Raw genomic sequence first — 72,089 nt, 5'->3', positions numbered from 1 at the left:
GTGCAAGGACAATATTCGGCTCTAGCACACGGTGCCTCAATAAAGCGAGTGCACAAGGCCGTTTTTGTATTGAAATTTAGTTTTTGGCACTCGAATTGATGAGACTTCTGCAATTTCCTCCAAGGGAGGAAAAGGTAGAAAAGGAAATGCAGTGAAAAAATTGCCGTAAGAAAGCGTTCCTAGTCGATGCTTGCCAGCCCCACGCTTCGGCTAGGGAGAGGTGCCGAAAGAGGTGGGAACTTGTTTCTCTTCGCGTCGCCCCTGGATGGCGCCACTCTCTATCGGCGCATGCGCACGGGAGCCAAGTCGGCAGGACGTCCGTACCGCCGTGTTTTGGGAGGCCCCCACATAGAACATAAAAAAGAAAGATTAATCCAAGGAGGAAGAGGCTGGCTGGAAAGTGCGAGCCTACGAGGAAGCGAAGAACGCGAAAGGACGCGAACCGGGCGCTCTCTTTACCGCTCCCCACGAGGGCTGCGCTACTCGAACTGCGCTCTCCCGCTCTCCACGAGTTAGGGAAAGGCAGCTCGATGTTCTCGCAGCATCTCGCGGCGGCGTGCTTCCGTTTGCGGAGGGGAAGGAAGCTCTCGTGGGCCTCTCGCCCCGGTGCACCGCCTGACGCACGGCTTTTCCCTCCTCGTCTTCGTCCGCGCTTCGCAGCTGCTGCACTGACGGTGCGAATATTTCTCTGCGAGTTTGCTTTTTATCGGCTACCATTTGCTGAGAGAGTGAACCCTTGCCAAGGGCAGAGCTTGTTCTGGGGCGTGTCAGCAAGGCGCCTCACGACGAGCTTGTGAAGTGGGCGTTGTTCGCCGGCTACTTTCCGTCAACGAGTTCAACGCAGTCTGGGGTTCTACAATTTTGTCTGCCTTGTCACCGGCACCGTTTTTGACCCTTGTTTTCGATGCCTTTGGTAGCCTGTGCGTGGTGAGTAGAAAGTTGTGACGATTCATCGGCTCATTTCCACAGCGCCGAAGCAGACGACGCGCGGACTTCGTCGAGTTCGTTCACCTCGGTGGTGGTTATTGCTGCTCTTGTCGGTTGTCTTCTACGCCCGGGATTCAAGGCGTGACTTAGCAGCAGAAGGGTCTGCTCAGTGCGTGCTCAGTTAGCGGACGACATCAGCTGCCTCGTGTTATCACCCACAAGTGGCACTGTGTTCAAGTGTGCGGCAAGCAAAGACCAAGTTTGTTTAGCAGACCAAGTTTGAGCAGACGGCAATTTTCCTGCGCGTCAGGCAGAAGGTGCTGCGCTGCAGATACAGAGGTGTCTAGAAGCTGTGTGAATTGTCTTCTGTGTTGCGACATTTATGATTTGAAAACAGCAACCCTGTGGGGCGTGATCTGTCGTCATTGCGGTGATTTGCATTCGTAGGTTTGAGGTTTGATTGTGGCAGAGAGTGAAAGAGTTCAAGTGGTGCAAGACTATATTGCTGCTAGAGGAGCATCGTTGATTTTACCGGCTTTCGCAGGAGGAAACATCTGATCTTCGCATTGTGAATTCTTTTTAAGTGTCATCAAGAACAACTACACTTTGGCGTGTTCCTTCCTGAATGGTGCTTAGAAAGGTCGGCGGAATTGTCTGCGCTTTTCTTTGGCGGTGCCGTGCTTGTTAAGGTGGACTACGAGTGCTTCGTGATTTCTTCAGCGTCCCAAGCCACCCACTGACAGCCAGGTACACACCCTTTTTATATTTTCGCTTGATTCATATAATAAAAAGGGAGCCCTAAACTGTAAGCGTTACCGTGTATACAATGGAGGTGCCCCAAGCTAAGTTCTAGAGGTCGTTCAATGCGCTCCATGTTCCTCTTCACGAGGCGTGTTTGTGATCACATACTTGAAGGCAATTTACATACGGCAGCCAATTCCAACCTTTTATCTCACGTAATGCCTACCTAGACATTCGCAGAAATATTGACGTTCGTTTTTGTCCGTTTATTCTTGTCACCACTAAGAGCCTTCAGTAGCACAGTCAACGCAGTGTGTTACAATCTAAATGTTCACACGTAAATGTGATTTTCACGTCCAGCATATCTAGTTAAAAAGAAAAAATGAACAAAAGAGAGCTCTGTGCATGAGACAGCTCCTGTGTTTTCTGGATTATGCGTATGGTTCAGATGAACTTGCACGTGTTTATTTGGAGCATCGTATGGAGATAGTGTGCCCAAGTTTTAGCGACAGCGTTGTTTTGATAAAGCAAAATGAGTTTGTATGGGAGGTGCGCCCTTAGAAATGCTTGTCCTTTACATCAGTGTGCGCTAAGGAAAATTTCACACTCGGGAGCCGCACATAATGCGCCAACATTGAATAATTTCTCAACCGGCCGTAAAGGCGACATTTTTCAGATGTATGACAGAATGCGTTCTGGAAGAACAAGACCTGCATTCAGCGCTTACCATTCGAAATAAGAGCGTCCACGCATACCTGCATTCAGTGTGACACGATTGCGGTTAATGAATGTGAAGGAAGGAAACCGAGCTCCCGATTTTTATTCGTCATATCCTAAGAAGCCAACAAATAAGAATACCAAGGGCAACATAGAGGAAATTACATGCACTTAATTACTAACTGAAAATAAATAAATTTTAAATTAATGGAAATAAAAGTAGATGAAAAAACAACTAGCCGCCGGTGCGGATCGAACCCAGATTTTCGCAGTACGCGTGCGATGCTGTTACCAATTGTCGCTACCGCGGCGGCGTTTTCCCATCCGCTTTCTGGGTCACTTGTGGTTATCTACTAGAACTAAATCTGGGAGGGTTGGCCAACGCCTCACTTCATGGCCTTGACAGCGAATGTGCAACATCTTTCTTTTCTTTCTTTTTTTTGTCTTGGATGTCACGTGCACGTGACCTTTTTGGGTGAAGGCTACTGGTTAATAAACCCACACATGCTACCTGACGGTATCAATGCTGGGAGCTTCGACGCATTTGAGTAATGAAAAATGGGGGTCTGGGTTTCCTTTCCTCTCGTTCATTAAATAGCGAGGCCTCGAATCCGGCATTATTGATGCTTGCAGGTAACACGTGTGGCTTTATTAGTCAGCTGCGTTCACCCAAGAAGGTCACGTATACGTGACGCCTGCGAGAAAAAAAGGATGTCCCCACATCCGCCGTTAATGCCGTGAGGTGTGGCGCTGGCTAACGCTCCCGCGTTTAGTTCTGCTAGATAAACATAAGTACCCCAGAAAGTGGATGGCAAAATGGCGCCGGGGTAGCTCAATCGGTAATAAGATCGCACGCCTGATGCGAAGACGTGGATTCGCCCCCCCCCCCTCCCCCCTTGTCAGTTGTTCGTTCATTCACGTTCAGTTCGATTAATTCATAGTTTCTTTATTTCAATTAGGTACATATAATTTCCTCTTTGCTGTCCTTGGCACCATTGTTCATTGCCTACTTATGATTGTGGATAGTGTTTTCAAATGTAAATAAGCAACCTGATCCGCACCTGCTATCTAAATATGCCAGAAAGGGAATGCTTTCACGGCGGGGAGGCAAATCGTTTGCACCCAGTTGAAGAAGGGACAGAAGTGATAAAGGAAGAGTTATGTGTGAACGAGGCTCAGCCGCTTTGGCTCAATGCCACCTATAGATATTGACACTTGTACTTGTTTATCTTTCTCGGTTGACCAGTTGTCAGCGGCGAACAAACGTTAGGCGTTATCGCCCAGAGCAGGACGCGCCTGCATGTATCGGAAGTTTCTCCAGTGCTATCACTGGTTCTATACGTTGTCTGTTTTCATCGCAGCTTGTGTGGCCTGGTTGCATGCCCCACGCGAATAGTGTACTACTTTCTGGAAGACGCGTGGGCACCAGCAATGACTCTGAAACCTTCGGTGACTCGCGTACAACAGCCGACACGCTCGATTTTCGAAGATTGCCGACTATGCTCGCCGTTATCGTAATTTGAGTGTAACCTGTTCCTTTGTGAGCGCAGGTTCACCCAATATACTGCCATTAGCAGTTTTGTTACTGCGTCCTTGACTGTCACTGCTACGTGAAAATATCACAGGTACTGTGCACACCCCTTTATTATGTCGTGCTGCTGGGACCAAATTTTCATTGGTATGCCCGGTGTGACGAAAGTGATGTTGCTAAATCACCGAGGATTACTCGCCAGCATTCTCATTACATTCTATGGCAGTTTGCCTAAGCAGCATGAAGTCATAAAGCAGAGTGTAGAGGCCTTATGCTACCTATCAGGCTTTGATTGGCTACTTTGCCCTGGACACGAGGGTGCGAGGAGTGAAATGTAAGCAGTAGCAGAGAAATGTAATGATTACAGCACTCACACAAACACACTGAACCGTTCTTCATTTACTTCGCCACAAACTGTCACGTAGGCTGGCGGATCCCAATAATCGCAACATCGTACTTTTGGCTGCGGAACTGAAGACCCACGAGACAATGTCCCACTGTCCCCTTGTGTAGAAACGCTCTAGTCTGTTTCCCGAAAATGGTCCCACAAGCAAGGCTTTGATGACCATCCGTCAAAAAATATGTACTCTGAAGTTCCTTTTTGTGCACATGGGCAACAATTGGCATTGCCTGCCACTCGAATTGCACAATAGACTATTTGACCTGTGAGTTCACCTAATAACGTGCAGTAATTTTTGTGTTTGTGTGCTTGAATACCACTGATAGAAGACAGATTTTTGCAGCAGGTACGGAGCTAAAATAAATAAGGGAATGAAAGAGAAAAGCAGAAGGCAGGGAGGTTAAGCAGAATGACGTCCGGTTGGCTACCCTACATTGGGGGAATGGGAAAAGGGAAAACAAAGATGACAGGGAGAGAGAGGAGGGAAGGAAAGAAGGAAATTAGCGATGAGTTCACTGACGCGTGTGGTGTAATAGTAATTGCACTAACAGTCACAGACGTTCCCACAAACCCGTCGTCCTCGAGAAGCACAAAAATGCGTTCGCCGCTTTATGGGCCGACGAGCGATGGGGGCGGTGTTCCACCAGCACCTGCACGAAAAGCGGCCGATTGTCCAGTTTGTGGAGGCTAAAAACAATAGTGTCGCATATGAAACCGTCTTTACCTGAGACGTACTGCTTGGCTAGTGGAGTTCTCATGAAAATATATGATGGCGTGCTTCAAAACAGGAGCGTAACATTAAGTGAATACAGCGCTCGGGTCGTTTTCACTCTGTGTTACATCCTTTTCTTCTTTAAGGTGCCCTACCATATGCGATCGTGATTTACCTTTACCATTCACGAAACGTTACTGGTGCATTTAAGCATTCACTGAGAAAAGTTGTGCATCTCACTAAGCCATGGCTTGGAACTTGCAGCTTTCAAAGGAGTCTCCGACGCGCTTTAGAAAAGTACACGTGAATAATGCTCAATCGATTGTAAATTTTGATTATGTTGATTTAATATTACAATGGTATGATATATACGCTAAATTGTTGTGCTCCCGAATAATTTTGGCCACAGTGGCACCGTTTCGGTGAGCTAATTTTGTTATGCGCACCATACATAATTATTTTTCCTCTGATCGTCATGCCAAAGCCAACGCCGCAGCTGGGAACCAAACCCTGAACGCCGTGGTCAGAAGCTGAATTTCTTATGAAGTCAGCCACTGTGGCAGGGAATATACGTCCTGATCTGGGGAAACCGACACGGTCAAAACAGTGCGAGATGGAGAGTAGGGCATAACGCAGAGTGCTAATCATAGCTGCAATTACCATTCCTGCCACACCTACGAATGACCTATGAAAGCGCGACCTTATGAATCATAAGAGCATTTGTTGACTTAAGAAGCGAGATTTTGACTGGTTATTTCAAAGAAATCAAGCTGGGTCCAGATTTCGCAGAGTGCCCGCCGCCTGATGCAAATGTGCCGATCGGTGCGCACAAAAATAGGGCGGTGTTTTCTCTACCATTTGCTCGTAAATAAAGCACAGCACGTATCGTGCAGGTATTTATGTCCACGCATGCATTTGTGACTCGTCTTTCGGACTTCGGAAATATTCATTGAACGTGGCGGGGTTATTTCTATTTAACCGTGTTTTTCTGTCATTCTCTCAAATTTATATACAGTCTTCAACGAACAGGTTCCTCTGACGACCCGAAGCAGCTTCTGGCAACCATTTTCATTTACGATGTCCGGGACAAAGCTGTACCGACAACATGTAGTTATGGGTGTGTAACCGCGATACAATGGCGCCCGTCTTGCAGATTCTAACCGCGATTCCTCGTGAGGCTTGTGCATGCGAATGCCCTAGATATGTCTTCATTCCCCCTGTGTGGCCTGCTCACCGCCAAAGTAACTTGGGGTACACTGCAGTAGCTGTACGCGCAGAGCTCATAACGTGTCACGTGTCCCTGTAACATATCACGTAACAAGTAAAAACTAAGCTCTCTAATCCCTCCAATATTCAGAAAGACACACTGAGAACTACATTTCGCTGCGCATGCACGTTACCTGCGTACGTCTCGTACCTTCGGCATGGCCGCCTACGTGAGGCGGAGTACGAATAACTTTACCATAACATTTACCCTCCGTACAGCTCAGACCGGCGCATACACGCACGAGTTCAGCCAAGAGGCTAGTGTGCTTATAGTCTGCCTGCGCGCAACGATAAATTCCAGCCGAGCTAGGCAGAAAGATGTCCTCGCTGCACCCACCAAGCCAAACAAGTGCAGCGCTGTCGACACGTCCATCTCGATTCGGCGTTTCGTTTTTTTTTTCAACCAAACGCACTACCTGTCCCCAGAGATCCCTCTTAGCCACCATGCGGGAGCAGCGCATGCGTCGTCGGTGTCCCAATGTCACGTCCACGGCGGTGCGAAACGGCGACAGCCTGAAAGCACGTCGAGTGCACGCATAATTTTTTTTTCGCAATACCTGCTCCCTGCGTGAACCGATATCTGTTTTAAAAAACACGTGCTTTCGGTGTGCTGACTCAGAAGTAAATTGTGTGGCACAGCCTACCTCGCAAAATTTAGTCGATCCCTGAGGATTATTCAGACCGCGGTTGCAACGTGACGAAAGGAGTAAGGTCCTGTTTGCACTGGCCTGGGCAATCAAAGCACGCGGTCGTTGTTTGAACGATGAGACTGTGCTAAATTAGGCAACCGACGGGGCGCTTATTCCTATCAATAAAATAAAACAGTCGTGCCTAAGAAATGTAGAAAAGAAAACACAGAGGAAAGTAAATAAGGGAAGGAAGGAAAAATGGCTTAGGAATAGAGCACCACTAAAACCTCTGGCATGGCGTGCTGAAATATGCAGATACTCTATGCAGCGAGCCTGTAATAAGTGCAAGCACTTCTACGCAAGCAAGCGCTACATGCATGCAATACGTGCTGCCTACGTGCAGTCACTTTCATTCTCGTTGCCAAACCACACGCGAACGTGGAGTCACAGCGTGAGTTGCCAGAACACAATGTGCGCCGTCAAGGCATGATGAACAAAACAAAAGAGAACAAAGAAGAGCCTTGCACAAAGCGAAGAATAAATGGCATTAAAGGAAGATTCTGGGTTGTTGCCGATGTCTTGGACAAGGTTGCTTGCTGTTTATGGGGCGCTCGTTTGAGTTAACGTTGCTGTGACGTTGGAAGTGGAGCGCTTAACGGTGAAAGGCAGCTTGAAGGCGACTCGAAGGCCCAGGATTCACGGTAAGAATGAGTCGGGTGGAAGCCATAATTTACGCAGGTGACGTAATTGAGGGAGCTAAAAATACAAGAAAGCAACACCACTGCAGTTTAGTAATATAGTTCTTTATTCACTCTCACTCACCGATTCATTTCTACAAATGATTTCACATGGTGGCTGTGTGGGAAGAAGTGGCCAAAAGGCAACTGAATGCCTGGAAATGTGCCTAAACCTTCGAGCACGAGGTTTTGAAACTCTTACGCAAACATTTTTAAAAAGTGCTGAAGTTAGACAGAAATACAAAAAAAAAAACCGATAGGGAACTATATTCACAACCTGGGAACGCGATCAGAGCTGAAGCGCACACGAGTAGCAAAAGGTGTGTTTCTTCAGTAAGCGCTTTCTGCTTCGCCCTAACTACATAAAAATGAAGGACGAACTTTGACAGCGCATGCTAAAAACAAACTACGCAAATTTGCACATATTTTGGTGTTGTTTTCGCAAGCATTACTTCTCCTTCATTTTGTCATCCGCCGCGTTCTTGTGACAATGCGCCGTAGCTTTCCCATGTTCACACTTAATACTATTAATTGCTGTCATAGCAATAAAACCCTACTGTTAGTCTTAATAATGTTTTACTCGGCCTCGAATGAACGAAAACAAATACACACAAATTAATAATTGTGTGAGCAAAAGGAAATCGGGAATATGTCATAGGAGTCTCTTGCGGCGCTTTGTGATGCCTTCTTTATTTCTGCCGGTGCTCGTTTTTAGTGGTGTTTAAACATCACAAGAATTTATGGAGAGCAAAGACGTCTTTAAAATCTCCGCTTTAAATAGAATTTTCACATTTATCCTCCACTCGATAGTGTTTGGTGACGTATAGGAATATATCGAGAAATAAAATAAACCAGCTCTTCGAGAAGTGCGCACAGCAAGAATGTCTTTTCTTTTTAAATCTCTAAATTACGAAGCACGACATTTTGATCATAAGGCAACATTAGATTGGAAATGTCAGACGAGTTCGTGGTGGCAAAGATAAAAGACATTGCTCCATCCTCGAAATTCTTCTGTGGGTGTCTACAGAGGATATAGTAGTATGCGTCTAAGAGGGACGGCACGAAGATACGCTAAATGTAAGACTAAATAAGCAAAATAATGAAGATGACCAGGCTATGAAAAGACTGTTTAAAACTGAAAACAAAAAAATAACCAGGTGACAACAAAGGGGTTTATTGTTAAAAAAGAGTGCGAACCAAAAACTAAAGAAAGGAACAATTAATAAAAAATAAAGCTACCTCAAGAAAGCCATGTGCACAATGTGACCCTTTCTTTTAATTTATCTTTGGCCGTACTCCTGACGTAATTGGATGAAGTTTTTGAGAGCAGTGTTGGAGCCGAAGCAAACTTTCCGTTTTTCCCTAAATGTTTTCTTTCGTTACTTCTTGGTCAGCGTTCTCTTTTGTTCATTATGCCTCTTTCCAAGCAAACGGGATTCCGTCCAAACTATGAATTTCAAGAATGCGGACTGCGACTGCGAAAATCTTCGATAGCTTCTTTCATTTTCGACATTTATTGGAAGCCGAGCGAAACCTTATCAGCTCGAACAACAACAAAGGTTCATATATTTATTTATATTTATTTATACAAGTACCTGCAGCACCACAAGGGCATTATTGCAGGGGGGGGGGCGGGACAAATTGAAGAAAAATGAACATGTCAAAAAACTTGATACAGCTAAGCACAGGTGGTAAAAGTAACAAGGAGGAGGAGGCAAAGGAGAGGCAAGGCAGGGAGGTTAGCCAGTGTAAGTACCGGCTGGCTACCCTGTGCTGGGGAAAGGGGTAAAGGGAATAAAAGGAGAAAGAAGAAGAAAAGGGAAAAAAATAAAAAATACGCAACATCGATGAGTCATCTCGACGGCAAAACGGTCTTCAGTGAAATGCCGTGCAAAATTGCAATTTGAAAGCATGCATGGAAAACGAGGCATATTTTTAAAAATTACTATTAATCTCAAGAATTCAGAAAAAGAAAGGACGGAAAGAGAACGGCGACGCTAAACTGACAGCTATGACGGAGAACTCTGGGAAGCGCGGTAAATTTCAACCCGCTCATATGAAGCGGAGAGAGGAAGAAGAATGTCACGGGAGAACAAGGATGCGCGCACTGGATGGCCGTGCGCTCGACAGAAAGGGTGAAATGAGCGCGGAGGAGCTGACAAAGAAGCACGGCGCTGGACGCTGACAGCGGCCTCTTCACAAGGACAGCAACGGCGGTGACCCTTTGTCTTCGACGCCACAACGGCAGTCCCAAATGGACTGCCCTTTGACAAGGCTGCCGCGACCGCGGAGGAAATAAAAAAAAAACATAACCTTAACTACTTTCCCACTTAGGTCATGTAGGATGCCTTTCACTCGTTGCTTTGAGGTCCCGTCTGCGACGTTCATTCTTGGCTCGTTCCTTTAGACTGGGCGCTTTTCTTTTTTCCCTGCTCGAGTATTTCTGTATTTTGTGTTTTTGTTCTCTGCATTTGGACTTTTTTTATGCTTGTGCGGCCTGGTTCACTTATTTGTGGATTATTATTTCGTCAGCGCATGACCACTTCCCTGCGTAGGTTTATTTATTCTGTGTTTGTTTTACTATAGCGTTTACACATCCCAATCTCTTTTTTTTCCTATATTAAAACGCATACTATTATTTTCTAGCGTCATCTGGTCTCTTCGTCATAATCTTTTGATTCTCAGGCAGGTGAGGACAGATGAAATCAGCGAAAAAGAAATCAAGTTGCCGCTGATATATTGTTTTTATTTAAAATCGCAGTTAAACACACAACTTTCCTTGGGTCCATGCCTTTTCGACCAAGCAAAATGAATGCATTCCATTCAGTAGAACTAGAAAATTTATAAATCATTAGTTTTGAAAAGTAAAACATAAATGCCAATGCCAAAGTGTGTGTGTCGGGGGGTGGGCAAATGAGCTAGCCTCTGAAAATAATTGCCTCAACTCTTCTAAGCCAAACACTTGTCGTAAATTTCTTGGGCCTACACGCAGAATTTATTGGCCCACTCACCGCACCTGGCGCACTGAATCCAGACAGAGCTTGGTAATGTATTACGCCACAGCTTATTGCAAAATAATAATAATAATAATAATAAACATGGCCATTCCCCTTTGGCGTGAGCGTCGTGCCTGGTAGAATGCTTCTTTTTTATGCGTTGCATATTGCAATCACTCAGCTCAGCCCTTGGGCGCGGCCGGGCAGCCACCATTGAGGGTATGAGCCATTGTTCATTGCTGCGCGTCTCATATGTGGGTCTATTCTCTTTTAAGTTTGCTATGTTTGTTATTTAGTAGCTTCTATTTTTATGCGCTGCATATTGCAACCACTCAGTTCAGCCCTTGGGCGCGGCCGGGCAGCCACCATTGACCTTTAGCGCAACCACGTGACGTGACGTAACGACAGCCGGAGGAAAAGCTGGGCCCCACTCGCGCAATATGCAACGCATTCTCGGCTTAACCAAGCTAAGCCTGGCCATATTTTTTTCACGGGTTTAGGCACTGACTGTACGCTTCGTCCTTCACTTTTTTTAGGCTTCCTCATCAGTTTCAGGTCTCTTGGGGGAAAAAACTCTGGGTCTTGTTGGAAGGCCAGCCATACTTCGCCGAAACGAACCTGGCGTTGTGGAGAAATTAGGCCAAACGAGGACCTTTCCATGCTGAAATCTCGCCCGTGAGCTCTCTTTCTGAAAGCTGTCTGTCCAAAAGCACGCGTTGTTTCAGATGCAGGCGTGTGCTTATAAAGCCTTTGAAATCTACACCCATTATTTCTTCTCCGCACGCCTCCTCAGAACATCTATCAAGCCGTTAAAAGCTTTCGCCGCAGTGCGAATGGGATGGGTCCCCTCTAGAACGGCTTCAAGTGCTCTCTTTATGTAGTTTGCGACGCAAGAAGCCCTGTACGACTTCTTTTTAGGTGCGAGCCAGCGTTGACAAGAGGATAAGTTTATAGCTCGTCAAGGTAAAATGAACTCCATAAAACTACTTATTTTAGGCCTCTTGGGATGCTTGTTGGTGTGTTTGGCGCCTTTTCTAGAATCATTCCCAGGTAATCTTATCAATGTGAAAATTCTACATACCATGCTTATTATTGTCTAAGGTTATTCAGTGAAGACACTAAATAAAACAAAAAATTGGGGTACTGTTGCAGAGTGCCAAGACTGCGTGGCCTTCTCGTAAAGAATGAGAACAATTAACTCAGCTGATTTTTGTTACTTTACTGCGGCTGTAATCTCAAGGGCAGTGAGCTCGCATTTCTTCATCCAGCATCCTTAGACCAATAATACCTGTTTTCCATGTTTTACGTTGCATTGACGTTATCCCAATGTCGTGAAAGGGCTGCTCAATGCTGCCATAATGTTCCAGCCCAGTGTTGTCTGCTGATAAAAAAAGCGGACATTAGCAGCATGTAGGCAACGTTATGTGCGCACATTTGAGCACATTCAAAGAACGTTACTTCAACGTTTTGCGTCGCCTGGCCATGTGGGCTGCGAAGATTCCATATACCATTTGATATCGTTCCACGCATTCCTGCTTGCGACTTCATTCTGCCAGTTGTGTCCAGTGGCGGCAACATCAAGACCATGGACATTAATGTGCGAGCACATTATTAATGTGCGAGCACAAACTGAACTTTATTCATACTCAAATGCTCAATATTGCTACACACGAGCGTTTTGATAAGGACGCTACCTTCTTTGACGACGCTAGCTGTGCATGCAAAGCATGTATACTGGTCTTCACGGACCTCTCCGAAGCAACGCACTCCTGGAAATCGGGACGCCTGGCCGGGAGTTGCTTGTACCCATCTTTACAAACCAGTAGGTGACTGGTGGTGGGGTTCGAACCACGTGCCGGGCGCAGCCCAGTCAGTTGTCCTACCCATTGGGCAATGGCCGCAAAATCTTGATACACTGCCCACGCTTTTCGGTAGAGAAGGCTGAAAACACGAAAACTACTTGCCGGCACCCTACTGTAACCGATGGTTTGGCCACGGTAGCGTGCCAGCCGGTTTCACTTGTCTTGCGACACGATGGTACGCTTTGCCACGCGTTGAAGTGTCATATTGATATGGAAATGGGTGAAGGTCAAGCGGCCCAAATTCATGTGGACAATGTTTTTTCACTTGTTGGTATCTCGAAACTTTAAATTGAATAGTCCTAAGTACTCTTTTTATTGTTTTAATGATTGCCTTTCTCACTTGTTGAAATAGAAGCGCATAAAAATGGGTAGTTCTAAAGTGTTATCAGGGTCGCCTAATTCATATATAAATAAACCGAGGCAGTAGCATTATTGTGCCTCATATGGATATTATTGTTCGACTGGCATCGTGGTGTCTCATAGCTGCTCAGAGAGATTTTGTCTCTTCGTTCCGAATAGCTTTTGCAGCCACTACTTTTCCTAAAGTCCACATGAAACAATGAGCTATGTAGAGTTTAATGGCTATGGTGATCGCGAAATCATAGGCCTTTTTAAATGTCCATTTGTACAAAAACATGCCGTAGGCAGTAAAAATGGTACGGGAATCAACCACTGATTCCCGCCTTCAATTAGTTCAACTGAAACGTTGACAAAAATGCAATGAGGAATAAAACAAAAACAAAGCAAGGCGCCTTTCTAATGGCATCTTACATTGTCATTGAGTCGTCCTTATACAATACCTATTTTGCATCCCTTTTGATGCCGACGCTGCCATACCGGCGTCATCAAGCAATGTTTATTATACAAGCTTCGTGGAGCCGTAATCGTCATACCATGGTGGATAAAGACTCGTCTTAACCCTATTGTTTCCATACCATTCCCAAGCATCTTCTTCATACAGTCGTCTTCATGCACTCGTTGTTTTACCTTCCTTGTGATGTCATGGTCGTGGCATTCTCATCATCCTTGCTTCTACATTTGACTGTCGCCATACCGTCATTGTGTCCCCATTATCGTCGCAAATTCGTCGTCACACCACTATTGTCTTCTCGTGGTCGTTACGCTGTTGTTACATCATATTCATCTTGTCATTAACGTCATCTCGATGCTGTCGTCTTCATCATACCACCTTCGCCGCTTTATTGACGTAATTCCTTCTTTGTCATTGTATGATCATTGCGCTATCGCCATGCAATCACGATAATAACACCGTTGTCATGCCATTGTCGACACTGTGACGTCTTCAGGCAGCCACCACCACTCATTCGTTGTCATACCGTCCATGTAATGCCGTTGGGGTGGTGACATCGTCTTCATACCAGCTTCCTAGTCTAGCAGCCGTCATAGCATCGTCTACATCTCATTTTCCTCACGTAGTCTTCGTCACACTCTCGCCACTATGTAAGCTTCATCACTTAGGATTCTTCATCTCATTATCATCGTGCCATCGTCGTCATACAGCCTTTATCGTTCCAATGACGTCATTCCTTCTTCATCGTTTCAACTTCGTAAATGCGTCGGCGTCACGCCGTGTGGAAATACCACATCATGTCGCATATAGTCGAAGCAACGTAGGCAGAGAGAGGGATAAAAGGAAGAAAGGGATGTTACACAGTCAAGAGCCCGATTGTGAATTATGTTATGTTGACTGTTCTGTTGTGACTGTATGTGATAATGCATTTACACGATGTATGTACCACCCGCTGACTAGACAATGTGTTATTAGGCGGCAATATCTTTTGCACTTTTGAGACTTTCATCTACATAAGTGTGGAGACATTTACATTGTATATTGTATGTACCATGTGTTCCTTACGTCATAGTCTTCCTGTGGAAACGCTGCGTGATAAGTCCTGGCGCTTGTGTGAAAAGACTATTTGATATGTAACCTTCAACCCTGTACGATGTGTGACGGAACCACTCAAGAGATGAGGAGTAGCCGGCGCCTTAAATTGTGCGCCAACATCTCCTTATATCATATCAATAAAAAAAAAGTCCGATTGGCTACCCTGCGCGGGGTAAAGTGAGAATGGTAATAGAAACTAGGGAGAGACAGAGGAAGTAGAGGGACGTGCGAGTACAGCACTACAGAGACAAAGGCCGCTCGCATAAGGCAGAAGTTCTCAGAAAGCACAAAAAGTCACTTCACTGACTTCTGAGGGGATGATCGTCTGGGACGGCGTTCTTGTATTATCTGTTCCGACGACGAAAGTCTCGGAATGACCACCACAGATGATAAATAAATGTAAGAGCACAAATATTATGTGTCACTATATTGCACGAAAGCTAATCGCATTGCCACGGCCAGCCTTAGGGAGGTTTGTTCTGCGCTAATTTTGTATGTCTTTGAGGAAACTGTACATCACTCGCAACAGCGGCAAGTAAATGTTGCTATGTTCGTACCAGGTGCTACAAGCAATTACCGTTCCTTTCTCCAGTTGCGGTGCTCTGACGACGTTCGAAGCTGCAGCGTTGATTAGCGCCTCGGGCGCGTTCGTCTCTCGGGCTTAGCCCAACGTCTGTTCCGACGAACGCACCCCTGCGAGTCACCTTCCCTCTCTCCCTTGCTTCGTCTAAGGCACCTCCGCAGGCTAAGTAGTGAGGCATGCGGATATTATCACGCGTGTGGTAGAGCTTTCTGCCACTAGATAAGTGCACTGATGGGAATGTTTCCTGAACTCGTACCGTGATGGGGCATAATGCAAGAAATTTGGCGTTCTATAGAGGAGACAGGAAACTTAATGGTAAAGCGAGGTTCGTTGCTATTCAGTGCAACGGAGGTTCTTGTATAGGGAAAGTTGAAATAGAGCAAGCGAAGGCGTAATACTTTCTACTTCATAATAATGACTGTAGTAAAACCTACGCTCTTTCCTTTGTTTCCACTTGCAGCGAAATCTTACAAGCAGTGCTGACTTTGTATAAGTGGCACACGTGGGACGAGGACAAAAGGAGAGACTAATGTAGACGTAGCACTTAGTTTCCGCTGATTCCTTATTGGCTAGAAGCCTTTCGTATACATGTCGGAAGTCAACTCTACGTCAGACTCCCTCTATTCTTGAAATCCAGCGTTTTACCTGCCAAAACCAGGATTTGATTATGAGGGACGCCGTAATAAAGGACTCCGGAATGATTTTGACTATCAGTAGATCTTTGACGTTCTGTCAATGCAAAGGACACCACCGTTTCTTTATTTAGCCCCCATCGAAATGCGTCCGCTGCGGCCGGGATCCCGCAACCTCGTTCTTAGTGGCGCAGCACCATAGCCGCTCAGCCACCGCGGCATATTTGTCCAAATTTTTGTCCCTCGTGTATTGTGCGCTACTTATAATATGTAATGACAGCCCAACTCAACCAAACTGCCACATTCGCATACGTAGGTGTGTGCATTTTCCCCAATCTTACAAAGGATGTTCTGTGCGGTTTCTCATATAACTGTTATACCCTAAATTGATTGACCTTATCAGGCGATTCAGGATAGTGGACAAAGACAAACTGATGTGTGTCCCGCAAAAAAATCACGTGCTTCATATTTTGCGTGCTCTTTCCTCTGTTGAGTGTTGGGTATTTAAGCGTTGGGTTGACATGGCTCACATGCGCTTTCCTAGCATAGGTTGTTCTGCGACTTAGACGCTACCGGTGTTTGCTTAAACTAAGAAGCAGTGCTGTCAACCATGGCTGCAGTCATGGCTGCCGCTTCAGTGCGTATTGTCATAATGGCTGCCCTGTCCTTCTCTCCTATCACCAATCAATGTTAATCTAAACTTTCGCGTCCTCTCAACTAACCTGAATTCCGACTTCAAGTTATCAGCAGCTAGCCTGACAAATTTCTCACATCGCTCAGGAGTCCATAGGCTTGGCGGACCGCGTCAGCCTAGGAACGGTAACATGTACGCTGATTGATTCGCTATGTTATGGCAGGTTTGAATCCGTGCACCATAAGGAACGTTGTCTGCGTACGTCTTCTGCAAGTCTCAATTCTCATATTTTAAACAAAAATCTTCAAGTCAAGCGAAACCAATAGCGTACTACAAACTTCTTGATTCTAACGCAAATGAGGCCCCGCGCGCTATTATAAAACTGTCTACCACAGCTTTAAACCGCGCGCTCGATATTTCCCTACTTCGCCGTATTTTTGCACTGTTTCACAGAAACATTTACATCAGGCGTGTCTCCTAAGCCCTATAACGAGCGACTTTACTCAGGCGGGCTTCCTTGCCTGCGCTGCCTTGGGCAGTTTTTTGCACCTCAGAAAAATCTGAGGCACGAAGCTGCCCGCTGCCACACTCACCGCGGAAGAGAACGTTTCCTCTATTTCCTTTCTTTCTCTCTTCTTTCTTTTTTTTACTTACCATCAAACTCGATTTTCCGCTCGGGTGAGCCCAGCGCCGGTTCCCGTCCCTCCTCATTTTCCTTTTCCGCGCTGTCGAGTTCTGCACTCCGAGCGTCGTACGGACGCCTGTGCAGAAAAAAAAGTAAATCAATAAAAAAAGGACGTTTTCCCGCCTCCGCAGTCTTCTCCATCATTTCGAGAGCCATGCAGCATCAGCCGAATTAGGTGCCACTTCTGTCGTTTACCTTTCTTTTTCTTTTAGTTTCACTGCACCGCGTCATATTTCTTTTCGCTTGCTCTTTAATGCATGCGGGGCAGATATTCATCTTAGACACGTAACTTTGCCAGCTGGTTTATTAGTAGAGCGTCGTTTGTTTGAAAACTTGTTTATTACAGTTTAGGCATTCATACTTCCGTGCTGGATATTCTTCACTAACATACAATGTCCAGCGTACTGTCACTCGAAGCTTTCAGTCGGATGTCTCTTCTCGACATACTGGGGTATCTTGTCCTCGACATTTTCCCCTTTATCTACATTCATACCGAATGGAAATTCACTTGGCTGTTTTCTAGTATACACTACTGCGGAGCCTCAAGGTTGAGTATTAACGCAGACAGATGTAGGGCAGTGCATGATTGAAGCAGTTGTACTGGAAACAGCGTCTGAACGAGATCTCAGAAATTCTTTGGTTCAGGGCTCGAATGGTGCTCCATAGTATTATTTGTCGCCCGAGACGGCATTGGCTTACAAGCTTCTCCTTACGAAAGTCACAAATGTAAGCAGTTTTTCTTCTTTTCTCTGTATTGGAGAGTTTTGAAACAACAAAAGCTAGAGTAGCATAACACATGTTTTTAAGAAAGGTACAGCTGCACGCGAAGCGCTTCTGAAAAAAAGCAGTAGCGCAAAAAAACAAAAAGGACGAGGCGAATACGCAGCACTCGTCCTTGTTTTATCCGCGCTATGGTTTATCTTTTTCAGGTATTATCTAACTCACCCAAGAGAATGTTTTGCTATGCCATGATTTTGACCCTTAACTGTGTCGAAGGTCATGCCAGCTCACGAGACTATATTTACAGTTCTTAGATGACTTAGCGGTGGCCTGTGGTTTGAAACGCGCCAATATTATTTGTCGTGCAAATTTAGTTTTGCTGTCTAGAATCTAGTGCGTTTGTCAAAATTTATGAGCTGTCATTTTTTCTGCTCCTTTTGCTTCGGGATGGCCATTTATTTTTCACGTGGTACTGCCGACATTTTACGTTTGTAATGGCGCTACTTCGAGATGCTCCCCAGTAGAGTGAGTAAATTGTATCGTATCGCATTTGCGCCCTATTTCTTTGACAAAATGGGCCCTGTTGCAATTTATTATTGGGCAACCTGACATTGAGAAAACCTGCTCAATGTTCATGCACAGCTTTCCATTGCATCTCAGCCAATAGCCCAGTTAAGGCAAAAAAAAGATCGATGTATAAAAATTCAAGCGACTTTATAAGCGACTGTTGTCAGAGAACTCATCGGTCTTAACATCAAGCTAGCGAAAGTATTTTTTGAAGTCACTTGTGAGCTCGCATACTGATTACAAAAGCAAGAACCTTAGCACAAAGTTATAATATGGGAACTGCTGACAACCTCTTTGACTCGCTCGTTGAGATTCATTAGGTACGCGGAGCTTCATACCCGACAGGCGAAATATTTTCAAGGGCATTTATTCTGTGTGCATTGATTCATAAGGACCCTAACGTAATAATAAAAATTGGTCGTAAGCTTTTATTCTTCACGTCAACATCCACGCCTTTGACAGCACTTTTATTTCGTCCACGTCTGAAAGAGTCGTAGCAAGTTATTTATTCAATACTGTCAATCCCGTCAGGGATCGTAACAGAAAGGGCATTCAAAAAAGTACACTGACATACGAACATGACAACAATAACAGTTTGGAAATACACATTAATATACAGAATAAACTTATACATCAGTAGCAGTAAAAAAAATATACAATCAGGTTCACGCTGCAAGATTTGGGTTGGGCAGATAAATGTGTTAAAATGCAAAACAAAGGTAGTAACCAAGTGATACTGACAGTAAACAAAAATAATTACTGAGATGTAAGTAGATCGTTTTCAACAAGCGTGATAAAAGCAGTTAGTGATGAACAATTAACAGAGCCCACGTTCAAAGCCCCGAGTCTCGAGTCTCGAGTGCCGGCGTAAAGGTACTTGGATAAGAGAATTATTTGGCGTACCAATGAAATATTGCCGCGTAATGACTAGGCTCTGTCGGTGACAGTTTTGACATTCAGGGTAATCCGCCAAAGCGCAGTGATGGGCTGTTTGTGTCAAACGCAATCTAGGCATGAACATTCTACGCCTGTCCTTCCAGCAGACATTGCAAGTTTCGGTTCGATGGAGACTGAGAAGGCTGTGTTCCATGGTCTGTTGTATACGGCATAGTGGTCTCGTCGGTGTTCGGCATGAACATCTACAACAAAGGACAGACATCGATAGTGAAACATACTTTTCCACGTTCCTACAGTATCATGTTTATCAAGTACTTGTGAAACTCCCATTGAATTAATTAGAAACGCTTAAAGCTGTCGTAATTTTTCGGAAAGTGCACTGAAGACCTTGCCTTAAAAAAACTGTTGCTGTGAAAATGCCCCTGAACTGATTTAGAACCCTTATAACTATGGCAGTATGTCGGAAAACGCATGGAAGACCAAAGTAATTGTTGCAACATGTAACAAAATCTTTAGGCAGTTGTCTATGCTGTTCATTCTGAGGGTTGACAGTAACCTTCTGCAGCCGACATGCATATTTAAATCCGGAAGATATCATAATGACACACCGGTGGCAGAATGCTGCAAAGAACGTCGGTTGATAAACGTCGTTTAACGTATCAAAGCAACGCAGCTGGGGCTATAACAAGCGGCTGGCGCAGCAAAGCTTTAGGTCCCTTTTGTGCAATATGGGCCTGTTGCACGTGCATTCAAACCAAAGCACATGAGCTTTTTTACTTTCCATCATCATAGCCCATCCTCATAGTGAATTGGCCACCGTCACCGGGAGTCGAACCTGCAACGTCATGGTCAATTATGTCGTGTCAGAGATTCTAAGTCGCTGTCTTTGGTGAGGAATTGAGCTTTTGTAGAGGGCTAGCCTATGCGCTCATGGCGTCCTTCAATAACTCAACTAGCAGAACACTGCTTGTGGTTTTAGAAAAATCCGCAGTGTGTGTCTGTGTTTACTAATTGTTTCTTTCTTCATTTCTTTTGGTTGTTTGTTTGTTGTGGCTTACTCTTTAAACGTGACAAAGAACCTTTTGATATTCAACTTCAGAGTAGAAACACAATAAAAGTTGCAAACTTTTGCATGCAACCATTCATGTTATTTGTGAAACTTTATTTACAAGCCGAATCGGCATTACCTTATCGCGCAATAAGTATGGGTACTAGTCGCGCGCAGACCTGCCATGCTTGTTGTGCACGCCTCAAGAATTTGAAGAGCAATACAAAAAATAACGCGGATGCTTTCTGTTGTCGTCACCAGTACGTGGGAGTTCAAATCGTGGTCTGTGCTAATTAGCGCTGTTGGGTAATTACAGCTGACGTGCGCGACAGCGCCATAACCGATAACGGGAACCGGAAGCACGTCCAATCCACATAGCGCAGGAGTTGGGGAGCCGAGTCGAGAAAGAGACACGCGTTTGGTAATGTTGCCGTTGTTTTGATTAAGCGAGAAAAGTTCCTCGCCTACACTTCCTTTTTCGGTCTGTCCAGTAATTAGTTCGCCGAAAGAACTGATAAAAATTGAGCCAGTCATAGAGAAAGTGGTGTTCTTTAATAAGTGCAACTTTTCCTGAATTACTGCCGACTTTCGTTAGGTTTTGACGTAATCAAATTCAATTGAATTCAGACCTGCGGTTAACATGTCAAAACCCTGATCTGATTAGAATTCGTGCCGTAGAGTGCATCCTAATTAAATTTGACCCCCCCTCCAAGTTTTTAAATTTGCACCTAAATCTTAGAACACGAGTGTTTTTGCATTCGCTTCATCAAAATGCGACCACTGTAGCCGGGATCCGATCCGGGACCTTAATCTCAGCGTAGCAACGCAATGGCATGACTTGGCATGACTGCTTGGCACTCATTGAGAGGCTCACATGCTCAACAGGTGATGAAGCAAAATGTTGTCAGCGTGAACGGTCGAAAATAGGGGAAATGAAACCATGTACGTTTTGCAGAAGGGTAACGAAGTATTTCGAGTGCGGATTATTGAAATGAAGTGAACGGGAGCATATTTTTTTTCCTGCCTGCTTAACACAGTGGAAACAGAGGCCAGAGAATACATTGCCTGACAAAAGACTTCCACTCTTATTACGATACGGCACGCAGGCTGAAGAATGAAGGATATGGCAATACAATATCGCACCTAGAAATTTTGCAGAAAATGCGCTATCATTCGTAGCAAGTGACTATGACATAATTGGTGGTGCGTTATCAACATTCGCGCAACTACGCGAATGCACGTAAAACATGTAGTACACTGACGTGACATTATGAACTTGTAGTGCATAATGCCTAATACAGGAAACAAGAAAGCCGCTGTTTCCTCCGAAAGATGAAGCATCGACTGCGATAGCGAATTGGTGGACAGCTATACGAAGTTATGATAGTTGTTTTATTGCACGTCTAAAATTCTAAACACAGGCATAACACCTAAAGTAACAAGCTTGGTGCCACACGTGCGCAAGCAAACATGAACACATCTGACTCGATGACCACAGAAACTCGCTGTCAAAAGGCTGAAGTGAGGAAGCTCGGCAGTAGCAGCGAGCGAATTGGCCTTCGTGCGGCATCTCGCATCAATGCGAACTGAGCCGAGAAACACAGTGCTCGGCGGATTCTGACAACGAGACGTTCATTTGAGGGATCGCCAGCCGTTTGTGCGTAGGCGCGAGTAAGAGTGGGCGCGAGAGAGAAAATCTGGGGGCTTTTGCTCCTTGAATATATGACTCTGTCTAGGCACTACGGAGAATGTGTGCATTTGTCCGCTAGGCATGCGGGCATTGCGGAGGGCGGTCGAGTTTGTTTGCTCTCGGACGTGATCGGACGCTGGCTGCCGGCGCGGTACGATAGTGAAGCAGCGGGCACTGACGCCTGATTTCGCGACCTCTGCGTTGGACAGACTGTCCCGCACCTGCGGCCAGTCGCGGCGTATCGTAGCTTGCGACCGTAATAGTACCCGGGCTGCATATATTGAAAACATAGAAGGCAGAGCGCCTTGGCAACCGTGGTTGAACGCAAGTGTGTGAAAGGCCGCCGCTGACGAGGACTGACTCAGCACCAGCGCCGCAGGAGCGCGAAAGTTGGTCCGACGTAAGTTCAGAGGAAAAGTTCAGACTGGTGTTGCAGAAGTCGAGGGGCACGGTAGTGCTGAACTTATCGTCACAAGTTGGCGCCTGGACGTAATTGTATCTATTCAATCGTGTTGTTTGTGTGTCCGCTCTCCATCCACGGCACTTCAGGACTAAGTAAATATATTTTAGCAACCAGTGGCAGCGGTGTTCGAACCCGCACCGCTTGGCCCAAGGCTACAAAACAGTGTGAAGCCTAAGCACGAAACAGATGGTGGGTATAATGTATACATATGCTACACAAACGGTAGATAGATTGTGTTGAAGACATTGTAAAATGTATTTAAAAAGGCAGGCAACTGTAACCTTTGACTTAGGTGTCTCTTACTGGCACTCGCACTTCGGCATCAATGTTACTTGGGCTATGCGAGCGAACGTCTATCCTCTGGCTTGATATGCGGGCGAGGAATAAGTGCAGTGCGCCACTTGGTGGGGCATGGCTCCCTAGTGAGCAGCGCACAAAACGCACCATACGCGCCTTCTCTGGTGCTCACGTCAAAACATGTAATAAGCGCGCGTTCGCACCTGTTACGAGCAAGCGAGCGACCGAGTTAGCAGGTGAGCGCTGGGATAGAAGCCAGAGTGGAGGGGGTGACGTCACATCCACTCTGCTAGGTATATGTTCAGACTGTGCCATGCAACTGTTTCCATTAAGTGGGTGGTTGAATATCAGGCCACCTTCTTCCTGGAGTGAGACGTCATCGGTGACATCATTACTTATGATTTTTACTTCCGGGTTTCCAGGAATTTTGCCAAAGTCAAGCTAACATGGCGGGTCTCTAAGTGTACAATTCTGGGCTTTGGCGTGCGGTAATAAGTGATGTCTAAATATTTCCAATTATTCCAGACACTTCAGTAACTGTAATTGTAACTAATGATATCATATCTACAAGGAAACCTATGAACTTTGTACTATACTATATTTTTCTGTTTTTTTTTCTGATTTATTTTGAATTTAGTATCCATTCATCTCAGGAGGTAAACCGGAAGTCCTGCGCTAGAAACAACAGTGTCACTCGATGCTCGTGGCACTAGTAATAGTCTAATAATAAACTGTTTCACCGCAGAGCGAGATTATATATACTGATATCAATGCCAATCCTCGAATAACCACAAGGTGCTTTAACGCCGTAATGTGCTAATCCAGTTCAACATGACGACAAATATAATAAACTTGGTCACCTTTATTTGTAGCCGTGAGGGGCACAACATTACAAATGCACACACAGGCAATGCAATGTACATATAGTTAAAATCTTATTAGGGAAATAATTGTGTCATATGCCATTGCTTTCTCGAACTATTCAGTTTGCGGTGGAGGACTTGACTCTCGCACATCAAAAACGCCATGAATCATTTTTGTAAAGTTTTGCGCAAATAAATAAACATTTTCAGACGTCGAACTTAGCGGAGAATAAGCAGTAGATTGGGAAATAGTTAACCCCGGCCCATCTTCGCAGCAAGTATGTGCCTGCAGTCCGGTACTATTACCCTAGTCCAGAAATGGCATAAATTATTTTCTACTGTGGGAGCGCAAGCAACCATGAATTGATCATTCAAAAAAGTCTGTTTCTTTGAGCATAGAATAAACCACTTGAAGATAGCAAACGTGTCACGCAACAAGATAATACAACCCGATACCCTTTGTGTCGACCAGAAAAGCACGAATGTACAGTATCTGGCGGTGCTACATGACAGGTTGTTAGTGTCTTGCGCAAAATCTTTCCCAACCTGAGGGCAGGAGTACCGCCTCTGTTGGAAGAATCAGCCACTACAAAGAGTGAAGTGGGTATTGCCTGCAGGCGTTTACCGCGTTTACCTCCACGTTCGACAACACAGACAGCGCTCGCATTCAAGCGCGCTTGTCTTCGCTCAACAGCAGTGCTAACAAATGCGTCGCGGGAACGCGCCGTACACGCCACGGTGAAATATTCAAAGCCGGCCGGACATGACAGCGCCTCCGGCTTTTCTAAAGTTCTGGATGAAAAAAAAAAGAAAAACATGGAGACCCCCCAAAATTGAATGCGCTTCGTTTGAAAGTTTTGCATAAGGTTTTGGCAGGTGGGAAAAAATAACGGCAGCTACTTCCATGTCGACAACCCGTCGCAGCGGCTCTCGTTTGCATTTGATGCGCTCCGTCGAAGGCTTTTATAATGTACGCAGGACGGAGGGAAATTTCGTCTAGTGAGTGGTTTAGCGACGCCCCGTGGAGTTGAGGGCCAGTCGTTGCTGAACACCGGCGAGCGCTTCAACACCAGACATAACGCAAACGTGAAAGCAGGACATGCGCAGCCGTAAGTGGCTGTTTTTACATCTTTGTGTATGCGTTCCGGAACCCGTGGTGATTTCCCAGTGGCTAAGCCGCGGTGCTGCCGCCCCAACACCGCGGTGCCTGCATTTCGACGAGGCGGAAAGGCGAGAACGCTTGTGTACATTGAATTAGGTGCCCGCCAAAGAGCCTCAGGTGCTCAAAATTAGTCTCCAGTCACCCACTATGGCGTGCTTTATAATAATCGGGTCGTCGTGTCGGCACTTCTAAACCCCAGAATTTTCTTTTTGCGTTTCGGCTAACCCCAGCACCATGGAAAATGTGCATCATCATCATCAGCAGCAGCAGCAGCAGCAGCAGCAGCAGCATCATCATTATCATGCTATTTTATGCCCACTGCAAGATGAAGGCCTCTTCCCGCTATTACCAATCACCCCTGTCCTGCGCCTATCGATTCCAACTAACACCCGCAAATTTCCTGTTTCCCTAGTCATTCTGCCATCCTCTACTGCACTTCCCTTCTCTTGATACCCATTCTGTCACCCTAATGGTCCAACGGTTATCTAATCTGCGCATTGAATGACGTGCTCAGCGCCATTTTTTATCTTAATGTCAATAAGAATATCGTCTATACCCGTTTGCTCTCTGATCCAAACCGCTCTCTTTCTGTCTATTAAAGTTATACCTAGCATACTTCGTTCCATCGCTCTTTGCGCGGTCTTTAACTTGTTCTCAATCTTCTTTGTCCGTCTCCAAGTCTCTGCGCCATGTGTCAACACGGGTAAAATGCACTGATTGTATACCTTCCTTTTCAATGATAATTGTAAGGTTCTAGTCAGGAGCTGACAATGTCTGCCGTACGCAATCCAACCCACTTTTATTCGTCTAAGAATTTGCTTCTCATGATTAGCATTTCCTGGGAATAATTACTCTGGGTAAAGGTACTCCTTCAGAGACTCTACAGGCTCACTTGCGGTCATCAACTCTTGTTCCCTTGCTCACTTATTCATCATTATCTTTGTCTTCTGGAAATTAATCTTCAGCCCCACTCTTACACTCTCCCTGTTAAGGTCCGCCATCATTAGTTCCAACTTGTCTGCAGTGTTGCTGAATAGAACAATGCCATCGGCAAACCGAAGATTGCGTAGGTATTCGCCGTCGATTCTTACTCCTAAACCTTCCCAGTTTAAAAGCTTGAATACTTCTTCCAAGCACGCAGTGAATAGCACTGAAGAGATTGTGTCACCTTGTCTTACGCCTTTCTTTATTAATAACTTCCTAGTTTTCTTCTGTTTAATCAACGTGGCTGTGAAATCTCTGTAGATATTTTGCAGGTTATTTACGTAAGTGGTCTTTACTCCTTGATTGCGCAATGTCTCTATGGCTACTGGTATCTCTACTGAATCAAACGCTTTTTCGTAATCTATGAAAGCCATACAGAAAGGCTTATTGTACTCTTTGTACTCTAAATTTGATTACGTCTACTGGTACCCTCCCACTAATGCTGTCGAATTCGTCAATGTTGCCCGCTATGTCCTTATGGATTAAGAGTCCTTCCCCGTTTTGCTTCTTATCAGGGAGACCTCTATAGCAGAGGACATGGCCGTTATTTAGCAATGTAAAAGCCTCACCAGTTCTTCTAATCTCACTAAGGCCGATAATATCCCAAACAACGTCTGATAGTTCCTCAGAGTCCTGCTAAGCTAGCTTCACTCGACAGAGTAACATGATCTCGACTTGTAGCGCGAAGTGACATAGACAAAGACTAGAAGCACGCAGGACGAGTGCTAACTCTCAACTAAATTTTTATTGAAACTGTCAACTTATATTTAGGTGATTGCAAATAGCCCTGCAAATGAGCATTACAAGGTCTAAAGACATCAGATAAGCATATCTAGAGGTATGGTAGCCAAAAAGCAAACAACAAGAAGATACTACTTGAGATTAACACACGTGCTGTGAAGCTATTGAAGTTCGCACTCTAACAGAGGCAATGATGCGTGCCTTCTGTCCTGTCTGCCTCTAGTCTCCGTCTGCGTCACTTCGCACTACAATTCAAGATCATGTTAAACGTTGACAAGGTCAGTTTCCAGTGGCGGCCTGTCCGGACTCAGAGATTCTCAGCACGCTCTGCTGCATTACAGGTCTGACCACCGTCTTGGTCAGGTGTTCCGCAGCTGCTGGGGACTGAGGGCCATGGGTTAATTGCAGATATCATCAGGGAGGTTGTGGCCGAATATTGCACCAGGGCGGCCAATTCATGTTCTGGTAAGGGAGTGTCTTTGTTCAAGCTTAGTGGGCCTTCCTAATTGGGTTGTACCTGGATTTGTATAGCCCGACTCACTCTCGGCATCTTTCGCTCGTGTCAGGCGTCTCTCCAAGCCTGCAGATGTAGTGCACTGGAGAATGTCAATGTTTTAGAATGCTCTCTTTATCAACTCGGCGTCTCCAGCATAGGAATAAAATGAGACATCAGAAAAATGCCATGGGCCGCTGCTTCATCGTTCATCCCAGTATAACGGAACTTTGCCACTCTGAAGCTCCAGAATGTACGTGTTACTATGCATTCGACCGCGATCATGCCTAGTCGTGCGGAGTGTGCACCTTGCACATTTTCATATCTCAGAGAAGTATGCCTCCTGATTTCACTTATCGTGCGTTCACTTACAGCGAGGCGAGAATGCTTCCTGAGTAGTCATCGTACGTGTCACATTGAATGCGCGACAGATCCTCTCCCTTTTGCTTCCACAGCTTTCTAGGCTGTGCGTTCTGACGTTTCCGTCAACTGTGCAAAGCTTCTGCGCAAGGTATCCTATACCAATAGCTGCCGGGGAGGTGAGTGGGAACGGTATGAGCAATTTTAGGCGCTTTTCTGTCGCCCATGATAGCGTTTGCTATAGGCCAGCTGTCCCGCATGGTTGTTAAGGTTGACATGCTAAAAGAACAAAAAAATATCACACAGGCAGTTGATTCGTAGCCAGCTTACTGCCGTCCCCATCGCTAGGATGTCAGCTCCAGGCCCGGAAAGACGAGCGCTATATAGCGCAGGCCTATATATATATATATATATATATATATATATATATATATATATATATATATATATATATATATATATATATATATATATATATAATTTTCCATCGTACTTTCTTTACACATCGCTTTCTAATCTCTTATTTTTCTTTTCTTCGCGGGTTCTCTTGCCTACAGTTAGACTCTGCCACAGTTGATCGCGCTTTTTCTCGACCAAAGTTCAAGACATTGATCACCTTTAACGCCTGCTTTTCCTATTGCTTGCTTTTGCGCTGTACTCTTTGGCCTGGCATCTTATTTCTCAAGAACAGAGCAGGCGCTCTGAGATCTCGCTAAAGAGTGAGGATGGTGGGTGGTGGCTGAAGAATCTTCGCCGAACATCGCTGACGCTACTTGTCAAAAGAGGCCTAGCCCCCTTTATTTCGTCGCAGCATCACTCCTCCCCCCTTGACCTGCTCCTGTTTGCTGCGAGCACACGCCAAGACGTTTCCCCAGTGCGGTATCACAATACCACGTCACATCAAAAGGGTTTGCTCAGTTGACAGCTCCCGGCCCTCGCAAAAGTGCTCGCACCACCGTCCAACTGCTCCAATAGCGTATACTATACGTCAGTCTTGGAAGAGCCCCGAGCAGCACCCACCTCCATTACCGGAGGTGGCTGTTCGCACAAGATAAATATAAGCATGTGGACGCATAGTAAAGCGAGCAATCGCAGATAAAATTTCGTTGTTCTTTTCGAGTGATGCGAACCGTGCTTATCCAATCCTCGCAGGCCCGCTACGCCACCACTCGCAGTCTGAGCTCATGTTTGCTTGGAGAGCTGCTCCTAGCATTGCTGTCGTATTGACGGTGATTCTGACTAGCAGCTTGTACGCCTGCGACCCGCTGTACCGGAAACGAAGTCCTGAGATTACTTTTGAAGGACGCCGTGCAATGCGAGGATGTAGGAAGATGAAATATCGTGCGCTAGTGTCGAGGGCGCCGACGTAAAGTCGGGAAGAATTTCAGTTCCTCCATTGTGCAGAGCATGTTGAAGAGGTCAAGAATAAATAGCGGGCTTCGGATGAGTGCTTGTTAGCGCACCGTGCGCGGCTTGAGTCTTCTCTGATAGCCTCCTTCATTCTTCTATCCCAGTTAAGCGTTCCCCTGAATACATTAGTCGTGTAAAGAGTAGAATAAGCCAAACCTGCCGATCAATATGGAAAGGCTTAAGTTATTGACAAACCAGTATATTAATTCACTAAACATTTGTTTTTTCAGCGCAAGTTTTAGTGAGTGAGTTTTTAGGCAACTTAGGCCGAATCAGGCAATGATTTTGTTAATCATTTTATTACTTAAACAATGTGGTGGTCAATTGAAAATCAAGTTTGTCGGCGAATATTACACTTCCTCGAGCCGTAGTCATCTCTTGAGCATTCCTTTAGATGACAGAGTGGAATAGCTTTTCAAGGGCGCAGCGGGGGAAACGATATGGACGTGAAGCTCAAATGTTTCAAGCTTCTGGAATTTCTCAAAATTGGTAAAAAGGAACATGAAATGGAATGTTGAGCTACGTTAGTAAATTGCAATTTTACAACAGTAAATCGGTCACTCTTGCTGTAACAGAAGGCTTGCTAAGGAATAAAACGTGCGAAAGTGAATCACGGGTAGCGACGACACCCTGAAGTTTCCGTAACACCTTCTGCTGACGTCACAGGTTTTGAAGGCACGGGCCTAGATAGTTGTTTATCGGTAAACGAGTGCACTACATACTAACGCAATCAAGTTCACCTGTAACCGCGTTAATTTGGAGTTTTTTTTTTCCAAAGTCAAACGCCCCATGTATGAGAAGTTAACATTTGTGACGTCACCCTGGCGCGCCTGTGCTGAATTGTTCGCACAATATATAAAAATAGGAAGCTTGGTTTTCGTTTCTTCCGGTAATAATCGACTATTACCCCCAACACAAGGAAAACGTGATATTGAATAGAACAATTTACTAGTATAAACTACAAGAAACACTAATACAAGTAATCCATTAGCACCATATTTTCACGTTCTAGCGATGGTAACCAACGACACTACCAGATGTGCATCTTGAGCCGAGCGATAACTATTTAACAGTGGTGAGCCGGTGAGAAATGGTCATCGGTAAATGATCAATAAAGTTGGAATGTCAGTATTCCAGAGCACATGCCTTTGATTTGCTTTTTCATACGCCATGTTCCTTTACACTTTTGCGTGAACATAATCACAGGCATGGCTATCAGCGTACTAGTTGACCCTCCCGATGCATTCCCATACCCACCCAGATCAAAGCAATAAAGCACTTTCCGCAGAGGGCTGCCCGTGTTTGCAGGTCATATTTGTATTTGCCCGAGTTGGCCGACTGGCGCTGGGGTTGTCGGTCTTCAGCGGACTTTATTACAAGTTCTATGATGTGAACGTCCGAGGCCCGCCAATAAAGACCAAGTCTGCAGCTTGAAGCACCATGTCATAAAGAGGTCGGTGTCAATACACTGCCCTTTGGCATTGGCCTCGCAGTGCCGGGTTTACTTGGACGCGGACAATCACACTGCAAATGACAAGCGACGTGGCTCAATACGATGTCGAATCGTTATACATTTGAACTACTCTGACCTCCAGGTAGCTCTCACGAAAGGGCGTAAGACTTGTGCTGTTTTAGCGCGATGGCGTCAAGGGCCCCGTGTCGCAAAATATGCGTGTCGGCGTAGGTGACGGCGGAGTTGTCCGTGAGCGGAAATTTTATTATTTATTTAGATATATGTATGCGCCACGCCTTGCTTTATGATATAGGGTATATACGGGTTATATTGCCGCACCGTTCTATCCCTAAAGTTGCTGATAGTTTGTGTTTCATTCTTGACAAAGCCGTTTCTCGAAATTCTGAGAATAACAGCCCACAAACAAATTTCACGAAACAAAGTACCGACAGCGCATGGGCTTTATGTTAAACCTTCTCCGACTTAAGGAGGAGGAGGAAATGAAGAGAGGAGGCAGGGTTGTTAACCAGTAATGCGTCTGGTTGGCTACCCTACTATGGAGGACGGGGAAGAGGGAATAGAAGGATGAGCTAGAGAGAGGGAGGGGAGGCGGAGGAACCCTTGCAGTGAGCTCGAGCACGCGGACGGAGGGCGTGAGGGAGTCAAAGGCGTTCACATTGGCCAGTCATCCTCAAGAAAAACAAAGGTGCCTTCACAGCTTTCTGGGCCGACGATCGATGGAGACGGTTTTCAAGCAGCACCTGCACAGACAACGGCCGATCGTCCAGTCGTATCAATGCAATAGATAATGTTTTTTTTCTTTCCGACTAAAATTGATGACATTGGCGCAATAAATGTTCCATGTTCTCTACGATACCGCAGACGTCGCACGCAGCACTGTCGGTCCTTCCAATCAAAGTAGTGTACGCCTTCCTGAAAGCCACTCCCCACCACAGCCGCTACAGAAGCGAAGGCCTCACGTCGGTGAAGCCTAGGGGGAGGTCGGAGATGGTGCTCAGTTCGTGCAACCTAGTGCACCTTATATTAAAGGTGTTCCACTCTGCTAAAGAGAACTCGCGCACTAGGTGACGAAGCTGCCGTGCAGTGTCGGTCCTGGAAAGAGAAATGCGAACGCTGTGCTGCTCTTGATGTGACTCTCGGGTAAATTTGTCTGCTTGGTCGTTTCCACTTATTCCGCAATTCTGTTTGACATCGTGGGGAAGTTTGACAATTTCGTATGTTAGTTGTTGGTGAACTCCCCGTCGCAGGACTGACTGCATCTTTTGTAATACCGGTCTCGAGTCAGAAAAGTGCCAGTCAATAACAGTAACCTGAAAATGATGTAATTTTTTTGGCGGGACTGTGGCACAACCACCGGTATCGGCCAACGCAAGCGGCTGCACAGCCCCACCAGGCAGGCTAAATTTGTTTGCAACGCGAGTGCTAATTATCTCGTTATGTACCAAAAGAGAATTAATATATAAACAAAAGCGGTCGCTGAAACCCTGCGCGCTCTTGCGGTTTCGGATTTCCGGAAGCGACATGTTCTGCTACTAACAACTCCTAATATGTCTTATCACCGATTGCGCCATCTTTAAGAGCGGCTGAGTAGCTGAGTAAGTGTCCTTGTTTCTTTCTTGTTTCACGTTTGTAGCCAAGCTATCTTGGCTTTTCCCTTCGGCTTTTCCACTGCTGGTGCTGGTGCCTTTGGTGTCGGGCATGCAGCGTCAGGGGTGGTTGAGACCGTCTGCCGAGGAGTACCAGTCGCAGAAGCTGCAGCCCTTATATTTGTACTCCCCCTCAACAACTCAGAAGGAACGCATATAGAATGGTGGAGTGGAGGTAGTAAGGGGAGGCAGAGAAAAAGTAGAGGCGATACAGGCACGAAACGAGCGAATACCAGCCTTACCACTTTTCGCTCATGGCGGCTCGCGTACATTGGAGAAGCATGGAAGAGGGCAAATTCGTCGTGAAAAGGGACCTTTTGAATAAGCCTTCTTGAATAAGAATTGAATTATGGGGTTTTAAGTCCCAGAACGTGCGTTTGGCAGGCATTCTCAGATCATGAACAGCAGGTTGCCACTATCCCTCAAGAGAAAGGTATATAACAGCTGTGTCTTACCAGTACTCACGTACGGGGCAGAAACCTGGAGGCTTACGAAAAGGTTTCTACTTAAATTGAGGACGACACAATGAGCTATAGAAAGAATGATAGGTGTAACGTTAAGGGATAAAAAAAGAGCAGATTGGGTGAGGGAACAAACGCTAGTTATTGACATCTTAGTTGAAATCAAGAAAAAGAAATGGGGCATGGGCAGGACATGTAATGAGGAGGGAAGATAACCGATGGTGATTAAGGGTCATTAAGGGAAGGGAAGCGTAGCAGAGGGCGGCAAAAAGTTAGGTGGGAGGATAAGATTAAGAAGTTTGCAAGGACGACATGGCCACAATTAGTGCATGACTGGGGTAGTTTGAGAAGTATGGGAGAGGCCTTTGTCTTGCAGTGGGCGTAACCAGGCTGGTGATGATGATGATGAAGTGCCAGATCCACTATCTGATTATAAGGCACGCTTGGATAAGGAAAGTCTCTTAAATAAGTTGAACGCGGCTACTATAGTCCATCTCAAATGACGTTTGCCGCACTATACCTAAGGCACAAGAAATGCACAGGCAATATTCGTGAGCAGTGTAATATGGTTCGTGACGTAACTGCCTGTAAATTGGTAGGATTAGAGCTTTTTTTGCCTAGGACATGATACTTTATAGCGATATGTGACATGTTACGATATCTGCGCATGCACGTCTTATCCCGCGAATTACTGTGGCGATGAGAAGATGAAGGGGGGGGGGGGGGGGGGGGAGGGGACTAACGCATGTCGAGGACATTTGGTCTTCCTATTGGCTAAGAAGCCTTGCACTTTGCAATGTGGTGAAACGGTCCTTGTGACGCAGCGCGGACATGACATGGGTGCCGAAGGAACTCGATAAATGTAAGTTTAAGGTATGGTACGGTAAATGTCTCCTATTTCTTAAAAATAAGAACCATGCGAATTCGTTCAGTGGACAATTGACGCAGGGCGTACAGATGAAAAGCAGCATTAAAGCACCGCGGCCACGAGAGGACACTACGCAAGCGGCCACCCAGCAAATCAAACACTTCGGTACCCTACCCCTCCCCGGTATCTTTGTGGCTATGCCGTTGCTCAAGGTCGCGGACCCGATCCCAGCCACGGCGGCTGGATTGCCATTGCAGCGAAAGTCAAGAACGCTCGTGCATTCAAGATTAGGTGCCCGTTAAAGAACCACAGGTGGTCCATTAATCCCAAATTATACCATAGCCCCCCACTACGGCGTGCCTTGTAATCAGATTGTGGTTTTCGAACGTAAAGCCACGTCATTTAATTAAACTTTAGCGCTTCTGCCACGTGACAGTTGCTGACCTTCGCGCAAGCCATGAGCAATGGGCCCACTAGAACACCTCAAGTAAACACGCCTCGCTGTGTGTTCTGGGTACTACGTAGAGAAACGCAAAGGACGCACGCACGGTAACATTTGACATCACATTGGTATCGCACTGTAATGAACGATTAATAGCATGAATATTCGCCGTCAGCATCACTGCCAATTACCGCCATTTAACCCGAACAGCATAGAAAGCTTCCCTTACAACGATTCGTTCAGTGCGTTTGATCTGCATATTTTTTTTTCGTTTTCCAGAATTTTACAACCCTATGGCAGCCAGCCCGTATTTATCGACAACATTTGGAGGTAGTACACCGCTTACTTCCCTTTCGACGCCATTAAATTGATAATTTCGTCCTGCAGTCAGACACCCTTTCGTTCCGAGAAGTACAGATTGAAGATTTCCCGGTTCAAAACTCTCTCACGAACAGCGTTGCTCGTCACCTAAATCAATTCCGAATTCGCCGCAACGCCTCGAATTCGACCATATACATTCCCTGGGGATGGAAGCATTCTATATATATAAAGTGCTGGGATCCTTTCGGGCGTCCTTATCCCGTGTCACGTTTGCGGCCGATCGTAAATGGCACAGGCCGGATGTGAGGTGGCCGGAAACTTCCCGAAGTGCTTCCGGTGGTCCCCGTCAGGGCATCGTCTATCGCAACCGTGAAAAAAAGTGAGCCGGCGTCCTTCCGCGAGGTGCCCATTGATTCGACATCGATCGAACTCTTCTTAGACGCCACCACTCTTTCCCTCTTCCCCCCCTCTCCTCTCTCCTGGCATTGCGTGTGGCGGAACTTCCGGAAGCGAACGCCGTGCTTCGATGGCGAGAAGAAAGGCGTTGCTGTAAACTTGTGCATTAGTGTCAGAAAAAGTTTGACAGATTTCTGCCCGTGCTAAAGAGATGCTAAAGCGCCGCGTTACCGTTTGCACTGAAGATGTCACTAGCAGATGCATTTGCTAAATAAACTATAAATCTTAACACAGTATAACACTATGCTTGTTAGGGCGACTCGGTCTCCTCACTGAAGTGCGCCTGTTTCTCACTTGGCAGCCTCACAAATCAATTCCATGGATACCACGCGAATATTTTACCAACCTAATTCCTCCTACACTTCGGTGGTAAACTACGTACTACCAGAAGTTTGTGCTTGGAATATTATTTCCCCTCTCTTCTCTTGTTCGGAAGCGCTCTAACATCAACAAGAGCTAATAAAGGCCATTGTTGGATATCTGAGGATATCGCTTACCTCTAAACAAAGCACTTCAACTGCAGTGAGCCAGGAAGAGTTAGTCCCACTCATTACACAGCAGCAAAAGAAGTAGGATTGCTTCCTAGCATAGTAAGATAGTTTCTCGCACGTAATCTATGCACATCTTCCCTAGCTCACGCTCTATCGCCAGCCTATTAAAAATGGGTGAATTGGCGTACTCAATAACCAATCGGCTGAAAAGCAAATGGCGGACCAGACAGAGAGAGTACGCGAAGCTCAATGATTCGTGATGGTTCACAGAGCAAACGAGTAAGGGAGAGATAATACTTATTCGCTACCAGATACTACGAAGTAGAGAACACCCACATTCCAAGTTTGAGAGGCTACAACAGATGTGCGGCCAGCTAGCGCGCACGGAAGCGATCTGGCCGAAAATAAACAGACAGATAGTGACCGCACCGAGGAACGTTACTGAGTCAAAAAACATCAAAAGGCCCTCCTTTAAAGTGAGTGCAACATAGATAACGAACCATACTTGCGATTAGCATTCTTACCCCCGTATTCAGGAATGCTTCTTAGCTCGAATCCCATGCCAGACTTGATCCTAATGACTCCTGGCGTGAACGTGCCCTACATTCTCGAGGCGTTTTCCACGGCGCTTACACGACCGGTGTCATTAGGATCAAGTCAAGCATGGCCTTTAAGTTAAGATGGATTACGAAATACAGGGCGGTGGGGGGAAAGGGATAGTGTTTTACTTGCCAAGCACGTTCCGGCAGATATGGCGTGTAATATGGACGCCAGGATCTTTACAACCGGTTATAAAAGAAAGTGGGTTGTTACTAAGATTATACGCGAAAGGAAATGGGCGGCTGGAAGCGCGAGCGACTGCCACGCATTTACATTTCTTAACGTTAAGCTTCATTTGAGAGCTAGAGCAACATGAGTTAATAGCGGTAATGTCGGTCTGTAATGAAACGGAATCATAGGCGCTAGTAATTGGTTGATAACGAGACACGATCATCAGCGAATTTATACGTAGCGGAGAACATTACATCGTAATTTATGGAGAGAGGTTCAGCGCCTGCCGCGGTATGGTTCTTTGGTGACAAAAGAATGCGATTTCCATTGAGCGTTCTTCGCTTCAGCATGGCAGGTCCGTATTACTGTAGATCTGTAGTACCAATCGTAATGGGGGGGGGGGGGGGGGGGGGCGCTTAGGTCCACTGTGTATTGCAGCGAGTGAGGTAGCTTTCTGCCATGATGTAATGGAGCGTCCTCGTTTAACAAGCTACTTTGGCACATCTGTCTACTAATTTCGGATAACTCGCTGGCCGTACATTGATCGTTTCTCCATTTGCACGTACACCAGGAAGGCTACACACCGCGGATTTGTCAAATGAGAACGACTGCGGTAACGGAGCTCTGTGCCGTTTCCTTAAGAGTTGAAACAGGTGGTGCAAAGAACATGGCGTTCTTCACACGTTTCTTGGCTGTTGAATATTGCTTCCGGCGCATGCAGCCAGCAAGCATTAGTATCGGTTACAGACAGATTGTCGCCACTGCGATTTGGATCTGGACACCACCTATGGTAATATCGTATCCGCAGTATATTGTTCTTCTCTGAAAGCGGCCACCAGTAATTTGCGGGCGTGATTAGCTTGGTTGTTAAACATCTGTTGCCGATGCGTGCCTCGCCGCTCCCGGACAGGATACCGACTTGATACGAACAGAGTAGAGGAGCGTCATTTGGACCGCGACAAGATTATTAAAATACTAATGAAGGTAGACGTGCGCTGGACCCAATAAACGAGTAAGGCACTGTCTGCTGCCTTGTCTCCATATCGATTCAACCGGGTGGCTCGGCTTGTACCTATTCGAAATACGGAGCTTTTTTTAATGATTTGATTTCATGGCCAAATGAAGGAGTCGTTTAGTACGAGATTAAAATTTCTTTGTTGAGTCTTCAGACATGGCGCTAGTCAGCGGATGGGTAATTTTTCGGCGCTCAGGGTATTCAACTTTTCACGATGAGAAATACAATTGAAGGAGATTATCAGCACGTCATTTGAAGTGTACGCCGCATAATTTTATAAGTTCTGACGATAACCGAATGCAAAGTCTAACTTACATGACGCAACATTTCTTTTACTGTGCTTTGATGGTGGCGTGACGGCTTCTTCGTAAGCAGTAAGGTCTGTGCTGTCAGAAGCAATGGTCAGGAACTTATTTCAGAGAGCGCTAGCGGGGTAGCTCTTTTGGGGCTTAGATCGAGTGGTACAAATAAACGTCTGTGTACAGAAAGCGTTGCCAAGAGAAGCTTGGCGAAATCAGCACGGCACTCTGGTTAGCATGTGGTTGAACATGACGGAGCACGTCTGAATGAGAGCCGCTCACTTGTCTGTGAACCTAGGTCGCGGGATCGAATCCCAGCTGCGGCGGCCGCATTTCGATGGGGGCGGAATGCGAAAATACCCGTGTACTTAGATTTAGGTGCACGTTAAAGAACCCCAGGTGGTCAAAATTGCCGGAGCCCTCCACTATGGTGTGCCTCATAATCAGAAGTGGTTTCGGCACGTAAAACCCCATAATTTAATTTTTTTTTCTCTGTTCCAGACATTTCCTGTGGTAACATGTTTCTGGGAAAATGTTTATGGTACCTAAACCATCGAAGAAGCTAAGGCTTTAATACTAGAAATAGAGAAAGAGCTCTGACAGGGACTTTCCAGTTGTACTCGTGGCATGTAGAGCTGCACTCCATCGAACTTGCCTTCTCTCTTTCTTTCAGCCCAACAACTCCACTCTTCGCGTATAGGCTAGCAAATTGGACGAAGTCTAGTTAACGTCCCTGCCTTTCCTTGTCTTTCTACCGCTACTTCCCAAAGAGTATCAGGGCTAAACTAAATGAAACAAGACACAACCACCAACTCGTCCAAACAAGCACCTCGCTGAATTAGGCTCGCTCCCTCGGTAATGCGCATGTGGTTGTTAGCACGATGTTGTCGAGCAGATGGCCGGCTTAAAAGCTCATTACGACCATTTATAATGCATCGAAGGAATAACAGTGCGTGAATTACTTTCAGAATAATGCTCCAGCCATCTAGATCACCGATACTTACAGGGAGTACGTGACACCATTCCAGTTTTCTCGCACACCCCGCTCATTGCGGTTTGCCTTAGGGCGCACGAGTGACGTATTTCTTTCAAAGGGGAGCGCTCAATTGGCTCGTGTCTTTCCTGTTAAACTGCTGCAATTGCGTACTAATGCTCTGCCACTACAGCAGCAAATGTACTTTTTTACAGTGATAAACAATGAAAGATTCTTCAGACGGCTGACTGTGTACGAACCTTATTAACACCCCTCATTGAAAGCGGTTCTACATAGCAATTTCTTTGTCCCCGCACAAAAGCGGTGACCTCCAGGAATCGTCGACGTTAAGGGATGTAGTTGTCGTGCATCAGGAACACACTTCACGATATTTCTAAGCTTCGGCAGTGGCACGGCAATGGGCATCGATGAGAATAATGAAAGTTCCATGTCGACAGTATGTAGGCTGCTGAATTGACGTCTCCCATGCTCGATACGTAAAGGCTATTAACCCGTATTCAGGCAGATAAGTTTGGCAGCTGTTCTGAAAGAAGCCGACATTGTAAATTGAGGGCTTCTCGGAGGGATGGATTTTTTGAACATGAACATGCACGTGGTGTAGTGAATAATGCCACCATTCTGGTTATATTTATATTCCTTATGCGTTTCCTTTACCTAGGATCGAACCGCAGGTCATGTTAAAATTTCGTACAATCGGAATAAAATATGCAGCCCTAAAAAGTAGTGCATTGCCATTCCGTCTGTCCCTACCTTCAACGCCACTAATACATTTAGAATTGTCCACCACAGATTCAAACACCTTCAATTTATTTCAAGCCGCTGGCTTCGGACGGGCTTCATTTTCTCTTTCATTTATCTCTGTACACGATTGCTACGTGCTAACGAAAGATGCTCAATATGAGATGTGCGATATACTACAAATAAGATTTTCCTCGCTATTTATTTGGCCCCAGACAAGTAGGGCGACCTCCCGCTCCCGGTACCATCGAACCGATGCTAGGCTTGTGTAAATAGCAAGCACGTAGTAACTAAGCTATGCTGGCAATGATAGGCGGCGCAAGTTAAACCTTTATTTCTACTTTCATGGCGATGTCTACCACCCTATGCGGGTCGCAGTCGATGTAGGAGTAAGATAGGTCACAGAATTTAGCGCATATATTTACGCAGGCTGCTGATTATTAGCCGTCATCGGCAACTTTTGTCCTAAAGCAACGCCTTCTCAGATATCTTAATGTGGCCTCCAACACTTGTGCCGCATAGCCTTTCGAAGTGGCACTGAACTTTCCAAAACACTTGGCATACGGCAGTCTCTGCACCCAAGACTGCGTATCGCTGCTCACGTTACCTTTTCCAACGATGCACCGAACAAAGGCAAGTCAGCGTGAAGACGAGCTCGCCGTCAACGGGCGAGCTGCGCGCGTGTGTAATTAAGCGTAATTGCACTGATTAGGCACAATCAGAAAACGCCCGTGGGCTCTTTCTGCGAGCTCATTGCGAAGGCTCTGCGTGCCCCCAAGGCCGGCGCCCGTCGGTCGTCGCTGCCAAGGTTTGTTTCCGCTTATGCTGCGCGTATGTGACCCTCCACTGATGATCTTTTCATAGCTAGTTTCAAAAGAGGCTAATGAGGCGCATGTTTCGTCCAATCCTGCCGTGGGGTTCATTAAGAAAGAAGTAAGAGAGAAAGAGACACTCAGCGCCAAGAAGAATATGGCCGCGTTCTTTGTATAGTCGTACTCATTATGTTCAGAACAGACGACTTCTGAGAACATATCGGTGGCGCTGTACTTCCCTAGAAATTAAACCTGCATGCATGCGAGAAGACACTGACGTGCGAGTTTTTATATTGTCGGTAGTTTCCGGACCCCCGCCTTGGGGTCACGTGGCTTTTCGCTGCCGGCGTTGGAGTAGGATCTTACACAACTTTATTGCGTTGCGTGTGCTTGAGTTGTGCTCCGTTTAATTAATCGCAGAAGCACCTTTGATCATTCAGCGTGAATTGTGCTCCATTCACTCTGGCTGTAGGGTCGGCCATGTCCACGAGAGGCACAGTATTGTTTCATCGGCAACTAACTCAACAATTGCAGCAACTAAGGCAACAATTGTACTTGCTAAGTCCGTTGGCTTCTTGCCAACGGACTTAGCAAGTACAATTGTATGGGTCACCGGGTCGAGGACCCAAAGAGTATGAACGTATGCAGCAGGCGACGCCGGCAGCTTCTGTTTTATTTTTCAGGGTATATATTGGTTATAGGTTAATCTTTCTTGCTGCTCAGCGTTATCAGCTGAACAATGTTGCGACATTCTTAAGGCAAATATTAAGTATGTGGATTCGAGACGTCACAGCAGGTTTTTATTAGCCATGATGGCTGGTGCTTTGCAATGTTCGGTGAGCTGTGTGGGCTTCTAGGGAAGATTGTTTTCGACAGCGTTAAAATTGACTAAACAGGAATGTGTTAGGAGGGTTTCTAACTCTCAACTAAAAGAACGTACAAAATTTTGGAGGTGGCGTAGCCGACGGAGTCGATGCTGCTGTTGCCCTTTTCGAATAATACAGAGGATTATTGGCCCACCATCCGAATTGGGTATAAGTGTCATATGCACAAAACTAAAACACGGTGCCATATGTTTCTAGTTTCCTCAATTTATTGTGTTTATCTTAAAGTACTTATCTCAAGTCAATCCTTCGGAAACCGGAAGGGTGAATCAATTTTAATGAAATGAAGAAATTTTCATCAGCCCGAGAGTAGCAAAAAAGCTGCAAAGGAAACCAATACATTTTTTTTTTCAGATAGCCTCGTAGATTAGGAAAATTTTGTGCTGCTTCGATGATTGAACCCAAGACCAAAGTCTTTCCGGAGCAGTCGCTCTACAATATCAGCTAACGAGGAGGGTTGCACATGGCGGAGCAAAGCCGAATTATTTGACAGCTCGACAGCGCTTAACGGGGCTCACACGGTTTGGCAGAAAGCAGCAAGGCGTAGGACGGTTTCAAGAAAGGGGAACAAATTGTCATCTGCCTGAAAAAAGCGCGAAGTTATAAAGGCAACATGTAACTATATAGGAAACATGAATTTTTCTCCGATAGCTTCGCAGTTGAACAAAAATTGATTCTGGTCGAGGAACCAAAGCCGGGAAGAGCGGTTTTCTGGGGTGGTCGCAGTGTCATCTATGCTTTATCCTACGTACAAAAGCACTGCGCCGGGCAGTTGCTCGGCTACGCACACAGGTTGTCTTGTCTTCGCTCGATTTTTTTGCTATTTCCACTCGTCCTAACAAGTGGGCAGTGCACTTCAGGGCAGCGTGTAGAGGAGACTGCATCAATAGTTTTAATCAGGTTCTTTAATTATCTAATTAGACAGCACTAAAGCGGAGCTTCCTTACATTGCTCGGGGTTGCAAATTAATCGCCGACCCATGTTGTAGCCTGCCCCTCAAAATAGCGAGGAATATCTACGCTCTTGGAGGCTAGGTTTATGACGTCGCGGTAATTACTTCGATCGATAGGTGGCAGGGCCACCGCTCAATGTATACTAGAAGGGGCGTTGGGCCCTGGCGGGTATCAGTAAAGCAGTGGTCTCCGCAACTCGTGTTTTTTTCGCTTAGTTTTCGGCGTGGCGTGCGAAGAACCAGTTTACGTAAGTTGTAGCAAGTGATGTCTCTGGTCGGTCTCTCCACATTTCTTTAGGGGAGCTGTTTAAGAGATCGAAGGTTTCTTTTTCTGCGAGTGAATAGCGGAAGATGAGTTGTCACGCAAAGCTTGCACGTAATAGGTTATTGCTAAGTTTTATTCTCCCCAATACCTGCGATTGCTGTGATTGCGGAATATTATACAGTGTGAGTCTTAACGCGTTGGTTGATGAAAGGATAACTATATAAACACTCACAGGTGTGCATATTCATTCCGCTGCTCCTTCGTGTGAGGAGAAGGCGAAGGATGAATGAATGATAGCCCACACGGCTTTTCCTAAGAAACAAAATCTGCCCTATCGTATTTCAAATTTGAATTAAAGTTGTACATTTAATGAATATTTCTTCTCTTTCAATATTTCAGAACAGTTTAAGGGGAAATCCGTGGCAACCGAGAATACATGAATTATCTCCTGGAATGAAGCAATCGTTTGCAAAAGAGTACCTTAGTTATGGCACCCTGGTATTTTATGAGTTTTTTGAACTGTAATACTTCTGAGGTATACACAAAAGAAAAGCTTGCTCAGAAATGTTCGGTCAGAGAATGTTTTGACATTCATTCCACAACCAAACAAAATTTAAGTTATGAGTACATTGCCTTTGAAGTAAATTTCGGCTTCCTATCACGTTTTCAGGAAACAAAGTTTAACGGTAGTGATTGATTGTCCACCTGTGGGTCAATCACGGTTACCGCACTGTCCAGTGCGTCTCTATCGCGTAACGTAGGCTTTGGCTCCGCAATGGCGCCTGCACTCTGCGATCGTGTCGTAGCCGCCATCGAGGCATATCCGAACATGGCGGCAGCGTCCGACGTCGGCATGGAATCTGGCCGTCACCTTCTTCAGCTCATCGCGGCACTCGAACGTAGGCTGGGTCGCGTTGCATTGACTGGCGGGGTCGGTCCTGTGCTTGCCTGCGTCAGTAAGAGTGAATCGACCAACGTCAGGACAAGTTACGGTTATTACAATCACAGTTGTTAGAAATACAATAATAGTTAAAATATTACAATTTATTGCCACTGCGCATGCTGAACTTCTGGTCCTTTCTGGCTTTTCTTTTCGTTCTGTTCTTCGCGATAGTGGTATAGAGTATCTATCAGTGCTGTATTTATTTATTTATTTATTTATTTACACATACTGCAGCCCCTGCTGGGGCTATAGCAGGAGGGGATAATACAATACATGAAAGAAATACAATAGGCAACAAAGAAGGTTTAGGCGCTGTGTTGAGAGAGTACAGACAAGAATTCATTTAATGGGAGAGAATGGTTGGTTCCTGGTAGCGAATTCCAGGCTTGAATTGTTTTAGGGAAAAAGCTATACTTAAAAGTATTAGTGCGTGCAAAAAATGGTGTGATGTTAAGCGCGTTAAGACAAGATGAGTGAATAATACCATGAAAAAATTTTAAGGAATGAACGTGTCGCTGTTCGGCGAGGGGTGTCAGGTTGAGTGAAGACATGACTGACGAAGGTGAGAACTGGTGGTCATAACGTCGGTAGACAAATCTGATCGCTTTCCTTTGTATGGCCTCAACTCTGTCTATGTCGCACTGCTTGTAGGGATTCCAAACGATACTACCATACTCAAGTATAGGGCGAACAATAGTTTTATATAACAGTAATTTAGTGTCGCGCGGAGCATTAGACAGAGTACGACGTAAATAACCGAGTTTTTGTAGAGCTTTAGTCGTAATGGATTCAATGTGCTTTGACCAGGACAGGTTAGTGGTGAACGTGAGACCAAGATATTTATATTCAGAAACGCGTTGAATTAAATTATCGTTAAATCCATAGCTGAAAAGGAACGGGTTAGCTTTATTAGAGAACGACATAACGACAGTCTTACGGAAGTTAATATTCATTTGCCATGTTTCACACCATTTAGCAAATCTGAGGAATGATTCATTAAGGCGAACATGCTCAGAGGGAGATGAAATGATGTCATACAATACGCAGTCATCTGCATACATTCGAATTTTAGATGATATCTCGTGTGGCAAATCATTAATATATAGTAAGAAAAGTAGAGGTCCTAGGACCGAGCCTTGAGGGACGCCCGATGACACATCCACCACCGAAGAATTGATGGAGTTAAAGCTTACGAATTGAGTGCGGTGAGACAAAAAACTTTCTATCGAGTTCACTAATTGAGGGTTGTTAAGAATGGCATTTAGTTTGGACAGTAGTCTTGAGTGAAGTACGGTATCGAAAGCTTTGGAAAAATCTATGAATATAGCGTCAATTTGAAATCCCTTATCCAGGTTAGAAGCTTTGTCATGCGTGAACTCGACAAGTTGTGTTATGGTGCTAAAACCGCGTCTGAATCCATGTTGCACATTAGAGAGAATGTTATTTGATTCAAGAAATTCCATAATGTGTTTGTATATTATATGCTCTAGTATTTTGCATGAATATGGTGTTAAAGATATTGGCCGGTAGTTAGAAAGATGCTGCTTACTACCTGACTTATGTAACGGAAGCACCTTAGCCATCTTCCACGATGAAGGTACTATGCCGGAAGTTAGTGATTTATTGAAGATAAGAGTAAGGTATCGTGAAGTCCATAAGGCATACCGAACGAGAAACAAATTCGGGATTCCATCAGGCCCCTCACTTTTCTTTGTATCAAGATTTAGTATGAGGTTTAAGACACCTTCTGCGCTAACTAAGACATCATTATTGGGGCAAGACGGATGAATGTTTGGAAAAGGAGGAACAATATGATTATCGCAAGTAAAAACGGACTTAAAGTATGCGTTGAAAGCGTTCGAGATTAATAGTGAATCACTAGTCATTTCGTTCTTTCACACATAAGGCTGTACAAGAGCTGTCACGAGGAAGAATGGATCCCCAGAATTTACGCGGGTTACTTTTCAAGAGAAGCGGTAGCTGCACGCTATAAAAAAATCTTTGGCTGATTTGGTTTTTGTACAAAGATCCTCTTTCGCCTTAGCTAACCTAGCAGTGTGTACGGGGTTATGGGAAGGAATAAGAACAATTGGTTGTTAGACAGCGCTGTGGTCTGCGTTCTTTTCTTCGTGCTATCGTTTAGCGCTGTTTTCTTTTTGCAACCATGAACCAACAAGCCAAAATGCGCACCCTTCTGCGGTTCTCTTATTTCATCCTTCCGTAACAATACATTGTGATGTGCTCCTTTGAGAACATTTGGAGAATAGTGCATATCTTTCTGAATGACTTACTCATCTATTTCCCTTTGGGTATAGCTAAGCAGTGCACTCCATATTCCAGTTAGCACAAACCATCCTCCCTACCACAGCTAAACCACGATGTGGGTGTAGCGCGGAATATTGTACTTCACACATTCCTTCTCTTGATAATAGACATGCGAGTAAGTATGCAAGAAAGTTTCGTTTAGGGCGGAAACTAATCCATGGTGTAATGTGATGTGATAATTCACGGACGGCTTCCGCGGATAATCCGTGGATAGCTCGTCCGAGCATGAAGCGAGATTTCCACTAGCATCGCGCGTATCTTCGTACTTCAGCTAAGTTAAAACGTAAAAACCGCTAGTAACAGTCATATAACATATAACAGTCATATAACAAACATATAAACACATGAAGTATGAAGTATAAAGAAAAAAATAACTCTAAGCCACCAAACTAAGTGCTGTTGCCTATATTAGCATAATGTATACATTTTAAAGCTCCCTTTGAAACGTGTAGGCCTATTGGCTGCAATGTCTTGCATTTGTGGAAGAGGAATGATTCTCTGTATTTTCTTGTTCATTCAGAACGGAAGTTTGACTAAGATTTAGAGTTTACATCTACTCTAAACTCTAGATCTTATCTAAACTCTACATCTGAGAGTCAAAGTTCCGTTCTGAACGAGTATGAAATACAGAGAATCATACCTTATGCATAAGTTCAAGAGGTTGCAGCCAATAGGCATAAAGGTTTCAAAGGGAGCTTTAGAATGCATTCGCTATTCTGAATTTTAAGCTATAGGTAACAACACTTTGGTTACTTAGCGTTTTTTTCTTTCATCTTCCTTTTTTCTTTTATTTATTTATATATTTATTCCATTTCAATGGTTTTTTATTTTCTCTTTCATGAGCACCCGTTTCTGCCTCTCCTTCTATTATCTATTTCAGAGACACGATAGCCCACGACTACCAGCGAAATAGGTAATAGAGAGGTGTTGTGCACGCCATTCACACGCCGGCTGACACACGGCCGTTGAGACGCCGTGTCGATGGCCGTGTGTCAGCTACCTCTATGTACTGTGCCGAGCAAGTCATATGTCGCCTTGAAAAAGACAAGTCCACTTGTCCAAACGTTGGCTTCCGCTTTTACCTTGTTCTAGTTTTGCTCATCGTCTTGAATTTCCATCTCCCGCCTTCCCCGTGCTTTCCTTGGAAAACTAGTAGCGTGCAGTTTAGAGGCGACATAACCAAGTATCCGTATTCTGACTAAGGTTCTTACGGTACAAAAATATTCGTAAGACCAGATGCAAGCCTACCGTAATAGCGGACGTATCATCAGCATGAGCAGCTGGCCAATGGCAAACAGCAATTACAAGCGATAAGCTTTGTGAATTTGGCTCAGAAAATTGGTTTAATCATCGGCTGCGGTGCCGAAATAAATTGCAGATATCTGAAAGGTAGTTCGACGCTTCGCTCTCACAAAATTTTTTGCTTTCTGTCTATGCGAAAGCTTCTAGGAAATCCACTCTCTCTCACAATTTACCTAATTACTACTGGCAGTATCATGGAGAAACAGGTTTCGTATTTCTTGTTATTACATGGTGTTTGGAACGAAGTCATACACACGAAGGCATACATGCAGTTGCAGAGATCTGGACTGCTGCTAATATTTACGTCTTTATATTCAAGAAAGAAAAAAGAAATGCTGTCGCAAATCTAACACTCTGGGAGCTTAAGGAGTACTAATGATCTGCATCCTTATGCTAATTTCGCGCAGGAATTTCTGCGCATGATCGCGCATTTTTCTAATGAGCGTGGCGATAAAGTTTGACCGTTCAGCTATGTGAGTTCACCGTTTTGAAAACCCTAAGACCTAACTGCAGGCTTTAAAAGAGGTCGCAGCTCAGTCGAACGGATGTTTCAATCTTCCGATATGTAAAGAAGCCAATGGTGTTCTCGTCGTATCTATTCGCTGAAGTACCTCGTACTCAAAAATGCATTCAAATTACAGCAGCGAGAACAGCAAATTTTGATTGAAAAGTTCGAAGAATCTATGAAAATTGTTGAAAATGCTGAACTTTGACAGAAACGTGACAGGTTTGGCTATCGTGTTTGCTTACAGAAAAGACGCCACCTCTTTGCGTACTGCTTATTCGGAGAACCAAAAAAAGGCAGAAGAGCAGTTTGGGCTTGATGTTACAGGAAACTAAGCCGGCAATGTGCTTTTGTAATGATCACTGTTGTAGACATGACAAGGTTGACGTCTATAACGAAAGCATGAACGGTGACGACATCAGCAATACCATTACACCCCGCCTTTGGGTAGAAACATTGAATGCATATCTAGCTATCGCAATCGTGAGCACTACAGAGAAATTTGCAGAAAGTTTGCTGCCGTAAGTATACATGTTGATGGCGCTAGCAAAGGTTGCAGGTAAGTTAAGTCAACTTGCCCTTAGAAGGTGCCGCTCCTAAATCCTAGCCATGTGCTGCTACTTTTGGCACGGCAAGCGTATACCGATAACAGATTTATCGGTTTCGCCAAGCGACATAAAATGTCAACAGCCTCCATAACACGCCCAACTGTGAAGAGACAAAGGCAACTGTTACTGATGGCTACGAAGTTGATAATCGTTAATTAGTTCGATAGCCTCTCGTTTTTATTTCTAGACTTAGATATTTCTGCTCACGTGGTAATTTGGCAGATCATAATAAAGGTTGTGAGCATAATTTTTTACTCTTCGTCACTGCTAATGAGCACTTCGGCGCTCTTGAAGAAAATAAGTCAACATTTCCTTTCCTGCGCTTTCTCTATTTAATAAAATTATAAGCTTTCCGAATCCGAACCTATTGCGACCCTTAACTAACCATCGCTGTGTTGCCACGCGAACATCTCGTCGGTCTCTCATGAATTTTTTTTCGAGTTTCCTTCCATTTATAAATAACTAGGAGCTCCAGATTACACTAATAGCCACACCAGCGATTTCTGCAGCTTTCTTTTTTCTCCTCCACGATTAGCCTAATGAGCTCCCTTGCTGGCGTATTTTATAGCGTTTCAGTTAGGCCTCTGCCTTGGAATTATGCGCCGCTCTTTTTTGCTTAGTCATCCCGGTTGGACTCTTCGCTAGTGGGAGCCATCACGTTGCACATCTACTTCAAACACCCGGTACGACCGTTTCCAAGTTGCTAGTCATCAATGACAGGGCTTAGTAGCAGGCTTTAAAACTTATCATACAGGTATTCTGGGCTCATGCTCGTGTGATCGTCTTCCAATGAGTTATACGTACACTTGACGAAGGGGGCCGGGGAATGTGCGCCTGCTGGGTTGCATAATCCCAGGGCGTTGTGATATACGGATTGCGGAGCTAAGGTGTGGCCGATATTTTTGCAGCTATGATGTTGTGCTTCAGTGACAGAAGTCGATATGAAATGACCGCGTGGTTAAAGAAGCCCCCAGGTGCCGAAGTGGACCTTAAAACGGATCGTGGCACGTATATCGAAAAGAGTTCCAGTAAGAAGTGAAGGATTTACAGTTCTAGGAATTGCGAGTGCTAGACGTAGCTTATATTATGCAGTATTTCAAAGCAGAGAGAAAATTTATTTCGCAGAAAAGCAAACATTAAATGCATTTGGCGCGGAGAATTGACAACTGGTTTACGTCAAAACACATCCTTTCCTCTCCTGTTCAAATGCAAATATGCTCAGTAACATAGTTAGGTGATAGCAAAAATACGCACTCACACACACACGCACACGTGTGTGTGTGTGTGTGTGTGTGTGTGTGTGTGTGTGTGTGTGTGTGTGTGTGTGTGTGTGTGTGTGTGTGTGTGTGTGTGTGAAAAATTAAATTATGGGGTTTAACGTGCCAAAACCACTTTCTGATTACGAAGCACGCCGTAGTGGAGGACTCCGGAAATTTGGACTACCTGGGGTTCTTTAACGTGCACCTAAATCTAAGTACACGGGCGTTTTCGCATTTAGCCCCCATCGAAATGCGGCCGTCGCGGCCGGGATTCGATCCTGCGACCTTGTGCTCAGCAGCCCAACATCATAGCCACTGAGCAACCACGGCGGTTATGTGTGTGTGTGTGTGCGTGTGTGCGTGTGTGCGTGTGTGCGTGTGTACGTGCGTGGCTGTGTACGTGTGTGCGTGTGCGTGTGCGTGCGTGAGTGCGTATATCTTATAGCCCTTGTATTGCTTTCGTGTACGTTGAATGTCATCGCTAAGCTGCTGGCACTTTACTAAACGACCCCTTCCCTCGCGCCCAAACGTGTTTCTCTTTTGCCATTTAAAACTACGAAGTGGTTGTGGCGACACACTCTGGCACAAACCCTAGATTTGCTCTTGAACTGAATATTGCTAGGATCATAACAATTTTCACTATACGTCTCAAAATGAAACTCGACTTGATTGAGCTTAGCCATTCTGCGGGCCCATTACTTGAATTTGCAGCACGTTAAACCACCTAATGCGAAAAGGAAAAAGACCCTGCACACACCTAACAAGTCTGTCAGGCAAAATATAGACTTCTGCGCCAGTTTGTCCACGCCGCCTATATTTAACAAGTATTCCAACTTGTACGGCTCGACGACGTTTTCCTTGCAGTTAGTAACGAAAGTGCTGAAAAATGTCGGAGAAATCACTTCGATCATAACCTAGTCGTTCACTTGTAACGCCCATCCAGAGCTTAGCGTTCGTTTCTTATAGTGTTTCGATGTATTTGGGAATGACTCCGCACGAACCACCCCCATTCAATTATCCAGGGTGCGTTTCCAAACGGTCTCCGTGTCAGAAACAGTCGTGCCGTGCGCACGGTGGTTCGCTACGCTGCCGAGCAGAAGTTTTCCCATTTTCGCTTCTATGAATCCTGTGCGCCGAATCGCAACCACCTGCTTCACTCTGGAGTTGCTGCTGTTCTTTTCATCCTTTTCGTGTGTGTACTTCCCGGTCATACCCGATGAGCTTAAACATTGGACGCTTAAGTGAAACTTTCAATTGGAACACGGCTGTGATTTATTCTGCTGGAAGACCGGCCGCGAGGTGTTTTCCACGAGGGAACTATTTTATCGCTCCTTGGCCTTAGGACAGTATGGTTAACAGCAGAGAAAGAATCGTTTGCGTTGTCTAAGCTGGCACGCCTGCTCCACCGTTCGCATAATTGTACAAACCGTTGGCATCGCAAGTTTTGGTCGGGGCACTTTTGCTCCGGAAGCAAGTCTGATTCTTCCAGGTCGCTTTTTCTCCGTATTATTTTCTCTCATAAACGAGGTGACGTCTTCTGTTTCGGAACAGCTTGGTGACGGTCACATTCTGCTAAGAATCTATTGCAAGTGTAAGTGATGGCTACACGACTGCACTATACGCGTAGGCCGCGTGCTTTTTATTCACGTCGCTACGGAAAAGGAGCTGCAGAGTGCAGTTATTAAACATTCGTAGACATGAAAGTTTAGGTGCGTAAGCAAAAGGCTCGAACGGCCGTCACAGCGAAAGAAGTAGCGACTCTGTGAAGTCATCGACGTTTTCTCAACCTACGCTCTTACAAGGCCACATCAAGTTTTGCAACTTCTGCCTTTTATGCACTCGTGCGCGAGAGTGCCGCGAGCATGCATGCGATGAGTATGTGCCAAACCGCGTTTTTTCAAGTTACCGCGTACTTATAAAGACTAGCAGTATAGGTTACTCCAAGTTTTGCAGAATCACTGTGGCCCACAAAAGAGCGTCGTTTGCCGCCTCTGTACGTAGATGCGCTGTAATCTTGTCCTGGTTTCTCAATAGATGATCTCTGTCTTCAACTCAGCTTCTTTTTTTGTTTTTTCTTGTTTCTTTTGGGTTTTTTTCAGCTATCACACCCATGGATGTCTTTTCTAGCCTTAAATGTCTTTCTTTCTGGCTTATTGCTACGAAAGAAGCAAAGTAACGCGAGAAAGTTGGCGTTCTAAGGGTTGTATTTCGAAAGTGTTCTTTTAATCAACTCACTGGCAATGATGTCACAAACACGTGCGTAACTGCTGACACAAATGGCGTCAGACCGATATCGACGCGATGTTGACGCAAGGTGTAGCCACGCAGCCGCAAGTTCTTGATTTCTTTTTTCAGTTTCTTCATGTTTCTGTTATATTTCCATTTCCCCCCTTCTTTAACACAGTGCCGTACATAGGCTCCCTGCCTTCTTACCTTACGGAGCATGAGGCTTGTGTGCTACGACACAATGCGAATCAAATTTACAGAGTCAGTGAGAACGCGTGCGAGGAAAAAAAAGGAAATCAATATGCGATGCCGGGTGCGTCAGAGAAGGGATGGGAAAGAGCAAGTTAGTTGTAAGCTGATCTAGCCGTGGAAAAGGCATGTCGGCGGTTGTTACTCTTGAACATGTCCTTCCTAAGCTTTGTGGAGCTAGACACGCCACATCGTTATAGGTCACGTAAGAAAGTATCGCGCCACGAGCGCTATCAAAAAGGATCAACAAGGCAGCTGGAAACACGCTGTGGTAGCTTAGTAGCTATGCCACTGCGCTGTTAAGCTCGAGGTTGCGCGTCCAATCTCTGCCGCGACGGTCCCGATCCTATGGGAGGGAAATGCAAAGGCACCCGAGTACTTAAATTGAGGCGCACGTTAAAGAAACCCCAGGTGGTCAAAATGTAATACGCAGTTTCCGACTATACGACGTGTCTCATAATGAGTTTGTGGTTTTCGCACGTAAACCCTCCTCCTCCCCCTTTCTTTTAAGGTAACTGGTCGGAGTTGATGTAGGACACTTAAATACACCAATTCCACTTCGTACCCACTGAGCATGGCTTACTACACGAAGCGATTAGTGCCGTTAGGAAATATAGGTAAACGTCGTCGCTCCCCGAGTAAGTGACGCTAAGTTATGTAGACGAAACACTATTCATCTGAAACGGCACTGTCGCTACGGCAAGGCCAGGTACAGACTGTACGGCGTTTCCTTCGCGTCCACAGAACGAGTAAAGCGACAGGCGAGTGCCTTAAATGCGATGCTTAAGGGCGTTTCCAGGGACACGCGTTGTCCTTCACGGAGGATATATGTTTCACTCGGGTCGGCCGCCTGTTTCGTCAACGATTAACGTTCAGCATTCGCATGAACCGAGCATTCCGCGCGCTGAATAAAAATTAGGGGCAGCACAGAATGTTCGAGCGCAGTCATGAAATTCCTTTGGGGATGAGTGAATGTTAGTGGAGCGTACGTTTTACAGAAAGGACACTGCCCACCGAGAGTATGGGTATGCATGGTCATTGCATTGGCACTGTACTTAGCGGATATAAGTCCATGCCGCGCTTATTTCAGCTGGGTCTTATCGTTCATTCTCGAGTTGCTTTACTAGTGCCCCTTGCTTCTCTTGTTGTAAGTACTATCTAAAGTTCTCTGAGGCAGAAACGCTTACCCTAAACTCGCAAACGTTCCCTCGGCATTGGAAGGAAAATAGAGCGACGAAGCTTGTGCACCTGCGTTACTGCGCTTAGTAGTTCGGCCGAGATTTAGAACACTTTCGGTTACTTCGAACAGATACTGAATCGCCGCGAACGATGCATTCGCGTTTGTCGAAACGCGGTAGCAAAAAAACGGGAAAAAAATCATTCGAATTGGTCACTCCGTTATGTATTCTATCTCACTTTGTTGTTTCAAAAAAGTGGACTTTCTCTGGTCCAGTTTAATCTAACTGAATGAAAATACGAAACTCCTTTTTCAGGCGTGCTTTCACTTGCACGCGCATTGTCGTCGTACTTTTATTTTATTTCATTGCCACAGGAAGTTATGCGCAAGTACAGGTGGTGAGCACTCACCAAGACAGGCTTCCTTGCACTGCTCGGTGGTCTCGAAGCTAGCGTGCCGGCCGTGGTACCGGCACTGCCCTCTCTGGTGCTCCTCCTTGCAGCCAGTCCCATCAAAGTACGACGGGTAAAGCAGGTCGTCAGCCCTACACCGCCGCAATTCCGCCGCGTCCGTGTCGACGTCCGGACAGAGCACGGACAGTTCCGGAGATCCTGTCGCGCCAGCTGCAGCTGTGATTACGTCGGCCACAGGACGGCGACCCAGAAGAGCCTCTAAATCCGGTTTAAGCTTCTTGCATAATGTAGAGAGTGCTTCGCCGTAAGTCTAGTGCCAACCACTCGGACGGCTAAGCGATTAGCTGTCGCAAGCTACAGATCTGCTCTAGGCATGCCCATGGCAGTGATGTCAAGTGCTAGCTAGTACATTCGTCGCTGTAAACCAATACACCAATCAAAAATAGCATTGCCGTCTGCTCCGCACTAGATATTTGAAGTGCAGGAAGAAGAGCTCCATGCACCATGTGGACACATATGCAATTTTTCTACTCTCGTTCAGTTCCTGCTTTGCCGTTTATTTGCCATCAAATATGATTTGCCGTTTTTCCAGTGGGTAAAGGCTTATATAGCCACGTTCATTGAAGCATATTAGCAAAATGCATGTTCGTATTCCTTCCGACTGATACGCATTTTTTTAAAGTTGCAACTAGTCTACCATACCTCGATACTGCCGCCGAAATTCTGATGCTGTATAGCTGTTATAATAATAGTTTTCTTCCGTGCAAGTGTAAAGGACCACGCATTCCCACAAGCTTTCTCGCGGTGATGATTGCCCGTTTACTCACAGAGTGTATGTCGCACTTACATTTCAATACGGGACAATCAATCTCCGCGTAGCAACAAATAGAGAGTTGTTGATAATAGATTGAAACGTGGCTTTGTCGATACTGTATAACTTTATTTTCTCCAATACAGGCAAAGCGCAAATATACGTTAACTAGGAAAGGTGGAAATAATTAATTTTGTTTGCCTTCCTGAAGGTTGTGCAAAAATTTGGAGGTGCGCACTGATGGCTTTAGAGTTTATTATTTACCTCAAAAGCTTCTCTTAGTAAATGCGAAGGTTACTTTACCTAAACGGTACCTGACTGCCAAGCCTGCAATGCCAAAGCACTGAAACAAAGAAGGATCGCAGTTATCTAAATTATACCTTCTGCCGCAGTTCGGTGCTACGCAACCGGATTATCCTAACTTTCCGACATTTTCTGAAAAGAGGAAGAACCATTACGTAATATATAGGTTCTGATTTTTTTTCTTCTGTGTTTAGTTTTCAACATTATTGAAGCTCTTGGGGCCCTGTAGCCTAAAACTATTCCAATCTGTTTGTATTGCAAACTCGCGACATCAAATTTATGTAACTGGCGACGCAAGCACCGGGCGGTGACCCGCTTTGTTGTCTTAATAGCCCAATCAAACGATCTCCTTCTTTGTAGGTGGTCACTTTTGTTTGCTTTAAAAGCGAATGACATTGTCTGCATTGAGCGGGTTTTTTTATCTAATTAGCTGAGAAGAGGCGAGGAGCACGCTCAAGTGGAGAGGTTTTCGATAGGGCCGAGCCAGCGCTGCGAAAATAGATAACCGCATGAGGAGGGTGGTGCAGGAGTCTGCCATTGGTCCACTGCCCCTCGTTTAGCTTGTGGGGGCTGGTCGAAAATTGTGGCGGCGTGGAACGGCCTGTTGAAAATTCCGCCAAAACAGATCATCACCAAAGAAGAGTTGGCAGAGCGCTGTTGTATACGTGCCGAAAAACTCGATAACGTTATATTGCCAAAACCTGTTTATTATACGCAAATAATTCATTTCTCTCTGGCAGCTCCGAGTAGCCAGCGCATGAGCGATTGGCAGGCAGCCGTCTTCTATTCCTTTCGGAACGGGCCATGCTCTGGCTAGTCAGAAGAAAAATCATTATTGATCGGCGTATGAATGCCTCTTTAATGCGTACGCATCACTTTGACGTGGTGAGTTATCGCGGTTTTGCGTCGTCGCGTGAAAGACAGACGAAGTGGAAGCAGCCCCAGAACTTTTTACCAGTAGCAGATGGCTAATGGAAAAAAAAGCGTCGAATCAGAAATTATAATGCTTTTTTGTTCCACCTGGCCTAGAATAATGAGTGTGCAAATATCATATCGGATGGGGGCTTCACGCGGTTTTTATGACATCGCGTGACGGACAGGTAAAGTGGGCGTGACACGAAAATTTTTGACCAATTGTGAAGGGCTGATTGCAGAATCGGAATAGAAAGGTTTGGAATAGCTTTATTTATTGATTTTATTTATTTTATTTATTTGATACCTGCTTCGCCTATGCAGGCATCCCAGCAGGGGGATACATAAAGCTAAGCATCATATTTGAGAACAATAAGGAACTTGATTACCCAAAGCGCGGTAAAAATCATCATTAGAGACAATCGATACAATCTTAGGCGGAGGAGAATTCTACTCTCTTATGCATGTCACAAAAAAATTAATAGCGCAAGACGTCACCTTTAAAGGAAATTCATTTACTTTGAGACTGTGGTCCCTTCTTTGGGATATGTAGCACGGCGCTTGGATGTACTTCTCCTTATCGATTCGTTTGAAATGGTAGATATTATAAAAAAAAAATTTAAACCTGAGGTTTCGTCTACGATCTTTCAAGTCATCCTATTTAAGTTTACCTTTGCTTTCGCTCATACTAAGTTGACGATCCCAATTGCCTAAAACGAATCGCACTGTCCTATTCTGTATTTCTTCAAGCGTATCGGCCAGCCTTTTGGTATACGGATCCCAGCAAACGCATGCGTACTCTAACGATGAGCGCACATGAATGAAATACAGTTGTTCTTTTAAGTTAGATGGAAGTTCGCTGAAATTTCGTCTTAAAGAAGCCAAAACACGTGCAGCCTTAACTTTGATGTGGTTAACGTGCTCAGTCCACCTCAAATCACTCGTTAAATAAACTCCTATATATATTCGCTGGCCGTGCTCAAAGCAGCGTTAATTACGGTATACGTATTCAACTGGTATGAACGTTTCCCTGTAAAGGTGACGCGACCACACTTTTTAACATTCAACGACATTTCTGAATGGGCACACCAGGCTGCTGTTACATTCAAATCATGCTGGAGGTATTCGGAATCACGTTCATTCTCTATAGTCCTGTAAACGACACAGTCATCTGCGAACATTCTGAACGGAGATTTGAGGCCAATAGTAACGTCATTTATATACGACAGAAACAAAAGAGGGCCCAGAACTGAGCCCTGAGGAACTCTTGAGGTCACGGGAACATATCCGGAAGAACAACCATTGAGATCGACCGAACGACTGCTGTCTTAGTGAGATATACTCGGCTATCCATGCAATAACAGATTCATTCAGTTTATAGCCCCGTAATTTACTAATAAGAACATCATGAGGTACAACATCGAATGTGTTTTTGTAGTCCAAGAAAATACAATGAACTACTTCACGATCATCTATTGCTAGAGCCAAATCATGCGTGAACTCAACAAGCTGCGTTGAGCAAGAAAACCCTTGCTGACATCCGTGTTGAGTAGCATGCAGAAGATTATGTTTAACCAAATGTGTCACTATACAGCTAGAAAGGACATGTTCAAATATTTTACATGTTGTACTAGTTAAAGACACCCGCCTGGTTCTCAACGTCATTTCTTGGTCCATTCTTATGAGCAGGTGCAACACGTGCTAATTTCCAATCACGAGGTAGTGCTTTCTTAACTAAGCGCTTCTGAAAAAAACAGTGAAAGCACAAAGATAACGTTGCTAAACAGTTCTGTTATTATTGCTGCTGAAATATCACCTGAGCCACACGCTTTAGCTGGTTTGACACTCTCTAACAATTTTCGAATACCAGACACACTAAAAGTGACCTCAGCCATCACTTCTGCCTCAGTGGAAAAAACCGTGCTAACAACACGCGAACTACTTTGACTAAACACGGACGAAAAATAACTCCTAAAGAAGGCTGCCTTAGGCGCGTCATCGTCAACGACTGTGTGAGAATATTTTAGAGGAGGAATAGATGTAATTTATTTACCATTGAGGCGAACGTATTTCCAAAACTGTTTCGAGTCCTCTACGAGCTTCTCACCAAGACACGAGAAGTAAAAAATCTTAGGTACTTTAGTTAGACTTTGAAAGTCTAATTTCAATCTTCTTAGCTCACACTTGTTTTGCAAATAAATATTTTTTTCCATTTCATGTACATTCACCTTATACGTCGCAGTAGAGTACGCAGCTGAGTGTTAAACCATGGTTTATCCCTAGTGCGTTTAGACGACAAGATTTGAATGGGAACGAAAGTTTCACGCAAATCAAATAGTTTTTTTCTTTAAACACGTTCCATAACTATTCAGTATTCAGTTCGTCTGATAGTACATCAAAAGTAGGTAAATGAGTTTCAAATGCCGAATTAATTCCGTCATAATTTCCGTCATAATAATTTTCGTCATAATTTCCGTCATTAATTCCGTCATAATATATGCGCACACTATTCTGGAAACATTTTTGTGAACAGATATATTCTCAAGATTTGCATCAGCCAAAACTATACTGTAGTCCCTAACACCGGGTAAAACATGGTCATTTGATACAATATCAGGCATATTACAAAGAGATCAAGAACATGACCTGTAGCGTCATTTCGAGAGGCCTCACGGACGTACTGTTTAAATTTGTACTCGTCCAGAATATGAAGCAAAAAACGTCGCATATAGTCGGCCTCCGACAGTATACCTTGGTTCACTGCATTACCAATTAATATGTGGAAGGTTAAAGTCGCGCCCTACCAAAATATGATCCCCTTTATTCGTTTCAAGATACTCAGACAATTTGAAAAACTGCTCGAACGATGTGCTAAGAGGCCTATAATATGAACCAACTACGACACCTTTCCCATTCTGCAGCCGAATTCTACAAAAACACATTCAATGTCATTAGCAGAACGATCCAACAATATACTAGGTATAGCGGTACTTACACGCCTCCTCCTCTTGCACCCAGGAGGAAAAACGTCAGAATCCGCAATTACAGAATCAAGCCACGACTTTGTGCCCAAAATGTGCCTTTACGTTATAGCGCCTTTGAGCTGGAATAATGTAACAATTCATTTTTTCTTAATTACATAAAATTAATATTGGCCATTTATAGCCGACCAATCGCAGTCATAACGTGAGCAGAGTGCTGCTCGGAAAACAAAAGAATCGTGAAAATGGAATACCATTAAACTGGGAATCGTTGCGTCTTTCAGCCGTGGTTTTCGTGTAAGATTACGGAGTTATCAACTTTTCCTTTCGGAAGTTTAAAACTTCATAACACAAGCATTTGACATTCGAAGGTAACAGAGAGGGTAATCCTTGTGAAATTTGAGATGAAAGTAAACAGATCGAATGTCGCATGAATTTATCTCCCTTGATTAGGTATTCGTTATTTTTTTTAATTGCGCCGGATGTCTAATCAGTTTTAAAGTTCAAATCGAAGCTTACGACGTTGCCCCTGGTATTCCAGGACGTTCCTCAACTGAACGCTCAACCTTAACTAAATTATCGTAATGATGATTATCAATTTTATTGGCATTTTCGAAACGGGGAGGTCACAAATAGTCGCCTATCCTGCTTCAACTAACAAAAACCCGTATTCACAATAATCTGTTACGATAGACTTATTCGAAAGAGAACACTCCAGCCAACCCTTACGCTGGGCATATTATTAGCAAAGGGAACTGAGCAATGACAAATGCCTACGAAGGAAATGCTTTGTGAATTCAGCCTTACGTTTTACTCCATCTATTACAGCCTACCATGCTGCCTATCCCTCTTTGATCTTTCCTCTCTTAAATAAAACATATAACTCTATATCGTACAGTTACTATCTATGTCTATAACGAACCCGGCAATATCGATCAGCTCCCTGCTTTTCCCCAAGAATATTCTAAAACATATCTGGTTAACCTCCCTACCCCTTCATCTCTCTCTCTTGCGCATCTTGACTGCGGACTCGTTAAAGTTCCCATTTGCTTTGAAACCCAGCGCTTCTCGAAGGCTTTCACATCTGTCGTGTAACCATTTTTTTTTTTCTTTTTCAGAATGGCGACAGATGCGTTAGACAAGCTCGCTAACATTAGTACATATAGCGAAAGAGCGCTCCTGGAATACGAGTGATGGCTGTGCAAGATGAGAATATGGGACATGACGTGAGACACTCGTTAAGTAAACGATTGTGTGTATATGGGAGCTGTTTTCAAGTAAACGATCAGTTGTTAGACAATGCTTGTATTGTCTTTTTTTTTCGTGTGTCTTCTTTGTGTCGTTCATCCGCGCTATATTACGGAAATGGGTTCTCACGAAGTGGGTCAATTCACCGTACACAGTTGCCGCGCTCATTATTGTGGCAGAGTCTTGTAGGATACGGTAGCGTGAGGGTCAAACGAAAAGCTTATCTACGCAGCAGCAACCTCAGCCGTATATTTGGCTTCAGTGTGGGAGCGTCCTTCCTAAATGATGCCGTGTGCACCGTACGCCCACCAGAAATACGTACGTAGCCAAAGTACGAGCAGTGTGCTAAGCGCTCTAATTTCTATAGCCCCATGATCGAAGAGAATGCTTTCATCACCTGCACAGCAGGGCAGTAAAGACAAAAAACATTGAGAATAGTCTAGCGAGAGAGGAACTCAATACAATGAAACTAGGTGCCCTACTGAACAAGGCTGCAGCACCGGGCGCTTAAATGTCTATGTATGTTTTGTTTCATTTTGGTCGCAGCGCATGCACATTTTGTCTCGGTAGCCCCCAGGCCGGTGTATACGGCCGCACTACCTGCTTCCCTGTAAACTCGCAATCTGTCAGTTAACATTCTACTATTTCTTTGCCATCGCAAACGTTTTATGTGAGCGATTACGTGCTCCCTCACCTGGACGCCAGGAACGGTCGTCACCGTCTCCGCACGCTAGATAGCACTCGCTCACGTCGCGGAAGAACCCGGCCGACGACCCTCGCACGCAGTACGTGTCCGAGGACACCCGCGTGCACCTTTGCTCCACAGCGTTCCAGGCGAATGCATTTTGGCGGACCGGACGATTGTCGTTCTCCGAGTCGGCGCAGATACTGGGCTTCACTGGTGCACAATCGGGGACCGTCTCAGTAGCTGCACGTGCGCGGATTGCATCGAGTAAAAGAAAGAAAAACGCCAGGCATTTGTTGGGTCCTCTTACGACATCGTTCTAGCGGAGCAAGACGTTGACGAACGGGCCCTATAACGTAAGACTATTCTAATGTGTTTTGTTCCGATCTCCTGACGTCAAGCTTACGTAACCGCCGATGCCAGCATCGGGTGGTGGCCCGCAGCATTGCCTGAAAATTCCCAATGAAACGCTCTCTTCGTTTATAGGGGTTACCTTTTGTTTGCTTTCAAAACAAATAACGTTGCCTACATTTAGTGGTTTTTCTTTTCTAATTGGCTGAAAAGCGGTGAGGAGCACCCTATAGTGGAGAGGGATTCGATGGGGCCGAGCCAGCGCAGTGAAAATAGATAAGCGCATGACGAGGCTAGTGCCGGAGTGTGCCATTGGTCCGCTTCCCCTGACTTAGCTTCTAGTGGCTGGTTGGAAATCGCGGAGGCGTGCAACGAAAGGTTAAGAATGCCGCTAGAACTGATCCACACCAGACAAGAGTTGACAGAGCGATGTCGTATATATATACCGAAAGGGCTCGATAACGTTATGCTGCTACACAAACATGTTTATTATACGCAATTGAATCCATTCTCTCCGGCAACTCCAAGTAGTCAGTGCCTGAGCTTCCATCAGCAGCCATCTTCTATCCCTTTTGGAGCGGGGCAGTCTCGGCTATTCAGAAAAAAAATCCACTTTTCTTTCGATAGATTAGAGCATTTTTACGTGTACACGTCACTTTGACGCAATGAGTTTTCCTGGTTTGGTGACGTCGAGTGGGAGACAGAGGAAATGGGTGCAGCGTGAAATATTTTTACCAATAACAGAGTGTTAATAGCGAGAAGGCGTCGAATCAGAAATAATTATGTATTTTTGTTCGGTTGAATCATGCATAAAGAGTGTGTACACGTCAAGCATTGGGCAATCATGGAGAGCTGATTGCAGAATTGGAATAGAAAAATTTGGAATAGTTTTACGTTATAGCACCTACATCGTGCGTCCTGTCCACTTCGCTCGTCGATGTTTCTCTCAGCCGCAATCAGTGATGAGCGTAGCAAGTTCTGGCTTCGTCCTGATATGTTTGCTTGACATTGAGCTTGTTATAATTTAAATGTACTGAAGTACTTATGGATGTACAATATTTTACGTGCTCTAATCGCTGCTCTGTGTGTCAATTTATTTATTTTCATTGCAAAAGAGACTCTTTTTTGGACAGTTTTTCTTTTTTCCAGAACAATTTCACATGCAAGGCTGCTGTCAACTCCACACGTATATAGTAGAGTATGAAATCGTGATCACGAAATGACATCATATCAAACAGAAAACAAGCGAATGTCCTTTTTCGTGACTATTCAGGACCGGTATACAATCTGAAGTACTGCTCCCATGGAGGAGGTACTGTGGTTTCCTGTATTTTATGTGATTTTCCGGGAACGCACTGTTTAGTTTTAAAATGAGGGCACTACAGCATAAATGGACAGCCTGCCAAGCAAAACACAAATCCTTCCTGGCCGTTTATTTTTTTTAAGGACCTCGGCGCCTGAATAAATGCCTGTAACGTTCGAAATTGCTTTCTCTCGTGCTAGGAGCCCATCCGTCAAGCTCCAACCCACAACGTACCAAGGCTCCATTACTCACAGCAAGCCTTCCCACCACCTGAATGATACCTGCCCCGAATTTTGTGCCTCGTGCACCTCGCTCATTTTCAATTCCTAATCTGACGTGGCAGAAAGCAAACATTGCGTGGAAGTTTCCAGACTGTTGGAGCACGTCATGAGCAGTCGGTCCTAACTCATAGCACTTGCATTCCTGAACTCGTTTTCGTGTTTATTTCAGCACAACGTTCCGAATAACCTTGAGATTTTCTCTTCCCGCGTTCTATAATCACGTTCTGTAGTAAGGTAGAACGGTTTCCTTTTTTATTACGATTTGATATTGATTATATGCGCGGCGTTACTTCCGCGTTGGAAAAATTCACCCAGCGTTCAGAGGAAAGGTGACATTGCGGATGCGTGGTGCTACTTCCGCATTGGAAAAATGTCACCCAGCGTTCAGAGGAAAAGTGACATTGCGGGTATGTCATTTCCGGCCCCCGGCGCTAATTTGCTGGAGAATACGCAGTAACGTCTTCCACGCGCCGACGTGTCTCGCGAACGGTCGAGACGGAAGCGCGCCGTTTCCATTATGGTACGTTTTCTTTTTTTTTTTGCAGGGGCGCTTGTAATCAGCGTCGTACCTTCGGGCAATATTTGACTGTTTGATACTCCGGCGGGTAAGCGCGTGGATAAGTTTGCATGATTCCCCTTCCGTGCGCCCAGGGCTGTATTGGCCAAACGGGTCGGTGTTTGAACGATCGCTTGAAAGACCGTAGGGATGGTTGCAGTGCCTCAGCGGGAGCTGGCCCTCCGGCTGATCATTGCCATTGGTTCTCGCGCCCTGCCCAGTTTTGAAATCACGGGTGTCCTCAGCCGGCTTGAGACGTAGGTCGATAGTGGAATATTCGAGGCGTTTTGCATTAAAGAACAGCGCGTGATAGGTGTGTAAGCACCCCATCCCTGTTTCTCGCCGAGAGACAGTGTACGTATCTGGAAAATAAACCATCCGTCGACTTGTTCCGGTATCTCCTGTGTTAGAGGGCGGAAAGAAAAAAAAAATGTTGCCTCTTTGCGTCTAGGTTCTGAACATGTCATGAATCCTATGTTTGTTTCTTTTTTCTTTTGTTTCTTTTTCAGTAACAATTTAGCTGAAGCATTCTGTGCTCTGTGTCTCTCGCTGTTGTCCGATTTCTTTTTTGTCCTATTTAATGATATCTAAACTCTTCAATTACCTCCAACTAAATTCAACAATTTTCTCTGATAGCACGTGTTCTTGTGCGATCACTGAATAAGGACGGGAAAATGGAACCCATTTTGCGGAGCATGCGTTCGACGTAATGACGGGAAAACGAATGTTCCTGCACCGTAACAACGTATGTAGAGGAGACGTACAGTTTACTAAGGAAAAAAGAGCATAAACAAGAAAATTCATTAAAAAGAAATTTCAATATTGAATTTTTGTTTTGTGATCCAGCGGTAAAATTGTACGGGGACTGTTTTAACAAACCCTAGTTTGTTTCGTTTTCTGCGTCGTCTCTGGTATTCCGTTACACTGCGACAGGCTTTTCGTCTTGAACCACATTTGCGTAGTTTTCCTCTTACTTCTATATTTGCGCTAATTTTCATAAACATACTCGATTCCAAAAAGAAGCGTAGGCTCTTGGCCGAATATAGCCTCAGCCGGATTTTGTCTTTCCTGGTATTTCCTGAACATTTTATGACATTCTGTACCCTGTGCGAATAAACGATGGAGCAAGCCGCATTTTCCAAGCTAATCGTGCTGTTTATTCGTGGAAATGTTTTCCTCTCGATATTCTTGCAACACGTAGAATATTGGCTCGGCTGAAACAAGGTTACAGCTGGATTTGCACAAATAAATCTGGGGGACGCAGTGTCTCGACTCTGGATGCGTCACAGCAGAAGTCATTGGTGCGGAATAAACCTGTTCTTGTGCGCGGACGGCGACCATCACTCACTCCGTTTCTATTGGTGAAAAACAGCGTCCCCTGATATGAATGTTGCGAGCGTTCTTTGCAACATTTCGTGGTTTATTTTCTGCGAGGTTGTCTTGCAGCGGCCTCGAACAATCCATTTTGGGCGAAAAGTTGCTAAGTGATGATTTTATCTGATGTTTTTCGCTTTACTTTTATGCTTTGTCGTTTATTCATAAGCTCCCTGTGGCTTGGGAGAGCTTACCCACTGGCTGCCTTAGTGCCTTACCGGCCACTTCAATTGCTTTTTTGAAATGAGCCTAGTTAAGGTTTTGTTATTTACCTCTATGTTATCTGCACCTTCACGATATACTATTGTGTATTTGCTTGCGAATACCAACCTGAATTCATCTGCTGCGACCCTTATTGCATCTAGGTTGGCCAGTTTATCTTTGAATAATTATACTCTTTTACTCTTGAAATTGAGATAAATTGTAGACCTCACTAACACATCGTCACTGCACTATACCCTACCTAACAATTCTACATCATCTAATAATCAGGGGTCATAAGAGAGTACGGCATCTATATCATTTCTTGTTTCACCATTAGGTCTTTTCCAGGCCTATTTCATATTAGTGTGACTCCTGAAGAACGTATTCATTTTTTCGGGGCCTATTCCTTAGCGTGAATTTTACCAAGATCTCTCCTCTGATGTTTCTAGAATTGATGCCGTAGTTGCCAGTTACCTGTTCCCCAGCCTGCGTGTTTCCCACTTTTGCATTGAAGTCGCCCGTGACTACAGTACGCTGAGTTTGCACCTTTCTAATTTCTAACTGAACATAGTCATAAAACCGCTTTATTTCTTCATCGTCTTAACTGGATGCTGGAGCGTAGGCTTCTACTGTCTTTATTGAATGCCTCCTATTCAGTTTTACTACGACTCCTACGCTCTCATTAATGCGTTAGAATTCATCAATTCTTCCCGCGATGTCCTTATGGACTAGAAATTCTATCCTACATGTAACAATGACGAGATGTATTCTAATTTGCTCTGGTTTAAGTTTTCGGCAGCAGCATTATCGTCAATGCGTGGCCGTCTTAAACGTTTAAATTGTTTCACACATGCTTACAGCAATGTTAGTGCTGTGTTTGACTGGTTAAGGTCTGAAATAATTTCCTGTGTTAGAGGTCTTTGGTCAATGCCGACATCACAACCCATCGCAGCGGAGGGCGACGAGGACACTGGTCCAGTTTTTAAGGGCAACAGAATTGGACAAGACATTTTTTTTCTGCAAGTTAAAACATACAGAAAAGGAAGACACAGAAAGACAACACGGGCGCTTTTTTATGTATCTTCCTTTTGTGTGTGTTTTAATTTGCGGCAAAAAAATCATGTCTTTTAGCGAGCACCAACTAGGCCAACGAGCAGTTCTGTTGCAACAGAATTCGACAAGCGGCTGTAGCCTGACCAGATGTTCATAATGCTGTAAGTGCTACAGTGCTGTGCGGTGGCGGTATGCGGTGACAGTGACCGGCTGTTACCGTATGCCTATGCTCCTTTCTTCTTTATCTCTACTTTGCTGTCACTTTAACTCCCCCTCCCCTCTCGCCCCAGCATAGGGTAGCTCACCGGATCTTCCCATCCGGTTAACTTCACTGCTTTTCCCCTTTCTTCTATCTTTCTCTCTCTAGTTAAGGTCTGCGCCACCAGATGGCCGCACTATGCAGGCCGCTGAGCCCTCTCACCTTGACGCTAAAGCTCTCTCAACGCCTCCGCCCGCAGGTCAAAGCGCCCAGCTCGCCTGTACTTATAGAATACCGGACCCGCTCGGCATTACGACACAACGCTCACAAACGCACGCTGCTTGTAAAGCTCGCGCTGGCGATCGATGGTCAGGCGGCTAGCGGACAGGTTGGACAGGCTTCACGCACTGGCTCCGAGACAACCGGAAGTAGACGACGCGACGTCACGTAATGACGTGAAGATCCAGTGAAGACGGAGCTTAGTGCCGATCGTTTGGCGAACGACTTGAGCACAAAAAGAAAGCATGGCTATGGAGGAGGGTAACTTGCAAACCTCCGTAGCTCTCTTGATATGAGACGCGTCTCACTTGAATCGTGGTGCGAATGTTTTTGCTGTAACTGTACCTAACGCATCTAGAAAATTTGTACGAACAATCTCAGGGACCGTCTAATACATGCGAAGTCATTAAAATGCGCGTAGCTTTCAGGCTTTCAAACTATTCGGCATGCCACATTGTACTGCAGAGAATGAAGTCGAGGGTTCGAGTTGTGACCGCGGTGGGCGTATTCGAAAAGAGCATCATTCAAGAAACGCTCATGCGTAGGTATTTTATTACACATAAGAACGCTGTGGAATTCAGAGCAATAAACTGTAGCCAAGGTTCAAAGCCACTGCATTTCTTTTCAACGTTGAACACCGTAAATCGATCAATCGCGAACCCTACGTAGTATGACTTCAACTTTTAGTTAATAACCACGAGGAAACATGTTGGTTTCATTTTATATTTCAGTCTCAATTATTTAAGTGGATTGCCTTTTCTGTCTGATTTATCAATTGCACATGTTTCCTACACTGAGAGACTAGCTCACGTGCATGCAGTCTTCAAGTGAACCGCGCCACATTAACACTTATCGGCGCTTCAGTGCAAGCTGCTGCTCACCAGCAACCATTAACAAGCAGAAAAACTTCCTTTCCCCCAACATAGTCAACAAATCCGCTCAACCTAATGCTAGATAGCGTGGCTGCATTCCTAAGAAATGACAAGTCAAGCATGACTTGGCAAGACAGCTGAACAATAAGATGTGTTTCAATTGTCGTAGAGCCAGCCACGAAGCTCCTCCAGCTTGAGTAAAATAACAGTGCGCGGTTGAAGCTCGCATCCCTTCTAGGCATGGGTGCTTTTCTCGCGGCAAGTGCTACACGAATTTAGGCCCTCGCATTGTTTCACATTGATAACTCCAGGCAACAGCACCATTAAGACTCTTGAATAAGCACAGGTTCACCGTGCTCGGGGCTTCCCGATCGAACTAGTCGATTGTGTATACAGACCGTTCCACCGCACATCCGTTCGATACCGGATGTGTCGGGCTTGCAAATGCGGCCGTTCGCGAAGCCGTTTCAACCTCGCCGTGAAGGGCAGGATAGTGTTAACACTAACTAATCGCTGCGGAGCCCTATCCTTCTTTTGCATATCTTCAACGTGACCAAGATTGATAGTAATAAACGAATAATGAAGTGTTGCGTGTGAAAACCCCGATCTCATTATGAGAAAAGCCATATAGACGAGAGGTGGGGCGGCTCTGAGTTAATTTTGACCACGAGAGGTTCCTTAACGTTAACTCGATGCATGCCAAAGGAATGCTTATGCATTTTCATCCCCAACCGAATGCGGCCGCCGTGGTCGGGATGGAAGCCGAGACACGGTGTCCATTAGCGTTAACGCCATAGCCCCTAAGGCATGGCGGCGGGTTAAGGTTGAAGCGGGTGTAGCCAATATTAAGTCAGAAGTCGCCGGGAACATTATGGTTGCACTGTAAAAGTTTTCGGTTATTGGCAGGAACACTCCAATATAGGCGTACGGCAAAGCATCCATAAATAGGCCATTTCGGTAATACTGAATGGCTCGTATCACCGTCAATATAACGGACCTTTCCATAATTCGCAGATGCTCTTCTCTGCACGCCACACTTGTCAAACTAATGGTGGTTCTGGACGACGTTTGAAGATCTGCTCACGGTGCTCGTGGAGATGGAATCACGCGTATGGTTTTAGCGTGAGAGCCACGTCTACATTTCTCATGGTCTAATGCAACCAAACTGTGCTTGCAGAGGCTGTTTGCGAAACTGACCAACGCCGCCATAAATTGGGCAAAGTGTCTTGCAGGAAAGCTAGCAATATAGTTATGAAAGTGGTCTATGGCAGTCATGTAGACGACATAAGAAACCTAAAAAGGACGTTTACGCGCCACTGTAAACTTAGGCTGATCTTTAGATGCATATTTATCTTCACTGACCCCCCCCCCCCCCTTAAGTAATTTCCTGGAAAAGAAACGCAAACGTTCAATGGATGCTGATTATATTGATAATGATAATGTCAATATGAAAGAGGCCTATGATTATAGAGTTGCTAAGGCACCATTACTAAATTCTGTAAAAGCGCATGCTTGGGCGTACGTCCGTTGGCAACCGGGGAACTAAGGGGCCCTGCACCGACGCGTAATTAAAACCTACCTATCATCCAGCGTACAGGAGCCTCTGCTCTAATTAGAATAGTGCCCGTGAGGCTAAAGATGCTTTAATTTTCTTTCTCCTCAAGCGCTAATATCTATGCCTGCCGTGACTGCTAACGGTGTAGAAAGAAGTGATAAATGCAGACCGATCGCGCGACAGGCAACTAATTAAAGCCTGTAATAGCATAGGCGAAGTATACGTAGACGACGGACAGTTTTGTCGAACCAAAGAGAGGAAAAACTGCTGCTAATAACCCAACACACTCTCATCCAATGAAAATGCAATATATATCCCTACGCCCAGGGAATGATTAATTGCATGGCAACTTCAGATGTTTCGAAGAGCACGCAGTCTTGTCCTCATCTTCGTTTCTTTTTGTGTCCTTCTTTTGTTGCGCTGCACAGATACCTTTCAATGATGACAGGCCAACCAGCCCATATCGCCAAACTTGCCGAAGCACGTCAAGTAGCAAGGAAAAAAAAAGACAGCGATAGCTTTTTGAGATAGGAGCGGTGAATTTAGTGAAATTGCATTGCGTGCTGTTGCCGGGGCAGAATAAGCAGGGAGCGATGGTGCAACGGTCTTATCATATTTGCAACGAGGGTGATGTCACCGATTCTGAATCCACCTCACGGTATTTCCATCTAGCGTTCCTATGCCCAAATAATACTTCCAAATGGCAACTCTCTAACAAACTATGCTTTAGCGTGATAAACGTGAACAGCTCTGCGCTGTTGTCATAAGCACGCCGTTGGATGCAGCGCTGCGTTTCACCACTATATTGTCTTCACAATCACCATGACGACGACAACAGCAGCAGCGGCGACAGTGATGACAAGGGCTATCAGAACGACAGCGACGACAACAACTGCGAACATTCAATATTGTTGAAAAAAGACTTCGTGTCCTTCCATGAGGCACGCCAGAAACACCGCACCACTTCGGCTGTTCACATGACGTTCCTTGTTAACAAAATGGATCACAGGCCGCTGTGTCTGAGTGGACTTTGTCGCTACGATCCATAACTGCCAGTTATCGAACAAGAGCAGTGATAGAGAGCGAAAAATAGGGTAACAAATGAATTGCGAGCAAAAACAAACCACTAGATCTGGGACGAAAAGAGCTCGGTAAGCTCGCCTTTTTGCTCTCACAGTCCTGCGGCAGACATATCAAGATGCTTGAGGGGGAAAGGGGGGGGGGGTCGACAAAGAGAGCGAGCGAGAAAGAGAGTGAGATAGAGTAAAGAAAGAGAGAATTCATGGACGTTAACCAGGAGAGCGTCTAGTTTGATCATTATTCTGCGCAGGAGAACACAGGGATAGAATGAAAAGAGAGATGCGAAGGCTGTGAGTGTATGCACGTGCACGGACAGTGCCACGCAGGCACAGTCGCTCGCACAGTCCACTCACTTTGACACAGAACAAAGCCCCCTTCGCTGCTCTGTGGGCATATGATCATAACAGTGGCTTGTTGCGCTAGTTGGTACGTGGCTATACTAAGAGATTGCCAACATACATGAAGAAGGGAAAAAACGAGAAGCAGGCATAGGCGAAGCGACAAGAAGATGTCTGGACTATTTCAGCCACCTTCATGTCCCTTTGTTTATGTTTCCTTCTAGTTTCTCCCTTTCTTCAAGTTTGCAGGCATTCTCCTAGTATTGGTATATGATCGGCGGGAACAGTGCTACGGTAGCGCGTGTAGGCACAATGGACGATGATCTCGTCGCCCCAGTGCTTTGAACATTATTTATTCTTGTATCTCGAATTGAGGACAGTGACACAATAGGTGATCTGCTCTCCTGGAAGCCGCAGACACCACACGCAGCTCTGTTAGACATTAAGATCAGCGCTGAATGAGGTCTCGTGAAGGCGACTGCCTACCACAACCAACATGGAATAGGTGCCTCGCGTAGGTGCGTACATGGCGGAGGTTCGATTTGCCGTGAAGGGTTTATTCTGCATAGTCTGGTGTGCCTTATGTACGGGCGGTGTTTGACTCCCTTGCCAAAACTAGCATGCCTAATGAACTAGCTGCTTCGCAAAGTCTGTTCTTGAGGGTAGAAATCAGGGACGCAGAGACCTTCTTTTTTGGCGCCCGAGCAGCCCCATCTGCGTCCTCATCTCCACTGATATCGCAACGGCCGGGTAACCATTGAAAAAAAAATATTATGACCTTTTTCTTTAAAGTAGGGGTTAAGTTCTACAATTCTCACGAGAATCAGTCGTGAGATCCACGTCGTAGGGAGGACTGAATACATTGTAACACCGGCTAATATGAAACCACTAGATGACAGGAAGACAAAACGGGGTAATGTCCGTTTTCCTTATCCCTTGTGCTTTCGCATTTGTCTTGTTATTGTTAAGTTTGTACGTGTGATCACGCGTAAGCTTGCTTAACTCTCGCACGTGTACTTTGCTTGAAGAAACGAGGTGAAGGAAATTATGTGTGAAACCAAACCTACAAAAACTGCTTGCGGCTCGTTTATGAAGGTTCGTCGTGGATGAGATTGTTACCTATCAGGGCTGACCATCGAGCAAAACACCCTGCTACAAACATTTTCACGGCTGCAAGTTTGACTGCAACTCGAGAATGCTGACACATGTCACTGCAGAGATCACCGCTCTCCCACTATTGAATGCTGTGTTGTCCATCATCGATCTCTATAGTTCACCGAAATCGCTTCTTGAGATCAATCATGAATATCTTGTTGCTAATGGTGACAAATGAACATCATCACTAGTCTAGGGCCCCAGGCTTCAACGCGCTTCAAATTACGAAAATGGAGGCAGAGTTGCTAGGGTGGCTTTTAAGAAAACGCTGAAGAAAAATGTAGGAGAGAATGCATCAGTAAATCATCCTCCTACAACAGTAAATGAGCCACTCTTACTGTGAAAAGATGGCTAATAAGCAAAAGACAAAAAAGAAAACGCAAATATGAAACACAGGTGAAGATGGCAACTTGAAGTTGCTGCGACATCTCGCCACGCCATCACAGATATTGATGGCGTTTGCTCAGGTCCGTTTATTTTTCTGTTGGTGAAGTTGTGTTACACTGCGTTCTTAAAGTACCAAAGAGCGAACTTTGTAGTTTTTGAAAATGTTTGTTGTGCCAACTTTGCCAAAATGCGAGAATGTACTTTGAAATCCATGAAGTAACGCTGTCGTATAGGGGCATTGGGTTTTTCGGCTAAAAATTAAGAAAGAAAAAACTAATATATGTTCTCCGATATCAATTTTGTAATCAACCTTCGTTGTCCGAAAAAAGAAATTATGTTCCTAAACAATAATTTTCAGTCTGTAGTGATTTTGTGTTTCTATTTAATGTATCTCACACGCCGCTAATGGAACACGTGCGCATGAGAAAATTTTTACACCAGAACATTTTTAAGGCAGTCCCATTGTAAAGGCACGTTTAAAGTGTTTATGCATCGAAGGGGCACTGCCATTTGCAGGGTCTGCCCGTTGCATACCATTGCAGCGACACTTGTAAGCGGATAGAGAGATGAAATACTGTGCATTGGTTTCTTACTTGTTGTAGAATTATCTTTACCCGGTGGCGTAGCGGTCGAGGTCGAATGCCAGTTTTCGTCACTGCCAAGGATTTCTGAAAAGTCGATGTTTTCAAGTGCTAGCGAGCTCAAACAAATCAACCTAACTATTTGCCTCCGATAAGTAGCGCTAAATTGTTATGTATTTTTTACTGTATTCTGCCAACGTTAGCCTGCAGGACCGCAAGAAAATTTGGAAACTGCCTAAAGAACGTGAATGAGATATGAAAAAAATAAAGACTTATATGCCCTGCATATACAGTCACGCCCTTGCATATCTTGAGGTATCAAGTGTAAGCAAGAGGTATTGCAGCTAAAGTAAGAAAGCGTCAGTGTAGAACTTTGTATTTTGCAAAATCCGCTCAACTTAATGGTTCGTTAGACAAGAAAATGATTCCCCTACCATTGCACGAGAAACGTCAGACAAGGTCGGCAGCGAACGAAAAGGATTATGATAATGGCAAAATATCTGTAATAGCATTGATTTCTTTGTCATAGTGGCTGTCCCTGGTAGAGAGTTCCCTCAAAAGTGTGTCCAATTAGGCTAACAAGCACAGTCGATTTGTACGCCGACAATATTTTTAGAGTCTGCAAGAGCTTCGTTCCATCCTTATAATTTACTCTGAATTATTCCTTTTTCTGTGTGTGTACGCAGTGGTCACACTCAATAATAAAATGACGTTCACAATGAATACAGGTATTGTTCTTATTTCGTTGAGGGTACCATTAGTGTCTCAACGTCAGTCGTTGCGTGAATAAAATATTTGCAAAAGTTATTGTGAAAAAAACAATCAATGGAACGACGTTTTCCTGACGCAAGAAAAGGTTTCTGGGAAAGCCTTGCTAGTTCTGAACGTGGGGAGATTGACGTTATTGTCGTAGATTCCATGCGATCGCATATGTTCACCGTTTTTGTATTCAGCCAGGTAACGCAGTGAGATGTGGTGCCACCATTCACCTTCAGCTCTTTGTACAGCAACGAGATAAAGCTCAGCTCTTTG

At 45.0% G+C, this 72,089-nt stretch overlaps 1 protein-coding gene across 1 annotated transcript; it reads right to left on the bottom strand.

Moving 5' to 3' along the window:
* Positions 1 to 41,972: 41,972 nt before the first annotated feature.
* Positions 41,973 to 60,400, bottom strand: LOC135900372 (uncharacterized). The gene is made up of 4 exons (XM_070521973.1): positions 60,379 to 60,400; positions 59,499 to 59,732; positions 52,547 to 52,747; positions 41,973 to 42,490 (listed from the first exon to the last, which is right to left on the bottom strand). The coding sequence occupies exons 1-4, from the start codon at positions 60,398 to 60,400 to the stop codon at positions 42,288 to 42,290; spliced, it is 660 nt and encodes a 219-aa protein (XP_070378074.1). The 3' UTR covers positions 41,973 to 42,287.
* Positions 60,401 to 72,089: the final 11,689 nt, after the last annotated feature.

The sequence above is a fragment of the Dermacentor albipictus genome, chromosome 7, assembly GCF_038994185.2.
Source record: "Dermacentor albipictus isolate Rhodes 1998 colony chromosome 7, USDA_Dalb.pri_finalv2, whole genome shotgun sequence".
Classification (NCBI taxonomy): Eukaryota; Metazoa; Arthropoda; class Arachnida; order Ixodida; family Ixodidae; genus Dermacentor; species Dermacentor albipictus.
The sequence above is the reverse complement of the archived record's forward strand: the minus strand, read 5'-3'. Positions and strand labels throughout refer to the sequence as shown.

Excerpts from the sequence above, each read along its gene's own strand:
- LOC135900372 (XM_070521973.1), bottom strand. The coding sequence starts at position 60,400 with ATGGCTGCTGATGGAAGCTCAG. Across the intron at positions 59,733-60,378 it reads GGCTGCTGATGGAAGCTCAG|CTACTGAGACGGTCCCCGAT; the intron begins GCACTGACTACT and ends GCGCACGTGCAG. Across the intron at positions 52,748-59,498 it reads CGACCGTTCCTGGCGTCCAG|GATCTCCGGAACTGTCCGTG; the intron begins GTGAGGGAGCAC and ends CTGGCGCGACAG.